The sequence below is a fragment of the Neopsephotus bourkii genome, unplaced genomic scaffold (genome assembly GCF_033783945.1).
Source record: "Neopsephotus bourkii isolate Nb327-2 ecotype Australia unplaced genomic scaffold, CSIRO-AGI_Nbou_v1 NB_741, whole genome shotgun sequence".
In the NCBI taxonomy this organism is placed as follows: Eukaryota; Metazoa; Chordata; class Aves; order Psittaciformes; family Psittacidae; genus Neopsephotus; species Neopsephotus bourkii.
The window spans coordinates 740363-812451 of record NW_026901239.1 but is presented as its reverse complement, the minus strand read 5'-3'; the positions used below and the strand labels follow the sequence as shown (position 1 = coordinate 812451).

The 72089-nt window shown below is 40.0% G+C and overlaps 1 protein-coding gene across 6 annotated transcripts; it reads left to right on the top strand.

The window, feature by feature from the left end:
• The first annotated feature begins 24938 nt into the window (after positions 1–24938).
• Positions 24939–58732, top strand: PCDH10 (protocadherin 10). 6 transcript variants are annotated; one of them, XM_061354639.1, is made up of 7 exons: positions 24939–28796; positions 30291–30349; positions 30920–31026; positions 39476–39805; positions 52723–52812; positions 54739–54813; positions 57139–58732. In XM_061354639.1, exons 1-6 carry the CDS (start codon positions 26193–26195, stop codon positions 54771–54773), a joined length of 3225 nt encoding a protein of 1074 aa, XP_061210623.1. In that variant the 5' UTR covers positions 24939–26192; the 3' UTR covers positions 54774–54813; positions 57139–58732. The 6 variants fall into 6 exon arrangements, with proteins under 6 accessions (XP_061210623.1, XP_061210624.1, XP_061210625.1 ...); XM_061354640.1 differs by having other exon boundaries at positions 24940–28796; positions 39500–39805; XM_061354641.1 differs by lacking the exon at positions 52723–52812 and having other exon boundaries at positions 24940–28796.
• The last annotated feature ends 13357 nt before the right edge of the window (positions 58733–72089 follow it).

Here is a 72089-nt window from a genome sequence, read left to right as displayed (position 1 = left end):
ATTACGTGAGTACAACGGTTATACCTGTTTTCTCCATTAGAATTTTAAGTTTCAGTCCTAAAACAGAGTGCAAGTGGGGCACCTTATCTTTCCCAATTCAAGAAGTCCTTCCCAGTCAAAAACAGGCTTAGTGAACTCTGTACAACTTGATAGGAGTATTTACACTTATACTGGCTCTTTCTTCAGCCTCACTACATCTGAAAAAAAAATCAAACCAACTTGTGTCTGTCTGAAGGATCACTTAAACATAATGTTTAGCCATCGTATGTTTAAAAAAATAAGCATTTAAAAAGTGAGCATCTAAACATTTTGATTCTTTGTGGAAGTAACAGAGTGTTCATTTCTTCCCTTCACATTTTCCTCTCCTTTCTTTCATAACAATACCCTATTTAGTTCCACAGTCTGAAAATGACCATTTATTTCAACAGCTCTGTAGGCTCCAGTACTTGCAGAAGCAAACATTTTCTTCCTGGCAGAATAATGACTATTTTAATATTCTCTTCAGACACTTTTCATTGCAATCCTAATAAACACATTCAGGTTTATGATGAAGAGATATCCTACCAGACAAATGACAGCAGGGTTACACGCTCAAGCTGGTGACCTTCCGAAAGCTTGTTTTCCAGAGCTGCCTGATGGGGTGAACATTCAAGTGATGTTATTCATTGAAACAGGAAGTCCAAATATTCCCCTTTTCTAAACAGTGTCATTTTACCTTGACAACATATCATCACTGGCTTTCTTCTGTTCATCTCTCAGGTCAGGAAAGAAAGGTGAACAATTTATCACTCATGAATCCTTGATCACAATGCAGATATTAGCTGAAATTCAATTTCCATTGAATACATATTTTGAATATTATATACACATACATATGCAGCAGCATTAAGGCACAAAGGCTAAACATATCTGTCAGATCTGATCTGAACTGGGATGGAGAGATAACACTTTTCAACTACAGTATCAAATACTAGCAACTTGTACTTAGCAAATTCCTGACTTTTCTAATGCCTTTAAGCCATTTAACCACTAGAAAGCAAAAAGCTTAATGGGATTGCCTGTTTTTAAATACATTTGACTTCAGCTTTCAAGAGTTAAAAAAAAAAGTTGGATCATACAGTTTCATTTGTTCTAAATACCAAATCTGTAATGATTTGTCTGCCTTCTTTTGAGAAGGAGGATTTACAGGTTGGATTATACCACACAGTGCTACACACAAAGGTGTCCTTCCATGTGCTAATCTCTCTCTTTTGGTGCAGATATTTCACCTCTAAGACAGTCCCTGGATGACAGAGAGGGGTCCACTCTTGTTTCATCCCATGCTGAGAAAGCTGATGTCATCACTTCAGATGTGTATGGGTTTCTTGTTTGGGTACTACTGCAATCCAAACCTAAAAGCTATCTCATAAAACTTCAAGTATTCCTCTTTTCTGCCTGAAAGTGAGACAGATTCAGTCCTTACCTTATGTCCTAAAAGGGCATTTTTATTTTGCCAGGAAAGATTCAGAAATTCAGCTTGCTTCAGCACAGAGAATTACAGGGTACAACCCCAAGCAAATTAATAACACACCAAGACTAGGAAAATAAGGTCACAATGTCTTTGACATAGTTTTGAATCTAGATTCCTCTGTTAACACCTTCTTTGAAGGCACACTTTTAATTAACTGTGGGATAAAAAGTGGATATGCAAGGTACGGAGAGTGAGCCTCACATTCCTCTACCCACCCTAGGTTAGAGAAGTGAACAGAGTTTGATTTTACAGTAGCCTTTTCATATAGTTTATTCCAGACCACTGAAGGAAGCTGAACATGGGATACAGAGTTGATTATAAAGCAGTATCTGCATCTATGTAGATGTCTGAGTTTATAGCTCTCCACTAAATCCACCATTACAAAGGAGTGTTGCCAGCTTATGCTGCAACACACGATACTATAACAGAAGAATAACGGAAGACTTATCTACTTTGTCTTTCTCCAGATTATCCCACAGATTTTACAGTAGAGTTCCATGTAATTTAGGTCTGTATTTGCATATCTCCTAGTAGGCAGGCATATATTTTCTGTTAAGTTCTAGCAAGTAGGTAGGTATTCCATTTATTCATATGATTAGTATATTTCCAAAAAGAGGATTTTTTTTCCCCAGGAATTAAATTAAAATAATCTTTTATTGTAATCTTTCAAAATAACCAGCCGCTTCCTGACAGGATCTACATCTCAACTGGTACCACTATAAAGGTATTTCTTCAAAATACTAAAATTCAGCATGGCTTTATTTGCTGGTGCTATAATCTTAAAACTACCTTTGTCAGTCTACAGAGCCCCTACACATATGTTGTCGTTACTGCACCAGTTCAAGACAATGCTGTAACTTTTGCTTGCAGTTACATTTTGTACGAAGGAGTCTGTAACTGGAAGTAAATAGGAATAAACTATATCCAGGACATTCCAACAACATAGAGATACTCTACAAATCAAGCCATAATCAGCTCCAGGAAGTTCACTGTCAGTGCCTCGGAGGGTAAAACAGAACACAAAGTTAGTAAAAAAGTAAACTGCACACATGCAGATATGTTCCCCAATCAAATTGGGTTAGGCAAGCTGCCTTAAGATCTGAGTTCTTCCCATTCAGATGTTGTGCTCTTCAAGTCTTTGTCACCTAAGGACAACTGGAATTGTAAACCTATTAATACTTTCAAAAGGTAATTTGTTTTCTCTTTATTAAAGTCAAGAGGATTTAGTTGTCTACAACCACTCAGTGCAGTGCCTTATCAGTATATGGCCAAGAACAACCTTTTTTATAAACAATACTTTAACTTTAAAAGGAAACTAACATATTTAGTATAGTCCCAACCAAGCAAGTCTTGCCAAGTGGCTGTCAGATCAAAATGCTGTGCAGAATGCTTGAAAGAAAAGCTAATATAGTAACAGGAAACCAACCCAGGATTTAGTACTGGAATAATTCAAACACTGCCAGAAGAACCACACAGGAAGTGTATCCTCTAACCGAGCTTTTGGGATTCTTACTCATGAGTATCTAGACTCTTGCAATTACGGTTGGGTATGCTCTTGTTTCAGGGGCTCCTCAAATTTAGCTTTAAGAGTTATACTTAGGCTGCCCTTCACAAAAAGTAAATATGTATTTTAGATTAGTGGGAAAAGAACTGAAAATATGGAAAAAATCCATCACCCCCAAATGCTTGAAACAATAGGACTGTAGAAGTATGACAGTCATACTACACAACTACTCTAATCCGTATGATTAGAACATCTTTCACAGATCCAAGTAGATTTTCCCATTTTTAATTCAAGGGCTATTTACACTGCACTTAATGCACTTCCCTTTCCCACCTGGCCATCTCCCTGCCTCTGATGAAGTTGTGGACTAAGATACAGGCACACCATATTAGTATAAAACCAGTCACATTACCTGGATTAGTCACTCTGATGCATATTCTGTTTTGCAGTGCATTTGTATTAGGCAAATGCGTTTACATTAATGCAAACACCTTACTTAAAACATAGACTAAAAGGAAAATACAAACATCTCAGTGATTAGAACAAGAAAACATCTCAAGGTGAGGCATTAAATATAAGAGGACAGGAACTATAAGTAAAGTTAGCTTCAGGGCTTAACTTCACCCCTGGAATGAAGTGGTATTCACTGTTGGAAATACAAAGCAGACTCTGACAAGTCCAATTAACGAATAGAATTCTTGTGCTTTTTACAATAGACCTTTAAAGCCTTCCTACTCAGCAGGCTCAAAATGATTTCACTGGGGGGTAGAGGGGATATTGAGCTGAAATAGCAGCTGTTTTGCTCAGCTCCCCTTAAGTCATGCCGGAATCCCAGGGAGTTTTGTATTGCATGCTAGCATCCATCTCGCCCCTCCCTGCCAAAAAATAAACTTAATCATAATATCCAAGTGAAAACCTCAGGAAACTATTCACATCTGTGTGCTGTTTAATGAACTTCAAAGATACTAAAGCAGGCTTCAGGGTCTACTTTCCCCTCCCCGGTCTCGCCCAGGCATGCACCAGTGAAGTACAACCTTCACATGTTCACAAATTCCCATATTCATAACTTCCAAGATGGAAGGCTGTAAGAAAGACTGTTTCATATTTAGGTTTTCATACAGGGATTAAACATTTTCTGAACCCTGTAAAGAGCACTAAACTAAGACAGATCATCTAAAGTTTATTACAGCATCTGTGTGTTCCAGCATGGAGTTCAAAAATCTTGAATGCAACATTATTCAGCCAATTTAACAAGATCAGCAAGCCTGCTTTTTCCACTTTGTCATTTTTTTTCTCCCATAACAAGCTCACTTGTAGCTAAGGGAAGCCAAGCCCTTTTAAAGCTTTATTCTTTCACAGCTAGTAAAGTACAGCATTTACAATTGAGAGCTATCATGTCAGAAGCACAGTAGTTTCTCACGGGTCATTCAAAGTGTTCTACACAAGCCTAAAACAGGAAAATAGAAAGGAGACCAGGAAGAAAGGAGACTAATTAACAGTTCTAAATTTTAGTTAAACTCTGTTCAACCTTCTGCTTCTGAGATCCAGCTATACAGCTAATAAGCCTTGTGGAATTCCGGCTCTTAATTAACACACAATTATTTTTCCCAAAAGGATTAGAAGTTTCACCAAATGCTCAAGAAGTCAGTTTCTACAGCTGAAATTAGATTACTGCCTACATTTAGGAGCAAGGGTTACTGCTCCATATTCTGTTTGTAAAAGACTTTTTTCTTTTTTTTTTTTTTAATGCAATCACATCTTTAAAGGATGCCTGCATTTTCATTGCACAAAGTTTCCTTCTTCCTACATGAGCCAATAATCCAATCCCAGCCAATAATTCAGTCACTTGACATGAAAAGGTAACAGCCATTAATGTAAGCATCCTAGTTATACATTAACTGCTTAAAAACAGAACAACCTGTGAGCAACCACCTTTCTGAAGGCTAATCAAGCACTTCTTAGGACAAGGTCTGAGACTCTCTGCTCCCCAGCAAGGCACAGATCATCACAGGCAAAATGATAAGCAAAGCAAAACCAGTTGCACCAGCAGCTTACACAACTAACTTCCACCAATGCAAATGATGCATTATAAACGGCACCCCTCCCAGGGCAGTCTTTCTTTGCTGTCAATTAGGCCAGGTTGGAGGAGGCCTTGGGTGATATGGTTTAGAGCGAGGTGTCCCTGCTCATGGCAGAGGGGTTGGAACTTGATGATCTTAAGGTCCTTTGCAACCCTAACTATTCTATGATTCTATGATTCTTCCATTTGTGGCTAAGCACACACAGTCCATTTTAAAGCCCTGCCTCAGTTCTGTGAGATCAGAAGGTATGAATTTTAAATCACAATAGAGAACCACTTGCCCTTAATGAGATAGTCAGCCCTCAAACTTTATCTTACTCCCCTCCACCCCATCTACAGCTAGCTGTCTTCAAGCCAAAGCCAACTATCATAGTCTTCTGGTGATACAGATTTTTTCCTCAGAGTAGAAGAGCACAACCATCTCCTCTAAACATGCTATCTTTCTTTTGCTCCTTCTGGCTGCAACTTCGTCAAAAAAAGCAGCTCTATGCTGCAAACTAATACATATTATCTCAGAATATCACTTAGGAAATTAGAGCACACTATGCTGCAAAGGCTTAGAAGACTGACAAATCAGGCCACCTTTAAACTTTAAAACACAACTGCACTAAGCTCACCCAATGCCAGCAACTTGGAAACAGGCCTTACATCTTGTTAATCATTGTAGCTGCATGCAGAACCGTCAACCTTTCACACCTCTATTCTAAACCAGCTGCAAGTAGCACACAGCATCACAGAGCTGGTGGCGGTTCTTCATTGCAAAGGTGAACTTGAACAGGCTTTACTGACAGGTAAGAAAGTTGTGACAGAGCCAGACTTGCCTTCACTGCTCTGTCTTTCCCCTTCCTTGAGGTTTCTGTGCAACTTGCTCCCTCAAAAGGGGAGAAAATGTGCCTCCAATAATGCTTGATTTTGACACTCACCCCTGCACATTTGGTAGGACACTTTGCACTTTTTTCTTTCAACTTTTTGTTATTTGTATGTTTCCTGTGTGCAAACACACTCATTTTATTGCCCCTTTGGTACCCACATTAGTTATATGGTGTATCTAGCCATGCCATCAGTTAAATCTTAGCATGCTCTATTTGGGTTCAAGGCAAAATAACATTAATTATATCCTGAATAATTCACTTACAATTTGTAGGTGGCATAAGCTGTTGCTTTAGCTACTTCTAGATATACAACTCCCAGGGTAAACAGGTGCGCTTCTACGTCTGGTAGTGAAGAATTTCTCCTACAACCTGTGCTATACATAGCTTATCTTCATACTGGCAGAGAAAATTTAATGTGATACAGGTAAAACTGGTAATAGGACAAAAGTACAAAAAAGAGAAAAGCTATTTATTTTTCCTCTGAGAAGTTTAAAAAAAATAAAAAAAAATCCAACCTGAAGATCCTTTTGAAAGCAATGTGCTATTTCTGATAATGCAATCTAGATAGAAGCACAGATTGACACTGTATTTACACTACTAATACTCAAGAGTTCCTCCTACCCAACACTGATATTGTCTGCTATTTTGGAGTATTACCATTCTTATGTCATCCATAGACTCATTCTTTAAATCCATGAAATACAGTAACACAGTAATAACGATTTGTCTATTGTTGTCTATGTTGTTTATTTTGTCTATGACTTACCTACTGTGATAAGTGACACCAACAAAAAAATAGTCTTTTCTACTATTCCTACTTTGGCATCAGTTGTTTTACCTCTTTCTTATTTCCCCAAATCCATAAGCATATTATAAACACAGCTCCTACTGCAGTAAAAGAACAAGTCTTTCGCCCACATTTTGAAGGCTCTTTCTTTATTGCCACCCGCCACATACACAGCCCCAAAATACAGGCGTGGAGTTTGGATAACTTTAAATGTTTAAAATAGAATAAGGAAAATTGATTCTTCGCAAGGAAATTAAACAAGATACTGATTATCTTCAGTCTTTCTAATGCCATCTAATTAATTTAACACTACATACATTTTATTTCCGTTACACCAGTTTCAATATGGCCTGCCAACACTTTCAAGCTTAAGGTCCTGGACCTTGTTGAGTTTGTCTTCAAAAGCAAAGTTTGATGAAGACACAGAAACAGGACCACAGACTTTGAACAGAGAATCTCTGGGACCAGTATTGCAGTTGCTGAGGCTCCAGCAAAATCCCAGAGAAAGAAAACTAAAAACTAAAAAATAACTGCTTGGATGACAGCTTTCCAAATAGGCTGATACATAGAGTGCCCTTGTAAAGTGAGGACTTTGCTCCAAGCAAAACTCAATACCTACTCTACTCAATCCTCTAAACAGAAAGAGTTGCTCATATAACTAACAAAGAAAAGCCAATGCACACAAACATCTAAGTTTGCCATAAAAAAAAAAAAAAACAACAGGGTAATTTGTATCCTCTAAGCCTGTCCCCAGAACCCTTTTTCACCCCTGCCCCTGCTAAGCCAGCCACTAATGCCACCAGAGGCTGCTGGCTATAGACCAACCACTATGGGTATACTTGAGCCAGCTGAAGAGATACAAAACTCTATTTTAGAAATCCTGGGCACCTGAAGAGGCAGCTATAAAAGGTTTTTTTGGCTGCTCAGTGCTTGGAGAAGTCCAGATCCTTAAGATCTATCCCCAGAACTGTCAGCATGGCTCAGGATCCTAAGACTGACCTCTCCAGGAAGCACACTCACCCTGGCATTCCTGGTGGTCAAGCCCTAAATCCTCATCACCCACCACAAGTATCTGCATGCCAGTTTCGATACAGTTTCTGATGCTTGGTCATCTGCTAAAACCAGAAAACACATGTACCAAGCCAAGTCATCAACTAGAGGAAAAACATGGATCCAATCACACATTTCCAAGCTCTCTGAACCCTGTGGAATACAAGAGCTCCCCAACCACCACTGTGGCAACAGGGCACGACTTCGTGCAGCCACGGCCTCACACTGGCTGTGACCAGGGCTTGTCACAATGGCCATGCAACCACTGGAGCCTTGCCTGTGGCCACCAGCACCCAGCTGCAGCATGGCCACAAGAGACCCTCATTGAAAGGCTACCTCATCCTGTGTGACATACTGCACATTCAAAGATTTGACATTACAGAATTCACTGTCCTGCATGACAGCTCTGTAGGCTTAGCAAGCATCTGAAGTCAGCCCTGGGTTAAGCTCAGAAAGGCCCATTTTCTCCTCCTCTACCTTCTGCTCAACTCACATGGCCAGCAACAAGGACCATTTTGGCTGAGAGCAGCACCCTCTGAAACAGTTACTGGCCTTGGGTTCAAAGAGGCTGCACATACAGCAGAGGCTTGTCATCCTCCAGCTGAGACAGGATCCAGCCACCCTTGGCACAACATGATGCTTGCAAGGAGTATGCTGGTGAGAATATGTGCTGCCACTGCACTGGTTCTCACTACAACTCTGTCTAGGGTGCTGTTAGCCCCTGTCTAACAGCACCAGGGTGCCCTTGGCTCTCAACCCAGTAACAAAAACACCAATGTAGAAAGATATACAGCCCTAAAACAAAGTCCCTAACAAATAAACATACTAGGAAATCTAGCCTGGCCAGCCAGCCATACCAAATGAGGTGATCAGCAATAAAGCACCTGCTTCAGGAAGGCACCAAAACCTTTCCCCCTCAGTTAATGCCTACACAGAGAACAAACCATCCCAAGATGCCTTATCAAGCATGGTCCTCAGCAGCTCATTAGAGCCCAGCTATATTTCATGTGTGTTGCTCAACAAACAATTGCTTTGTTGTGTATATCCCACTTGCAGAGCACCTCTGCACCTGGCTACAAGCAGTCAAATAAATTAGCTCAGAAGGGCAGTGATAACTTGTAGTCAGGTGCTTAAAAAAAATCACCTTCTCTGAGGCAAACATGTTTGGCCATGAGTCTGCTATTGTCTTCATTAGGTATCGCTAAATCATTCATGTACACAAGGCACAGCTGAAACCCAACACAGCATTTTTACTTATCTAAAAGACAGGCACCACCGGAGTGTGTCCTGGCATCACTTCCCATCTGAAAGCAGGGTGCCAAGCACCTCTGTGTCCTGGGTGTCTGCCCAACCACTGATGCTACTGCGACACTGACCAGCCACAGAAGTAAATGAAAAACCTATGTTCAGGCATGGGTCACTCAGCCACTGAGTCTGGTTCATCAGGTGTGAAGGAACATGGACACTGTGGCTGTAGTTGTCACACAAGATAGAAATAAATACTGTGAGCTGATGGCTGCTCTAGATTATTATTATTTTTAATGCATGTAGGCATATACTAAAAGATCAACTTTTGGTTCTTCTTTATTTTTAAGCAGTGACCAGTACCTTTAATTATAAGTGCCTTCAAAATACTGTTCATGAAAATTTACTAAGTTTACATAGTACCTTGTGGATACCTTTCCATTAGCATTTCTTAAGACTTTCCATAAAGGTGTGATTTATGGCCTTATTCTACAACCGCCCAATGGAGGGATTTTGAATTCACTGAGACAATCTGCATGAGTAAATGTTACTCATGTACATTAGTGGTTTCCAAGTCAGTCAATTAACTCACAAATGTTTGCAGGTTCTTTCTTAATTTTTTTCATACCATAGTCAGGCGCAGTATTAATATCCAGTACAGACTCTAATAAGATTTCCATTACCTTCTGGGGTTAATAATGAACACAGCAGGGACAAAATCAGTATCACTGTATTAACTATCATTAAACAGGGTATCTAAACATCAGCATCATAGAGAGTGAAAATCTTAGTGTACACTAAAAATTTGTAATTGTCTACTTATCTCATTCAAATGCTAACTTCTACATTAAGCCTTGGATTTTAAAATTAGTAATGTGCAAACACATTGCGCATGGTCAATTAAATTGTACTATTTAACTTAATTGCAGAAACTGTGAAAGCCAGAAGTAAACTTCATTTCAGTCAGTTTCAAACAAGTATGTTAGTTTGTTTTTTTTTCATGAATGAAAAAAGAAAAATCATCTGAATCAACTAATTTTAAATATGGAATTCTCTGAAGAATCTGACCCTATGTAAGACCATTTCATCCTAAAAAATGAATCTATACTACATACTATAATAATAAAATTAAATTTTATTCCATTCCTTCATTGGCAACATGCATCTGTGTAATTAAAATACATTTATTAAATCTGAGTCATGTATTATATCTGGTCCAGCATATGGAAGTCTCTGGTAGAGGGTTCAAGGCATATTCCCCACTGGCTAACCTTGGGCACTTAATTTAAGTGTTTGGGTGGACAAGCAGGCTGCATACAACCTGCCAAGCCAGCAAAGAAAGACAAACCTAAACTATGTAAGTCTGAAAATCACCTCCACACATGATAAAATGATGGCAGAATTACATCTGGGAGGAAGAAAGGAAGGAAAAAGAGAAAATGCCCCTTGGTTTAGGAGGAGGTCAATAAAACAGGCGAGGACACACAAGGGATCCCAGTTCCCCATGTGAAAGCACGTAGAGCAGGCCTAACATCTGCAGCCTTCTGCCACTACAGTCTCAGGATTCAGATAAAAGCATGAGCCCACAGATTGCACAGGGTAAACACAACCCAAGCTTCAATGATGCCTATGCATAGCTCTTATCTGTTAAAAGCTTGATGATGGAAGGAGAGGCACCAGGAGTGCTAATTAACCTCAAAATGTAAAAATCTGCACATTTCTGGTCTGAGAATGTCTATTTGTGGTTGACCCTTACTTGGGAAGACCCACTTCCAGCTCATACTGTTGCTACAGATTGCAGCCACTCCAGTTTTAACGCTGTTCTTAATGTGAACCACACACCAACACAGTAATTAATACTAGTTGGCATTTATTAGCAGTTTGAGATATAAGACAGTCTATGGGTTTAGAGTTTGTCCTTTTATGTGTGGCCTCTTAAGCAGGCCTCTTCAGAAAAAAATTGAGGTAACACAGCAGAGAAACGCAATGAGACCTTGCTTACAGCTTCATAATCTGTTTTATTCAAAATTGGATCCACAATTGAAATGACACAGAGCAATAAGATAAACTTTCCAGGATTAAATCTAGACCATTCTTGAATACTAAACATCTTGTAAAACACACAATTAATATGAAATAGTTTCTTAAGTATCGCAATTTATCTTCCCACATAAATAAGAAAATTAGTTTTAAATATCTCAAAAGCAGATTTTTCTCCTCCTTCAGAACCAAACGGGGCTGAGGACTTTCTGAACAAAGGGATTGACAGCAAATACCTGCAAGCATCTGTAGCCACCTGCATTTCTCATTTACAACTTCATTTTTCTTCTTCCTCAAAGTAATTAAAATCCTTTTGCTGGAAGGTCTTCAGGAAGGGAGTCATTGCAGGGAAGTTGCTCTGAGAGCCGAGAAGGTCCTGAAGGTGAACAAACATCCTCCAGGTTCCCAGTCAGCATCATCTCCACTGTACTGCTGTCAGTGCAGAGCTCCTGGTAAACCTTTCTCGGTGGTGCCTCAGCAGACACTGGAAATAACGTTTCCATTGCTTAGTGGACTGAATCCAGGTTTGTGCCTCTGCCCAAGGGCTGACTCACTCAAATGACTTCCATCCTGACTGACCCAGACCCATTTTGTCTGCAAGAGTCAAGCTGTACTTTAGGTAAGTGCAGCTAAATTTGGGAGATGATAACTTTATTTCTGCATGTCCATTCAAACAATCTGTCAGCGATAATAATTCTCCAAGAATTACCAATTAAGTCATACACTTAAAATTGTTTTCTAAAACCTCCTGTTGTCATCTGGAACTCTGACAGTGAATCTTGCCATTACACCTCGTACCCTACCCTTCAGCATCATCACATCCAAAACATGCATTTTGGTTTTCCTTGTTCATTCGCAGGACTGTAAATGTAGTGAAGGTGTTCTTACTTCATATTCTATTTCTTATCTGCTAGAACTTTCTTCACCTAATTTTCCCTCTTGGACCTTTGCAAACATATATTATTCTTTTAAGGTATTTTCTAATTCCTCCTTGCCTCCATTATTACTACTGAAATTATTCACTGTCTTTCCCTTTCCATTTTGTAAAAACCTTAATTTCCCTCCCCAGCCCAGACTTTGTAAGGGCTTTTACTTCTCGTTTATATCGAATAGGCTAAAGCTCTAGTTTTCTGTGTTGCTTAATCCTAATTAAACTTCTGGCCCACATACAAATCATAGAATCATAGAATAGTTAGGGTTGCAAAGGACCTTAAGATCATCATGTTCCAACCCCCCTGCCATGGGCAGGGACACCTCGCTCTAAACCATATCACCCAAGGCCTCGTCCAACCTGGCCTTGAACACTGCCAGGGAGGGAGCATTCACAACCTCCCTGGGCAACCCATTCCAGTGCCTCACCACCCTAACAAGAAAGAATTTCCTCCTTATATCCTATTACCTCAGTGGTAGCTTTTGCTTTTGACTAATCTAGAAATACTCAATTTCCTATATATTTTGCACCAAAGGAAGCTGTCTTTAAAGATGAGCAACTTTGCTCTTCAAATACTTAATCAGTGAATACCATGCAGAGATGTAATGTGCCTTCATCCAGCCCTCCCTGCATCAATCCAAGATGAGGTGTTACTACCTATGAGCCAGAAGACTATTTAAGACCATTCAACCACAATAGGACATAAATACTCAGATTACAAAAAATAAGTGAATTGAGAAGATTAAAAAAAAAAAAGAAAAAAACAACCAAGAGAGAAAATTAATCCTGATATAAAGCCAGCTAGTTAAACTGTATACTTGCTATATAGCCACCATTAGCCAACCCCCGCAGTTTCCAGATGTTTATTACAGGATATGTCTGGACAAATCTTCTTTCACAAAAGCTCTTTGACACAAAGGCATTAAACTTTAAGTACCTTAACACAAAAGCAGACCTTTTAAAGTGAATTTACTTGATTTTTTTATATACAAAAACAGCTGGAAAAGGAATAGAAAGAATAGAATGACAATGAAGTAAAACAATACTTACAGACAACCAGTTAGTAAATCTCCACCTTCTTTACCTTTAGGCACAAAAGTGAACTCAATACACCATCAGCACCACGTATGCAGTAGTCCTGTTAAGCCCACCACTTTCTAGAAGATTAAGGGCCTCATCAAAAGAACACTGAAATTGCTGGAAATCTCGCTATTTGCTAGAACAACTCTGGATCTAGTCCATATCAGCTCCATAAGAGTAACTGCTCATAACAACTCAGCTTAAACCTGTACAAAAGCAACTCTGGTTACAACCTCCATAAAACTACAATAAAAAAGGAACACATGCTTCTGATCTATTTACTTTACTTTCCATAATTTTTAAAATGGAAACTTACAGCATTTTGCTCCACAATACAAACCGATTCATTCGGTCTGAGGAAAAAGAAGGAAAATACAACAAGGCACAGAAGTTTGCTTCCCTATTCTGAGATATACCATTATTCACAGTGAAAATAACTACTACTTTATCACTCAGTTTGATGCTGAAGCAAAATTACTTGACAAAAATTATTTGTCAAAAGCTGGAGGGATGGTGGGACATACTTTTTGTTTCTAGAAAATGCTCTCTGTATTGCTGGTTCTGGGGTCCCAGTTCTGCATTTCTTCCATGGCCCAACTACTTATAGACTTTTCATCACAATTTCACATGTTCACTAAATGCAAGGTCAGACTTCCGTCACTGGCAGTTTTAATTCCACTTCAGTGTATGCATGTGTGTGCTCGCATATGTATTGCAGAGTAAGGCCAAAACCGATTTATATATCACGAAATGATAAAAACAGGGAACTTGATTCCAAAACTAAAACTTAAGCTGTTAGATATTGACCCTTCCTAATTTCAGACAAGGCTTCTACTGTCTGCAGTGAGTGCCAGGGAGAATGTGTTTCTATTGTTCCTGTAAGAGAAAAAAGAAAATCAAAACCCAAAGAACACAAAGAACGGTTGTCCACTGGCTGACAAACACACACAGATTTTCAGGACAAATGAAGCCATGTCTGCAAGCAGCATCTCATCTTACCCCAAGTAAAAAAAATCTGTGTTAAAAACTCCACTGATTTAAGTTGGAGTAGAACAGATGCCAAAGTTATGATGCTCTTATGGACAGAAAAGGTAAATCCTTTTATACATTTTTTCCTACCACTCTCACAGACTGAAAGCTATCACTGCCTAATGCCACATTTGGCAACCAGATGGTGCTGAGGAAACCTCTATTCTAATTTTACAGGTATTTTAATAAATTTATGCTAATCTTTTTAGATCAGTAAGCTATGATTAGCATATTCTATACAGGAGAAGATAGATCATATACATATATACTATCTGATCACCCAGCAATAACAAGCTGGATCACGTTCAAGTTAATCAGACAACCACAACCCTAGTAGATTAAACAAATCAAGCAACATGGAACCTCTACCAACTTCTTCGAAGTTAAGACAGATGTTATCCATGTTCCAGCATACAGGAGACAATCAGCAAACCTTGCCACTACAAAATTAACTTCTCTATATATTCTGAAGATATTTGAATAAGACAAACATGTTTATAACAGGCTGTATTTTGGCCATGGCCACAGCATTTCTGATGCATAACTGGAGGCTCTAACACTGCATTTTTCATACTGCCAAACTACACCAAGCTCCTACAAAAAGTTCCCAAACTTCTGCTGGTCAGATGCCCAAAGCAGATATTTCTGTCTCATTTCAGTAGGCAGGCTTACAGAAAACCCTTCTCAGATTGGACTTATACACAGTAATGAAGTCCAATTCCTGTATAGGAACTTTTTTCTCATGGATCCAATTCATTTTTTTCATAGGGCAGAAACAATATTACACTTATATATAAAGACTGAGGCATGGAAAAGTAAAATTAGTTCTTCCAAATCACCACCACTAGCAAGGCAACAGCACAATCCTGTCTTCTAAATTTGGTACTACATCAAATGGCGATTTTTTGGCCTTAAAAGCACATAAGCTCGGGAAACTGTGCTATTACAACAATCACCTCTAGAAATTTTCAAAATCAAATTATCATCCAGAAAGCTCTTTTTTTTTTTTTCCTCAGAATACTGACAGATTTTTTTCCCCTAGTCCCATTTTTTATGATTTCACATGTTAATCAGGTATTATCCTCCCTCTTCTTCTTAACACAAAGTGGTTATTTATTGCCTATTGACAATTCTTATAGGGGCATTAAGATTTACAGTTTTATATACACAGTTCTATGGATAAAAGACTCCTGATGATGCTGTAATTTTTTGAATTCTGGTCAAGGATTTTCAGTTAATATCCTTCAATACTGCCTGTAAACCTTTAGTTACACTGAGAAATCAATGTATGCAATTATTATTTGGCTTTTCTGTCTTTGCTTGTAACAAGAACCACACTTCTGAAGCTATTTATTTGCACTTTGGTAATGCCATAAAGGCTATTTCTTCCTTCCTAATTGTGCTCTTGGTCCTTTCTGTGCTGAGCAAAATAAGGCAAAGGGTCAAAAGTATGTCTCATTTCTTTCCAGCAAATTGAACTTTATGGACTAGTTTCCTGGTCACCTCCAGATTGTTAGAAGCTACTGAGTCATGGAAACTGGGGGACACAAGTGCTCTCCAGATCCCTACTGCCCAACATTGCAGCAGTATGGGAGAGCTGCAGAAAAATTCCTAACATTCTTCCAGAAGAGGCTTTCCCAGTTAAAGCCAATAGTAGGCCACAACCAGTAATAGGGAGAAGTTCCAAAATATTCCCACTCTGCTCTTGACGCTGCCTTTTAAGGGAGCAACAATCCCCTTTCACCAAATTTCCCCCAATTACAGGGAAATCTGTAAGAATCACTGAAAGCCAGCAAGCTCTCAAATGCTTTTCAAAGCTAAGAAAATCCAAGCCTTCCTACAAGATTTCTATCATCTTCCCACTCTGCCCTAAATCACATTTACATGGCTCATTCTTACATTTTACACCTCCCACAACTTGAGTCCTTCCTGCCTTCTCTTCCTTCTCCCTCCTTTTCCTGCAAATCTCTTTACTTGCAAGCTTAGTTCACATAGAGTTATCAGAGCCAGTGTTATATTTTTCCTCACTGAGCTGATCACTTCTCTAAATCAGCTCTCTGCCTTCAGGACAGAGACACTCCACTTGTGACCACACAGCAGGGCAGATTACTATGCAACAGCACGCTGCATTGCTACTTCCACCTGTGAAAAGCATGGCTCCTCTTTTTGCACTACATCGCTTTTCCTGCAGTCCAGCTGCTGCCTCCCCCAGATGCAGGATCTGCCGGACCATCCCTTGGAAGCAGCAGCTGCTGCAGCTGACAGCCTTCTGGGAGCACCAAGCGCAGCAGGGGTGCAGAAAGGCTGCTGCTGCAGAAAGGATGTTCTGTCTCCCTGCACAGAGGGGCCCTGCACTGGTACTTGGCAGCTGGGAAGAGCAGCCACCAAGGCCATCCAGCTGCTGTGCTGAGCTCCACCACGGCAGCATGACCCTGCCTGCCATGGGGGTAACGTTTCACTGTCTCAAGCTGCAGAGTTGATCAGCTCTCCCGAGAGCTTGCAAATGTGTTGAATTAAAAGACGTTGTCCCTTCATAGAGGCAGGATCAGGTTTGTATTGGCTGTTGCTCCTGCTGAACTCGATTGCAGCTGCATTCCCCTCTCCTCCTGCCCACGCACATCTTGCAGTACTGTCATTTCTTTCCAAGCTCTACATCAAGGTTCATGTAATTACATATAAGCGTATGTATATGATTGTAGATGCATGCATTACTTCAAAAAGATTTGCATAGTAAAGCCTGAAAAATGAGAAAACGCTGGTATTAAAAGAAGCAGGTGTGATTCAGCAGCTTGTTGTGAGCATGTTAGAAGACAGACACATGTGGCTGCAGACTTCTTTATTGCGTATTGTGCCAGCCCTCCAATTCCTATACAACTGTAATCACCTCCGGATTTCTCCTCATCATGCTCAATTGATTTGCAAGTATTCACCCATTCATGTCAAAATACATTCAGCAGTACTGTCATAGCCCTTCTTAAAGCAAAAATGCTGGGGCATATGTTACATATGTTAACACACAATAGCATATAGTATTCAATACATTTGTCTACAAGATCTTTCCTTCCTCATGCATTGCATGCTCTAGCAGAAGTCCTGCAGGTACTAACCAGCTGTTTCCACATGAGCAGAGCTGCTCAATGCGTACCCTGATCAAACAACAAGAGCTTTCATGGAAAAGATCTTGCCCCAGAATAAAAATCTGGTACCATTCAAGTCCCTCATTCCAAGGAATAAACTGTGGGACTGATGGGGAGCACAGAGTGACCTTTTAGTAACAGACCACCACAACACACAGGCTTATTAGAAGCATGATCATAAGTAAGTTTGAAATCAAATGTGTTTCTTAAGTCTGATTATGCAACCTGCATACTTTGTTAATAACTTTTCCCAAGTTCTGCTGAGTGAGGCATACCATCCCTGTCCCCCATAGCTGCAAGATCATGCTGAGCAGAGCAACCTTGCAGCTGCGTGAGGCAGTGGCTTCGGGGCCCTCACAGCCCCCTGGGCCCCGAGTTTAGCACAGACTTTTGTTGTGAGACAGTCCTGTGGTTTGATTTCTTAATTGAAAAACTGTAATTGTAGCAACAGCAGGCCCAACCTGCATATGAATAGAATGTGGACCATTGAGATCTGTAGAACAGACTACCTCCTACTTCACTTAATTAACTAGTAGTTGTGAGCTTGTCCATGTGCATATGTAAATCCTGCTGATAAAAGGGAAAGGGGGACTCCAGCTTGATTGTTGTTAGGCTGCAGGACCTTAAGAAGCTGCTGAAAGATCTGTAGGATATTTAGCTTTGTGCTCATAACCTGATTGTTTCCGCTTTTAAGTCTAAACACTCTTTCAATGTTTTTCTCTTCTTGTTTTGCTGCACTTATACTTTTATAGTCATTTCTCCATGCTCTAGTACTTCTGACCTCCTTTTTCTGCTGTTCCATGTTTTTTCTATATGTATGCTTTTTTTTTACTTTCTCCTACTTCCCTGCCACTGGTGGGAGTAGTAAGTGTATGGATGATAAGTGTACACATGCTTCAGATCTATATCCAGGTCTACAGAGGAGCTTGCAGTGCTCTGGAAATAATTATTCTGAGAAAAATGGTGTTCATCCTCCACAGCAATTGTGTGGAACATATGAACTTGCAGTTTCTGTCATGCAGTCCAGCCACTAAGCAGGAGTTGTGAGAGGAGGCATCTAGTACAGATTTTTCAAGGACCAACCAACTTATAAATTTCTAGGACTGCGGAAGCTGAAGCTTTTCAAGGACTTATCACTTGGGTATATCTTCCTGAGACTGGCAAAAAGCACTTTTGAGACCTCCACCTGCTAAAGTCACTCTTCCAAAATGTGGAGGTGGTAAAATTTCTGAATTGAATGTTGTAATATTTTTAGTATAGACACACACACACACAAAAAAAAAAAAAAAAAAAGTGTTTTCCTCAATTATTGCCTTATAAATTACTAAACTGCTTTCCAGCTGGAACTTTCTCAGTTCTCAAATTGAGGTGGGTAACACTATGAGAAAGCTGATGCTATCCGGATGTTATCTGAGGAGAAAAAGCAATACCTGAGTGTAGGGTCTTACCATGTGAAGACTCAAATAGGTAAAAAAGCAGTCTTAGCTATTGGTAGTCTAAGTAGGTCCACCTAAACAGGTATAAAAATACAGATGTGTGCTCTCTTCCCAAGTGACTACATAATTATAACATCATTTCTCCCATATTTCTCCCTTCCCTCACTAGTTGGTGCTATTGTTATCAGCTGCGTAGTTGGTATGATGACTCAGATCATAGAGTTATGCTGGAGATTATATATACATGAAACACTGAGGCCCAAGAATGAAAACTCTTCTGGTCAAACAGTCCAGGGGGGTTGTGGTATTTATTCTACCAAGCATTACACATACAGTATTGTAAGGCTCAGAATGAAAGTTTTATATTCTTAACTATTGCTTTCAAGCTGAACCTCAAAAACAGCTATGCTTTAGTTTAAGGCTTGAACTTGCTGTTGAAAAGAAAACCAGCAGAGCAATTTTCTTTATAGTGAGCAACTACATCTACCTATGGCTTTGAGTGTATAATAAGAAGATTAACAGAGTCTCAAGGAACTGGAGTTTTCCACTGCAGTTTTGTCCTCATTTGCTCTAGTAATCATTCAAGCTTAGCAGCATCTGTTGGATTCAGATACAGGTCAACCGTATTTTGATCAAGTTCAAAGAAATAGGTGCAGCTGATTGAGCCATATCATAAAAAAATGTATACAGAAAATAGTGGTTGGGTTATGCCTGTATTGATAAATGTTACACTATTTTGCCTCTCAGCTGATGAAATACTAGGTTTCTAACTATGGAATAAACTATCTTTCTGAATATTCTAGTTAGATGGTAAGAAATTGGTCTTATTGAAAAGTATTTTGTCAAGAAACATCTCCTGTAAGGTAAGTTAGATACAGTTGTCATCCCTCGTCTGCAAGTAAACTGATAAATTAAAAGGAATATGTATTTTTTAACTGATCACCTTGTGTAAGGTCATTTTGGTTCGTCTACAATGCATCTGCAGCACTACAATAAGTGTGAAGTTCAGGGTTGCCTAATTAATAGACTGAAAATAATGAGACATGAGGCAAACTTATAGGAATTGGGCCCAGTGTATGTTAGTTAGTGTAAAGCCATGCATACAGAAATAAGTGTTTTGAACTGACCCGGACCTTGTCTGGTCTGATCTGGACACTGTAAAAAGGCCTGACTGCTAGAAAATGATGACAGCTTAACTGTGGAAACAATAGATTTTTCCTATAATTATTTCAATACAGACTTAAATCAGCTAAAACCACAAGTCATTAAAACAGGCTAGGATTACTTTTTTTTTTTTTTAATAGACATTATGATAGCCGCTGAGAGCTGAAGAAGGTGGGATAATAGCAATGGACTGCACTAATCTGGTGTTTTGACTGAACAGCCTCTTGCTGCGTGAATGGTCTCCCTGAAATCTGCATGAATTTGGGGGAGCAAGGGAAAGGAGGCAGAGAGGTCCCACAGAAACCACTATAGGATGCATCCACTATAATTCTGCTTTGGTCTGTGGTGCATCCACAGCAATTCTTATTCAGAAAGACTCCTGGCATCTTCTGGAGAGGCTCCATCACATCTGATCACTAGCATAGCACAGAGCATGTAATGAAGTAATACTTCATCTTCATTTATTAAAACAGCTGTCTAAGGTCATAAATACAACGAGTTGTTTTTATCACCAGGAGTACTCCCAGAAGCATGAGGATGATGATTAACATCATCTCTCCAGCTCTGCTTACATTTGCAACCTCGAGGCAGATGCTTGGCTCCAGTGTTGTTTAAAAGCCATCAGAAGATGTCTTAATCACCTGTGATCTCCGCAAGAACTTTGGTGGCTGCTACATTGATTTGACCCAAAGAGTGCTCCTCAGGCTAAGATGAAGGCAGGCTTCTTTCTTATTGATTAGCCAAATTGTCTAGCCTTCCTGTTTTGTCTCCTCATTGGCAATTAAGGGAGAAATCCATTGAGGCAGTGGTGGCAGTGAACCTTTCTCTCTGATACAAATAACTTTAATCAGGCCTCTTAGTTAATTTCTGGAATTGTTCTGTGTTGACCTCTGTTTGAAGCGGGATTTTCATCCTACAGGAGTCAGTAAAACATACACATTTTACTGTTGGCAAAGCAGTGGTGACATCTTTCCCTTCTTATTTACAATCCTAAACACAGCACTGATTCCAGTAATCTTTCCAGCACTAAGAGCTGTTACTAATTCCCTTGAAGGAGAACCTGGGTGGGTTTTGTTGGGGCAGTTTTAAACCTACATAATTAAAATTAAAACAAGTAATGATAATCCAGGAGATTTGGTGGCGGGGGGTGGGGAGGAGGGTGGGGTGGTGGTGTCCAATTTTCAATTTGTTTTTAACATCCAGACAGTACAGAGGCCGTGATGTTCCTCAGCCTAAAACCAATACTGATACCTAAAATAGAACCAAAAGATCGTTTTGGTGGCTCAACTAAACAATGGGGATTAGCTTTCTACACCCAAATCAGAGTTAGAAAAGAGATTGCTTAATCCAGGCCTCAGCATTTAGTCATTTTCTTACTTGTGTGACTCCTTTTCTGTCTGAACAATGAAAATGCTACACTTCGGTAATGAGAAATTAAGCATTTCCTCACCTCTTCCCCAGCAATCGCTGGTTTAAACTCCCCCTCCCCACAAATGAATGCATAAATCCTTTATCTCCACCTTCCCCATTTCTGTTTTATACTGTTTCAAGAAAGGCCTGGACCTGTTTGTCGTTCTTAAGGACAAGTGATATTTCAGACTAGGAACTACTGAAGTAATTGGGGATGTTCACAATTTATGTCACTGTGACTTCATCGCTATTATGTGATGAAAGGCAAAAGAACATGGTTGTGGGAGCAGGAGACTGGCGTTGGGACACTAATGCAGGCTGAACTGGGGGTGAAGCCCCCTCCCTAGCCAAGAGCTTTTCCTCCCCTTATGCACATGTACTCAGTTTGTCATGCTGATTCCTGCTCCCAGCATGTGCCAGTGACACACAGAGTTTTTTATCTTTAATCCGTGAAATTTGGTAAATGGAGATGCTCGGGTAGTTCTGTTTGAGCAAGAGTATTATTTACCATACGTTTTCCTTACTAGAAAATGCTCCTTTGCACTTGGGGTGCCAAAGAGGCGCGTGAGGATTTTGGCAGGGAGGAAAGGTTTGACTTACCCAGGTGCTATCCCCAGCAGCGCAGTGGCTTTACAAAGCTGATGTCATCTATTTACATTTGTAAATCACAGTATGGAGCAAAATGCAGCAATATGAAAGATTAGTCTTCATTTGGCAAAGTAACTGCCAAATTAAATGATGACAGATGGAAAAACTAAGTGCTGTGGTGTCAGGGGTCTGGTGACAGCCCTCTGCTTTAGTAAGAGGTAAATATATAAACCTCAGCTGGTGCCTGCAGAAGATACACATCCAACCTAAAGACAGCCCTCGGATTTTGTTTTATTTAATCAATACCCCCTATTGAAGAGAGCAGCGTATGGCATTAGAACTAAAACAGTGTTATTAGAAAATGATATACTGCACATTAGGATGTATAATTCATGTCGCCTTCATTTGCTCAGGCCGTCGTGAAAATCCATAAATCATTTTCTCGTTCATGCACCGCCGAAGTGCCATTTGTCATTCCGCTTTAGAGGGCTGCCTCAGAGCTCCGCCGCTCTGCGGAGCCCACCGCTCCAGTCGCAAAATGGAGGGGAGCGGAGCCGGGGGGGGGTGTCTCACCGCTGTGGCTGCCCTCGCGAGGAGGGAGGGAAGGAGGAGGGAGGCGGCTCCCCTGCACCTACATATATTTCTATATATGTATGGCCCCGCGTGGTTATTGCCCTCGGAACTGAGAAGCGCTGCGTGGAGATCGCCCCGACGCCGCCTCCGCGGGGTGGAATGGGGGTTGGTGGATGTGCCGCGCCAGCAGCCCGGACCCCCGCCTCCCGCTTACCTCCGGTTCCCCCCCCCTCCCCCCCGGTGGGGAAAAGGGGTTCGGCCCCAAGCGGGCGGGCAGGGGCCCCTCTTCTGCCAAGGTCCCCCGGGCTCGGCTGGTCGCGCCCGAGCTGACCGCTTTCCTCGAAGTGGACAGACGTCGCCGCTGTCGGAGCTCCGGCAGCGGGGAGGGTTTAGAGATGGGCTGCTTCGGGCCAAGGCAAATCGCTGGAGGCGGCCGTGTCTCGAACGCACCAGCCCCTTGTACCGACGAGCAAGAAAGGCACGAACTCGGGGGGCCGTGTCTGAGTCTGGTGCGGGGGAAGCACACCCGGCTTCCTTACGCATCCACTGGATAGCGACGGCCAGGCTTTTCGTGACGGAATCCGTTTTATTGGGAAGCCCTCACCGGAGTCGCCCCGCGGCGCTGCCTTGCCCCTCTATAAGCGCTGGGCAAGACGGTGTACCAATGGGGTATTTCCCTGCCTGCCGCGGCGGCGGGCAACACCGGCGGCACCCCCGGGCACAGGCACGGTTGCCGCTGTCCTGCCGCTGTCACACTCCCGCGGCGCGGCAGCACCCGGTACGGCTAGGCCAAGCTTCGTAAACCGCGTAGCCGCTGGCGGGCGTGAGCGCGGTAACAGGAGAGCTGCGGGCGGTGGGAAGCGCCCGCGGATGCCGGCGGCAGGAGACGGGGGCCCGGGGCCGGCGGAGGGGAGCCGGTACTGCTGCCCGGGCGCAGTGTGCCGCTGCCGCCGCTGGGGGGTGCCCGCCGCTCGCGATTGCGGCCGCTGGCGGGGGGCGGGGCTGGCAGTAGAGAGCTCGTAGCAGCCGCAGGGCCGGACGCCTGGTCCGCTGAGCCCGCGCCTGGAGCTCTCGCGTCTCCGTGCAGGCCGGTAGCTGAGCAGCGCTGCTGTGCCCCAGGGGCTGTGCGCCCGGTGCGCCGTGACCCGCTTCGCGGGGGCACTTCCACGAACTGCTGGCCCTTGGCGTGACGCCGAGGTCGGTGTGGGCGCAGTGGCGTGAGCTTGCTTGTGCCCTCGCCGCGGGTGGCCCCGAGCTCCCCTTCCCGAGATCGGGAGCGCGTTGACAGGGGTGGGAGCGCGGTGACAGGCGTGCGACACGCACAAGTTCGGGAATGCGAAGAGCTGCGTTTCCGGGAAGGAGAACGCATCCGAGCGTACAGTTCATTGATACGTGTGGAAGGGAGCCGGTGCCTGCCGAGGGATTAGAGATGGGGTCAGAGCAGCAGCTGCTACTACCTGCTTTATGTTTCTCTTCATCAACAATAAAATAACTTTTTTTGTGAAAATATGAGTATTTAATCCTTTTAAATGTTACTTTATTTTGTGAAGTTTAGGACTTCTCAGCTGTGCAGGGCCCATGGGCAGGCCCCCCACCCCGCCACCCCCGAGCACTGGCAGATGTTTGGGCTCCACCCGCGAACTCCTGCCTTGATCCCCCCCCCCCCCACACCCAGGGTGCGACGCTCTCCGCAGTGCCAGTGCGGCTTCGCAGCCAAAGGCATCGATCACAAACGTGTCAGTCGAGCACCTGACGTGCGATAGACACCATTGGTAGATGGACTTTATTTAGCACGGAGCTGCCTCCTCACTGTCTTAAGAGGAAGCAGAGCTGGGCGGGAAGGGAGCCGGCGCGGGTTACTGACATCCGCGGGCGCCGCGAGCCCAAAGCCCTCGGTGTAGGTTCGGAGCGTCTACCGGCGTTAACAGCTTCGGCAGCGGGGAAAGCGGGTGTACAGTGAGCACCAACACTGGAAAACCACCAGGCCAGGGGCCGTGAGCCCCCGCGAAGGCTCCCTGCCCGGCCCCGCCGCACTTGCGGCACCCGGTGACAGAATATATGACATGCCAGGCCTCCCTCTTCCGTGACGTTCGTGGAAGTTCCGAAGGGTAAATCACGGGGAAAAAAACTCGGCGCAGGTTTATGATACTTAATTTGGCTGGAGCTGGAAACACTGCACTGACAGAAAGTTGCACTTTCTCCACTGACTAATGAGCTAAGGCGGCCCGCTGCGGGTGTATGTAAATAATCTCATGTTTCCCCTTGTTGTTTATGCTCTAAAAACGTTACAGCGCCCGACCTGGGGTAGGAAAGTTAGAAGCTGGTGGAAATTCCCTCTCCAAGGAGAGGGCTGTTAACAATTACCCGTGTCTGCGCTGACGACGTGCGGTGATCTCCCTGCCCAGCGGCTGTGGTGGGAGAACGAACGTTCGTGGAGGAGGGAAGAGAGGCGGAAAGAGCCTCGGGAGCTGCAGGGTTAGTGTCGCTCTGCCTGCCTCCCTGCCTCCCTGCCTGCCTGCCTGCCTTGCTCGCCTTGCCCGTCTTGCCTGCCTGCGCGCTCCCCGCTCTCCTATCTCTGACGCAATATACTCGACGTGCTCCGCGGCCAATAGGGTTCCGCCCCCGGGGGCGTTGCTGCCGGCTGATTGGTTGGCAGGAGCCGATCGCTGCGCAAAAACAGAAAAGCCGAGCGCTACCGGCTCAGAAACTGTCGGCAGAGATCAGAGGAGCTGGAGCCTGAGCAGGGGCTGGGACCGGAGCCGGGACGGGAGGCGAGCGGCGGCGGCGGCGGCGGCAGCAGCAGCAGCAGCAAGCAGAAAGACAGACACAGAGAGAGGGGCTAGACGCAAAAGCAGCAAGAGAGGAAAAAAAACTCATCAGCACGTCCATAAAAAGCAGTGATGCTGAACATAACAATAAAAGAAGAAAATGAAAGACTATTAATAGAAGAGAGAAACAGTTAAAATCTTTAAATAAAAAAAGAGGAAAGCCCTGAGAAATCGGGGAATGAAAGTTTTGGGTAGCAAAGCTGCGCTCTGCCTTTTTTTGATATGAAATCTTTTTGGGGGTTATAATTTTTTTTTTTTTTTTTTTTTAATTTCGCGGGTTTCTGCCTTTTCCTTGCATCTGAAGAGGGCATGTCCGCCGGCTCCTCCAGCAGCACCTACCCCTCCGGCTCCCACCAGGAAGACAAACCGAGGACAATCTTGAAATATAACAATTTGCTCCTTGGGATTTGCTGCTGCTGCCTCCGCCGCTGCTGCTGCCGCGGTGCAGTGCCAAGACTCTCGGAATAAATAAAAGCGGGCTACTGTGTATCTCTAGATCCATCCAGCTAATAGCTATTACTAGTTGTCCGTTTATTTCGAAGATCACAGATGAAGTGGGGACGCCTGTTTTCTTCATTGGGTCAGCGTGTGAAACAATAATACTCGTAACAAAAAAGAAGGGAGATGGGGGAGAAAAAAAATCCTAACATGAATCAGAAGAAATAATATCGAGCACCCCCCCCCCTCTAAATCAACCACTTCCCCCCTCCCTTTCCTTCCTCCTCCCCTGATCCCTCTCTCTCCACACGCTCGCAGGCGCGGACACACACACATACACACACACACACACACACACACACACACACAGCTAGACACGCAGAGGTACACACGCTGTAGTGTGTATTTTCGGAGGAGGAGGTGGTGGTGGCTTTTGGAAAAAGAGGAAGAGGTGGTGTTGGGGAGGGGGTATCTCTTTCCCCGTTTGGAGATGATTGTGCTATTCCTCTTTGCCTTGCTCTGGATGGTGGAGGGGGCCCTTTGCCAGCTCCATTACACGGTGCAGGAAGAACAGGAGCATGGCACGTTCGTGGGGAATATCGCCGAGGATCTGGGCTTGGACATTACAAAACTTTCGGCTCGCCGCTTTCAGACGGCGCCCAACTCCCGCAGCCCTTACCTGGAGCTCAACCTGGAGACTGGGGTGCTCTACGTGAATGAGAAGATAGACCGGGAGCAGATCTGCAAACAGAGCCCCTCCTGCCTGCTGCATCTGGAGGTCTTCCTGGAGAACCCCCTCGAGCTGTTCCGGGTGGAGATCGAGGTGCTGGACATCAACGATAATCCTCCCTCCTTCCCGGAGCCCGACCTCACCGTGGAGATCTCGGAAAGCGCCACGCCGGGCACCCGCTTCCCGCTGGAGAGCGCCTTCGACCCCGACGTGGGCACCAACTCGCTGCGCACCTACGAGATCACCCCCAACAGCTACTTCTCCCTAGACGTGCAGACGCAGGGAGACGGCAACCGCTTCGCCGAGCTGGTGCTGGACAAGCCCCTGGACCGGGAGCAGCAAGCAGTGCACCGCTACGTGCTGACAGCGGTGGACGGCGGGCAGCCCCAGCAGCGCACCGGCACCGCCCTGCTCACCATCAGGGTGCTAGACTCCAACGACAACGTCCCCGCCTTTGAGCAGCCCGTTTACACCGTGTCGCTGCCGGAGAACTCGCCGCCGGGCACCCTGGTGCTTCAGCTCAACGCCACTGACCCCGACGAGGGTCAGAATGGCGAGGTGATCTACTCCTTCAGCAGCCACATCTCGGCCCGCGCCCGGGAGCTCTTCGGCATCGCGCCGCGCACAGGGCGGCTGGAGGTGAGCGGCGAGCTGGACTACGAGGAGAGCAGCGTGTACCAGGTGTACGTGCAAGCCAAAGACCTGGGGCCCAACGCCGTCCCGGCGCACTGCAAGGTGCTGGTGAGGGTTCTGGACGCCAACGACAACGCGCCCGAAATCAGCTTCTCCACCGTCAAAGAGGCGGTGAGCGAGGCGGCGGCGCCGGGCACCGTGGTGGCTCTCTTCAGCGTCTCGGACCGCGACTCGGAGGAGAATGGGCAAGTGCAGTGCGAGCTACTGCAGGGCGATGCTCCCTTCCGCCTCAAGAGCTCCTTCAAGAACTACTACACCATCGTCACCGAGGGGCCGCTGGACCGCGAGCAGCCGGGCGGCGACGCCTACACCCTCACCGTGGTGGCCAGGGACCGTGGCGAGCCGCCGCTGAGCACCAGCAAATCCATTCAGGTGCGGGTGAGCGACGTGAACGACAACGCGCCGCGCTTCAGCCAGCCCGTCTATCAGGTCTACGTGAGCGAGAACAACGTGCCCGGCGCCTACATTTACGCCGTCAGCGCCACCGACCGGGACCAGGGCGCCAACGCCCAACTCGCCTACTCCATCCTGGAGAGTCAGATCCAGGGCATGTCCGTCTTCACCTACGTTTCCATCAACTCCGAGAACGGCTTTCTCTACGCCCTCCGCTCCTTCGACTACGAGCAGCTCAAGGAGTTCAGCTTTCAGGTGGAGGCCCGCGACGCCGGTGAGGAGCCTCAGCCTCTGGCCGGCAACGCCACCGTCAACATCATTGTGGTGGACCAGAATGACAACGCTCCCGCCATTGTCAGCCCCCTGCCCGGCCGGAACGGCACCCCGGCGCGGGAGGCGCTGCCCCGCGGAGCTGAGCCGGGCTACCTGGTAAGCCGGGTGACAGCGGTGGACGCCGACGACGGGGAGAACGCCCGCCTCACCTACAGCATAGTGCGGGGCAATGAGGCCAGCCTCTTCCGCATGGACTGGCGCACCGGGGAGCTGCGGACGGCGCGCAGGGTGCCGGCCAAGCGTGACCCCCAGCGCCCCTACGAGCTGGTCATCGAGGTGCGCGACCACGGGCAGCCGCCGCTCTCCTCCACTGCCGCCATACAGGTGGTGCTGGTGGACGGCGCGGCCGAGCGGCCCAGCGGCGGTGGCGGCCTGGGCCCGGGAGCGGGAGCGGGCGCGGTGGGCGGCGGCGGCGGGTCCGGCGAGCATCGCCCCAGCCGCTCTGGGGGGGACAGCTCACTCGACCTCACCCTTATCCTCATCATAGCCCTGGGCTCCGTCTCCTTCATCTTCCTGCTGGCCATGATCGTGTTGGCAGTGCGCTGCCAGAAGGAGAAGAAGCTCAACATCTACACCTGTCTGGCCAGCGACTGCTGCCTGGGCTGCTGCTGCTGCTGCCCTTGCTGCAGCCGGCAGGCGCGGGCCCGCAAGAAGAAGCTCAGCAAGTCGGACATCATGCTGGTGCAGAGCTCCAACGTGCCCAGCAACCCGGCGCAGGTGCCGGTGGAGGAGTCGGGGAGCTTCGGATCCCATCACCACAACCAGAACTACTGCTACCAGGTTTGCCTCACCCCCGAGTCCGCCAAGACCGACCTGATGTTCCTCAAGCCTTGCAGCCCCTCCCGCAGCACCGACACCGAGCACAACCCCTGCGGGGCAATCGTCACCGGCTATGCCGACCAGCAGCCCGACATCATCTCCAACGGCAGCATCTTGTCCAGCGAGGTAAGGCCGGGCCGTGCCCCCGCTTCCACTCAGCCACCCACCTCCGCGCGGGCCGTGCCCCGCCGCTGCACCGCTGGCTTTCCCCCAGGCCCGTGTCGGTTTCTCGGAGCTCCCGTTCCCCCTCTCCCTGCGCTTTGATTCCCGCCTCGTCCTTCTTTTTCCCCCTTTAGTCCATTCTGCCGCCACTCTTCTGCATCTGACACTTGGGAGGCTGCAGCGGCAGGAGAGGGGAGTGCGGCCCCCCCGCCCATGGTTCCTTCTCCCTCTGGCTCTGGTACCGCTGCAGCCAAGCACGTCCCCCCGCCCCGGTGGGTGTGAAGGGAGCTGGCCCCGGCCGGGCAGCGTAGGGTGGGGGGACAGGGGTCCTCCGGGACCGTTAGCTGCAAAGGGGTAGCCTCTGGGTTGGGTCGGGGGGGGTGGGGGTGTGTGCTCAGAGGCATAATCACAGGGGTTTCTGAAGCAACACTTTAAACCTGTGTCTTTCTTTTTTTTTCTTCTTGAAATCTTTGGATGTGCGATTAAGGCTTTGGGGGAACCCCCCTCTGGGACTGTGACAATCTCTACAGTTAGCAGCAACTTTAATTAATTTGTGGATTAGGGCTTACTAATTGACTTTTCTTTCCTCTATCTGAACAGCTCTTTATAACCCAAAGCTGAGTTCACAAAGGAAAGCATCAAGAGTTTCCGTGAAATTATATGCAGAGACTTAACGTCCCCTCCCGTTAAACATGTTGCCTGCATTGTGTTACTTTGTGTGTAGAAAATTTCTATCAAAGCATATGCCATGCCATAATATTACCCTGCTAATAATTTTCTACTGGATTAGCTCATACAAGCTCTCAGTACCTCTCTGCCTGTGCACTACTGAAAACAACACATTCCCTCTCAACATGAATACCGAAACATGAATAGTGGCCCAGCCTGGCAAAGTGGTTTGAGTGACATTTTTAAAGCATTAAGTTTTGCAGTAAAATTCCTAATATTGGCTTGTAAGATTGACCTTTCCTCAAAATACTTATGAAATTCTTGTCTTCTGTTGCCTTTTTAAGGGCTTGGGGGTATGTCAAAGTTTTTTCTTCCTCAGGGCACAGTAACTGTACTGTCTCCCTCTATTTTTATACACTGGGAATTAAAACCAGGCTGAAAACTAGATTACAGTAAGTTTTCTCTCAGACTAAGTAGTACACAACTCTAGAAATAGTTCTGCTGGGTTTTGTGGGAGTCCTTGTGTTGCTTGACAACATGCGCCGTGAGAAAACGTGTCAGAATCTCACCCCAGAAAAGCTCAGGAAAAAATCCTTCATGCCTTCCCATCTGTGCGAGTAAGAGCTGTTTTTCACCCCCTTAACATCCTAGAAACAGCTTGTGTAGGCCTACTCACAGCTAAACATTACCATTTATAGTGAATATGGTGAGGCTCTCTGGTATATTTTCTGAGGTTGGTTATAGAAATATCAAAGAATTAAAATACTTCCCAATATTTTCTTTTTCTAGACAAAACATCAGCGTGCTGAGCTCAGTTATCTAGTTGACAGACCCCGACGAGTAAACAGGTATGATCCCCTTAGCCTTGTTTTCCTTGTGCATGCTTTAGCAAGTCTGAATAGGGTGCAGAATTGTGTTTACTGCAGATGTAAAATACCAGTAAAGCCATGGGAAATCGGTCGTGTAGTTGTACTAAATAAAACACTATCAAATAAAGGAGTTTGAATTACAGCTTTTCTGAACTGGTTTCAAAACCAGCTGAAAAGAGAACAAAATCTCATATTTTATCAGTCTAAAATGTGCTTTAAATACTTCAGAATGGTTCTGTATGGTCTTCCAGAAAACATTGGGCTTCCTTGAGGTAAAGTGGAGCTATCCAGCTTAAGTAAAAGCTGCCAAATTCTTTATACCGATTACATGAAAATCGGGCAGAGTGATAACATTTAGTGTCCATTTCAGCTAACCTGCTGAGGTCTGAAAATGCCAGTTTTGTTAATGGTGGGCAGAGCACCTCTGCAACAGGAGTGCATCACGCACGAGTGGGTGAATGCAGCACCGTGTTTGGCCATGTGATGGCAGAAGAATGTTTTATGAGTTCCTCTTTCATGATTGTAATGTGAGGATGTTTCTGTGTCTAGTTCTGCATTCCAGGAAGCAGACATAGTAAGCTCTAAGGACAGTGGTCATGGAGACAGTGAGCAAGGAGACAGTGATCATGATGCTACTAATCGAGGTCAATCCTCTGGTAAGTCTGAAAAGAGAATGGAAATAGTAGCTCTCTAGGTAGAGACCCTAGAAAAAGGAACAGTTATTTATAGGAATATAATACAAGAGTGGCATAAATAATGTGATCATATTGTATGGGAGGCTGGGTTTAAGTCAGCTTGCTACTACGCCTACCTGGGCAAGGAGATGATTTTCAACCCCTTTTATTCATGGGGCAGAGTTTATTTTCCTCATCTGGGGGGAGGAGGGGAAAGGTGGGGTTAGTGTATTATTCTGCATCATTTGCTGTAGCAAATCTTCCTGCACATTGAAACAAAGTTGTTGCTACCTTTTGTAATGCAGTTTTTCCATCGGCAGCCTTGCAGAATTTCAAAGCACTAGGCAATTTTGTTTAGTAGGCACTTCAGCTGGCATGGTAGTGTGAAGGGCAGGGGGAGTTCCCAAGGGAAAGAATGAACCCAGGGACTGAATGACAGCCAGACTGAGAGGATTTTTGCTGGGGATCAGTGGAGACACATTGGGTGCTCTGAATGTGTAATACTGTAGCATTTTTTGAGGATTGTTTTTTAATTCAAATTGAGGCGCCATATAGTGTAAGTGATTTCTATGTTAATAAGGCCAAGGTATTCCTAAGTACATCTCTCTCAGTCCTGAGAAAGGAAATAAGTGATTAAGTGATTTAAAAGACTGTGATTCAATTCACCTAGAAAATATATACATTGCTGTGTTATCTCCATGTGTACAGCTTTCTGTCTTTGCTCTCATACTGTCAGCTTTTGTCTGAAAGGAATGTTTGTTTAGAGCCTATGCATTAGAATTCATTCTCACCCTCACACTGCATTTTAGCCACCAATACTTGTGCTTTCTTCCCTATCACAATCTCCAACGGTCTGGTGTGTCTTAATTCAATACAGTGATTTATTTTCCCTTCTGTGCTGTATCATGTCTAAGGATCTGCTACAAGTGTGTCATATGAAGTACTGCCAGAGTCTTTCCAGTCGTAAGTTTTTTCCCCTGCCCCCCATCTTAGAAGACACCAGGGCAAGGGACCCGCGTGCTCTGTTAACCTCCCCTATTTATTTTTTTTGAAAAGAGTTTTGGTGACATGGTTTAGTGTGAGGTGCTCCTGCCCATGTCAGGGGGGTTGGAACTTGATGATCTTAAGGTCCTTTCCAACCCTAACTATTCTATGATTCTGTGTTCCTTGCTGCTGTAGTCACTGTGCCCTTAACGATGGGAAACACAAGCACCAGGGGAAGAGGGCCCCTTTATATTGCTTCAAGTCATTAATATGCAGACCTAATGAGACTTGAGAAGAGCCAAGAGTCTCCGGAGCTCCCTGCTTCTTGCAGAGCTTCATGCTAAGTGAACAGAGTGTCTATTTTGTGTCTGGGAACCTGACAACAAACCAGGTCTTGCCAGAAGTTTACATCCGAACACAGAGCTTCTTTCATTTTTGGCCTATATATGGCGTATGATTTATTGTTGTTTTAAAAAGCTGTGTATTTAAGACTCCCCCCACACTTTCTTTTGCACTGTTTCTGATGCAGCAATCAGTGCTACTGAGTTATAAAAAGCTCCCTCTTCTGCTGCCCTCCCTGCATTCCTTTTTTTTTTTTTTTTTCCTTTACACATTTTACTGCAGCAGTCATCTCAATGAACATTTCAATCAGCTTAGTCCCTCAACGTAATGAACCATAATAACCAAACAGGAGAGAAAAGAATAAACATCTGCAGAAGGGGCTGGATTTGACTGATGGTGGGAATATAATCATATAGTTGCACATCAACTGAAAGCTATTCTCTTTTAGATACATTCAGTACTCATTGCTGTGCCTCTGCTCTTTATTCTCTCTCTCCATTTTAAAAGTAATCTATATCTCAGATATGAACACTGGAACTACAGTCAAACTTGGCATTAGTCTTTAGCTGGGTAAATACTTCACTTTCATCATCTCTGTTTTATCAAAATAGGAGAAAAAAAATCTATACTTTCAAAATAATCTCAAATCTTTAAGAATCTGATGCTGTTTATGAACTTCTGTGTTTTCCATGGTGATTACATATGAAGTAATGAAAGGTGACAACTAAGTTTGCTCTACTCACAAGTCACTGTTTGAACTGAAACATCAAATACACAGAACTTCCAATTTAACATATCGGTGCTGTGATTTGACAATAATTTGCATGCAGTTTTTAAATGCTAGTTCTAGATAAGTATTTAAATACAGATATCTATAAAAACTGCTTTAGTCTTCTACATACATATAATATAGTTTTCCTGTGAGTTTTGGGCTGAATCCTGCTGTCGTGACACGAAGACTGTGCCCCTTGACCTCAGCAATGACAAGATATTTTGATATAAAAACTTCACTCTTGCTATTAGTTTTTGGTGGTGAAATTTATGGGGAAAAATAGGAGCATAAATTTTACTTAATCTTGAATGGCTAAAGGGTATATCTGAGGGAATGCCTTCCCAGTTTTTCAGTTGTTCTGGTGCTCTATGATCAATTTGTTCTAAATTACTGAAGGAAAACACAGTGGTTGATAACATGGCAGAAGTTTGGGCTGTTCTGGATTTTGGTTTGTTTTGGGTTTTTTTTCTGTTTTCGGATAACATGCAGTATCCTATTTGTTTTCCAAAGCATTGTATTTTCATCCAAAAATATTCAGTAGGTAATTCACATTGACAAGTAGAACTCACTCCATACCAGTTTTAATCAGCAGCATGTTCTGCTTACAAAACATGATTTTACTGTTCTGTACATGACTTTTGTTACTGTCAGTAGTGAACAGTCCTGTGGCACATAAGTAGCTATTCTGTAGTAGTCCATTGCTAGCCAAGCTGACTAGTCATGGTCACAGTCAGTTATTAATTGTGAAGGAAAACATGCAGGATGAAAATCTGTAAGCATTTTGTAGATTTATCCTGCACAATTATTTAGTGACAATTCTGAACTAAGCTGCTCTTTGGATCATTAAATGTTTTACTGTGTTTTGAAATAAGATTTTAGTTCACCTCTTCACAAAATATATTTTCTTAATAGTGATTTAATCATGGTTTAAAACATGCTGGAGTGTATGTAAGAGATTCATATTGTTCCCTTTAAGGTACCACCTGAATGCCTCCTAATTATCCAGATTCTTACCTACCTTAACGTCCATGAATTATAAAAGTACTGTCATCTGCATTTAGCGGGGAATGGCAAGTAGTGGGGTACTCAAGAGCCTAATATTCATGGACTGAGTAATCATTTCATTAACTGGAATAGGAATCTAAGCTTTTTGCAAAACAACTTTCTGAAAGTGAAGAAGCGCAAGACGTTTTTGGCAAGCAGAGGAGGTGTTTCTTAAACCCAGAGTCTAATTACTTGTGCTCTTCTTTGAAAATTGTTGAAACAAAAGCTGCTATTTGTTGTAGAACAAATACAACTAATACAACACTACTACCTATTATTAACACACTATATTTCAATCATGTTCTGTAGGAGTGATTTCTAAGCATGAGGTTAGTTTATTTCCCATGGTTGATTAAATTCTTGGCCTCCCTTGTGAAATTGCCAGCTTGGGTGCCAGTTAATAGTCTGTGTGCATGTATGTTTAAATTGTATGATTAGACACCTGTCCTGCAAGATGTGGACTCATGCCATCAACATTTTTCATACGGCTGCTCATTAGCTACTCAGCTTTCTCAAGCCACACATGCAGACTTCTTCAAAATACTACCTTTGCTTCACCTTTTTCACTGAATTGGCATGATATGCACTTTGGGAGGGAATATTCAAGATGTGGAAGCTAAGTATGTACTGTCATGTATATAATATAAAATGCATCAGCTTTTTTTTTTTTTAATGTATATATAATCCCCTGGACAGTATATATTGGCTGAGATCTAAAATCAGGCTTCCACTAGTTGACTTTATGAAGGGAATTGATAAGGGTCTAATACGAAGACACAGGGTGAAATATTGCCCCACACCTGTCTAGTACAGATTAGGTAAACCCTAAGCAGGTTAGTATGCATTATTGGAGAAAAGCTATGATATTTCAGTGTTCATACAGAGAAGAATTTGAGAAGTCAGAAGAAGAATTCTAGTTATAAAGGGACAGACAAAACCAGTATTCATTCTGAGCCTGTACAGAGTGACAGCCAAATCCAGTTTTGAAGATCACTTTGGATAAGAGTCTGTCTTGGGTAAAGTGAGAGCAAACATGAAAATGGCTTAGAAGAGAGCTTTGGCTCAAGTTAAGGGCAGTTTCTTTTTCTCTTCATTTTCTTTCCTTGGGCTACATGCTTAATAATGGTCCAGATAGGGTTTTGAAGTTGGAAGAGCTGAATACTGAAGACATTTGGGTCCTTATTCATGTTCTCATGCAGATGAAGTCAGTTTTGTCCAAGGCAGCACACCAATTACATAGCAAGAAAGAATGATAATTCTCTTTCATAAAGTCTAGTTCTTCAGTAGATAGAGTCTTCTACAAAGGATGTTAACATCATTATCCTTATTTACTGACACAAAACATGAATCATAGGGAAATGAGTAACTTGCTCAAAGTTATACTAACCAAATAGTTGTTCTGGTAATGGAGCTCTGAAAAGGAGGCCTGATTCCCTGCAACATGCATATCTCGCATCTAGCTAGCTTTTTCTAATAAAAGGTACCATGGAAGAAACAGCAAATGCCATTTAATTTCAGGTAAAAGTTATGGAAAAAATTACACACGTGGGAGAAAAAAACACTTCTCAGTAACAATACTATGAAAATATATTGTATATGTAATTTGTATCTTTTGTTTGTATTGCATTGTTTACTCAGTAATACATATGAACATGTTCATTTATTACTCTAAAGGCTTGGTATATGGCTCTTCTCCCTTAATTAAATTAAGAAAGAATGCATTATTTTAAAATGGTTTGAGGCCTAAACTGTCTTTCAAACCAATTAGAATTCAATAAAAATAGAAATTTTTATTTTCCCCTTTTATAATAGAAAAAAAGAAGTGAACTGGGACTATGCTTCAGAAATGCAACACTTCCAAGTATCTGATTCAAAGCACCTATGTTCAGGAAATTCAGATGCAGATATCAGATACTTAACTCCTTTCCTAGTTTTGGATTTCAGTGGAGGGAGGGGCAGGGGCTCATTTTCCTTCAAAATCTGCAAAGTTAAGAGTTGTGTGAGAGCTCATATTGCCACTGGCCTCTCTAGTAATAAAGACTTAAGCAAACAGGAATTAACTAGTGTCCTTTGCCATGAGCTTTTATATGTCTACTGTATTTGAAACAGTGCAGTGCTTATCATTTTTCAGCACTTCAAGTGCACTCTTCTATTTGTATCCACAGAGGACATTTGAAATTCATAATTCGAAATCACCTTTAAAATCTCAGTTTAACTGCATGCAAGGTCTAATATGATAACTAAATGAAAAATATAAAGCATTTTTCTGTAATGTGGATTTGCAATTATGATAGGGATCATATATATAATGAGATTTATGAGGGAGATGAGATGGAAGTGTTATACTGCTGAACATTTCTTTTTGTTATAAATCGAGAACATGATTCTTGGCGTATGAAGGAGTTCTGTGCTGAATGTCTTACTTCGTTAACCGTGGTATATCCTTCCTTCTTGGAAAATAACAAATAGCCTTGCCTGGTGTTTTTAACGTTTTTCAATTAGAAACAGAGAATTCTATACCATGACCTGCAGGAAACAGGTGGAGGAAACATAGCCAGCATTCATATCAACGTAAATGTAAATATACGTGGGTGCCCAGGGATTTCAAATTCAGACTGCCAATCTTAATTTCTCTCCTGTCAAAATACTAAAACGAGGGGCTTGGATCTACATCCTTTAAACTCTTAGGAAATACTGCAAGTGATTCAAGTACGAGCAATACCCAGCGCAGGCTTCTTTGAACATTGTGTTCCCATCCTAAACAAGCATTTATATTCTGGCTGTGTGTTCCAGCAGTGTATATTAAAATTCAGATTTATATGTATATAATTTTTCTTATTTTACAAGTTCTTCCCTTCAACGGGGGGGGGGGGAAGTTTGTAATGTAAGCTTGCATTTTATATCTTATACATTCATTACTTTTTTATTCAAAATCCTGATTTATAGTGGCTGTAACATCTCTTTTATAATAAACTGTTATATAATGCTATTCAGTGCACTGCAGCAGACAAGCAGTATTCAAAAGGGAACTAGAAAAATAATATTTGGATAGAGACATTTTGCAGTTTGGCATCTGATGTGAAAACAAAATAGTAAAATGGAGGGTAATTTTCCAGGGGAAATAAAAGTTGATGATGGGGAAAGAAAGGGTCTATCTTTGATTATATTTCTTAAACCCAGTAGTATTATAATATCTACCTCCTCGCTGACTAAAGAATATAATTTAATATTTAGCAATAAGTTTTCCTTTCTCCTGCTGTCTTTCGTGAAATGTTGAATGAATATGGTCACTGATACGCTGTTAGCAAATGTGTGATAATTTTCCTATTAAAAGTAGGAAAACATATATATGTGTTTACATATAACTTTGCTAGGAAGTCTGAACATTGAAATAACCGTTTTGTGTTAAATTTCACTGAAATCTTCTGAATGAAAAAAGGTCAGATTCATGAAGTGTCTTGTCTTGCATAAGATATATTTTTGTGCAGACATTTCATCACAAAAGATACACACACATACGGTTTTACAGATATTTTTATATATTAATTTCCTTCTAGGAACCCCACATCTAAATCTTTCTTTTCAGTCTTTGATAGTTACTACCACTATGGAATTTAGAACAATATAATTTGTACGCCTTGCCTGATGATCTTCATCTGATTCCTTAATCATATCTGCAGTTCACATTTGCATTCTTCAACAGTTCACTGATCAGTAATTTATTTTCAGACTTCTGCATGCCAATTATCAATGCAAGGTTCTAATCAAAACTGGACCTAGCATTGTGTATTACTTAATTTAAAATTAAAAACTCATTATAAAGTTAGATTAATCTGAGATGAAAAGCTTTTTTTTTCTTCCTTCATATTTTTTCTAAGTAACTGCCTTTAGTATTGAATTACTTGTTGATAGCTCAGAAGGATTCTTGCTTGCTGAAGAAATTGATATTTGTAGTGTGAGATAACCTCATAAATATTACTAATATAAGTCAAATTATGGTTCAAAACAGTGGTAGAATTCTTAATACTAATCCTCTCATTGGAGATCAAGCTAATCCAGTTCTTCACAGTGTTGGCTGGTGGGTGAGCTATTGCATGAATCTTATTACAGCTGTTCAAAATTTTTGCCTTTTTCTCCTGCATGTTAGTGTCATTTTTTGTAATTCTAATGCAATGCTTGTAAATGCAATGTTTGTAACAGATTTAGTTCAGATTTGACATACAGCTATTCTAAGACACTCAGTCCTCTTTATACCAGAAAAAAAGATACTTCTTTACTGTTCTGCTTTTTCGGTGCAATGTTGAACATCAGCTTGGAGACACTGGTGTTTATTTTACTCTTTGCTTATGATTTCATACACCATTCCTCTCAAAACAATTATAATCCGGCAACTTAGTGACTCACAATCAGGAAAGACTCTTTTGGAAAGCTGATCTGAAGGTAGTCAATAGAAGCATAACTTGTCATTTGAAATCTTAATAGCCTTAAAAGATTTGTAAGCAAACAGTTCTCTGTTGGCAGGGACAAACAGTTGCTTATATAGGGAAAGCATTAACTATTTTGTCAATAGTATCCACAGCCATGTAACATCGGACTACAGCTACTTTTGTACCATTAATTACAGTAATTTATTATAGGATTCTGTCCCCTTACTTGGATGACTTTACAATAGTAAGGGCTGCTGCAGTAGCAGTGAAAACTATCTCTGAATGATGTAACGATTAAGTAAGCCATCCTGATCACTTGAAAGCTGTATTCCTACTTTGTAAGATCTGCTTTTAGTATCAGTAGGCTCTGTCTGGAAACTAACATATGCACAGATAGTTCCTTTATAGGACTTATTAACATTTCATTCTCATAAATGAAATATGTGGTTCCTTAATCAGGACATATAATTTCTTTGGTCAGAGATACATTTATGTAGAAACAATTCCTTCGTGTTCTTAAACAAGTATTTTCAACTGCTGAATCACAGACATCAACTTACAAGTGGAACTGAACCTTATTTGAGTGGATTCTGAACAGTGAGATCTGCAAGTTGAGAGACTTTCCAACACCTTTCTTCTTGTGATATTTTCGTGTGTGTGTGTGACATTCTGGAATTCAGTTACACTTATTAAATGTTATCTTTGAATCCTGAAGACTGGACAATCAGATGTTTTTTTGTTGAGGAGATGAAAGTAGTGGAAGAAGTTCTTACTTCCTTCCTCTTTCCACTTCTCTCTTGTCTTGGCATAATCTTTCTTGTCTGTCAGCAGCTGTTCACGATGCTGAAGCTTATATGTGTAGTTTCTTTTTCTCTCATGCTTGCAGGCATGGATCTCTTCTCCAATTGCACGGAGGAATGTAAAGCACTGGGCCACTCAGATCGGTGCTGGATGCCTTCCTTTGTTCCATCCGATGGACGCCAAGCTGCAGATTACCGCAGCAATCTGCATGTACCTGGCATGGACTCCGTTCCAGACACTGAAGTGTTTGAAACACCAGAAGCCCAGCCGGGTGCAGAAAGGTCCTTCTCCACCTTCGGCAAAGAGAAGGCCCTTCACAACACTCTGGAAAGGAAAGAGTTGGATGGACTGCTGTCTAATACACGAGCGCCTTACAAACCACCATATTTGAGTAAGTACTATTCAAAAAGCCGCATGAAAGCGTTCCCTTTGCGGGAATAAAAATTAGCTCTTTCTGCTATTCGTAGTAGGGATCATACAGACATCATTTTAGGAGCAGTGGGGAAAAATGGGTTCTCTTGGATTCAGGCACCACTGAAGAAGGCATTGTTCAGTGCTTTTGAAAAAAGACAAAACCTTGGTTGTTTTTAGTATGACATGATAGTCAACCACATAAGTGTCAGCTGATATCAGTGGGGGAGTTGCTCAGTTTTGTTTTCTGATGCTGGATTATTTCCAAAGTTTTCTTGGATAGATTGTTTAAACATTGGCATTGCCCGGCTAACATTTTTGAGACTAAAATTGAGAGCGCTGTCCTAGGAGCTTCTTTTTATGATTAAGCAGTATCTTGTGAATAAACAGTGTGTGTATTATTTTGAAGTAACTATAAACATAGTTAACATTCAGGGTTGCAAGGAAGAAGTCAAAACTTTTTGTCTTCAGTCTGATCATCTTTCAGCCTACATAGTACTGACTTTTGTCAGTGCTCTTCTGTGCCTTATGCTTGTTCCAAAATCTTGCCTCTTTCTTTAGTAACCCTTTGACTATGGTTGGGTGGTATGAGTGTGATAGATCTTAAAAAGATCTTCATAATTCCTTTTGGAGTCTCAGCCAGTTGTAGAACCCTTGAGTAATACTTTGATCTAATATGTCTTTTCATTCTACTTAGCAGCCTTCTGTATTTTATTAGAGACTTTAATCTCCTTGACTTCAAGAGTTTACGATGTTTATCTCATCCAAATAAGCCAAAGACATTAACACTGCAATACTTATCCTTTTTAAAGCAACAGAAGTCCTTTAGGACAGCAGATCAGGGTAAAAAAAAAAAAAAGGAATCTGACTGAATCGTATTAATTTCTTTATTTTTATAAAGTGTTTAGTTGTTTTGAAGGGTGCTGCACTGGCAGTCCTGGCATGTGAAAATCTTTGCTACAGATCATACTCAGAACAGACAGGTCAGTTCTCCCATCTTAATTAGTTCTCCAGGTATTTCAGTCTTGAGAAAGGTCTTTTTGCCACTTCAGTCTATTTTTTAGTTTTCCTGTACTGAAAACTTCTAAATTTGTAAACTAATTCTTATATGTGAATGCCATTCCTAAAAAAACATTTCCTGATACAATCATCTTATTTTGTGTAGGCTGTCAGGTGTCAATCATCTGGTTGTACTCTAAAGACCAGTGTGAAATTTCACTTAACTATGATCTAACAACTCATAACTGTTTTTCCCAAGCTGGTCTTCCATCATATACATCTAAGAATCTTAGTAGTAAGATGTAATCTAGCAGTACTAGTTTAATCTCCATCACTTCATTTAAAAATTTGTGTTTTGTAGCACCGATGGTCTAATCAAAACAGAGTTCTGATGTAGTCTGTGCATTACAATGGTGATTTTATCTGGTGGCACGACAAGGGTAGTTCTGGTCTGGTTTATTCTAGGCCTGGGAGTTTTATTTCAAACAGCAGTGAAATACCTATTTTATTGACAGTTTAGGGATTTTATATTTTGTTCAGCTAACATAAGCAGTATTATTGAACAACATGCTTACATATAGGCACTGGTCTACATTTTGCACTTTTCTGGACAAGGGTATAAAAATTGGAGGTAAAATGTGGGAAGCAGACAATATGAAGGAGAGATATTACATAATCCACACTTAATAATCCAGATTTAATTTAGCTTTTTTATTTGAACCTCAAAGCTAAAACTGCTACAAAACAAGAGTAATATTTCTCCATTTTATTTTCTCTTGTTTAATATTTTCTGTAGTAAAATTTTATATTATAGTTGTATAGCAAATAACAAGAGCAAAGAGAAGAAAGTGAGCACAATATTTGTAACAATGAGTAAATAATTATCAGTAATTAATAAACCAAGAGGAATTCTTAAGAGGAGTTTGATTCAGAAGGAACTTTAGTTGAGCCACTGGGTAATCGCAGCTGTAATAAATTCAACTTCTTACTAAAGAAGGCCATATCAAAATCAGTTTGTCAGTAAAAGATTTTTTTAAAAGAAGCAATTAAAGTGTATTAAACAGAACCTTCATATTCAGCAAGAATACTGTATAAAAAGTTGCAGCATGTATAAAAATGGCCATATAAAAAATCAGTAGCAAAGAAGAAAAAGTATATTGAAGAATGCAAACCCTATATGAACTAAAGAGGTCTCTTAAAAAAAGAAATACTCTTAAGCAAAACAACCACAAAAGAAGCATAAGTTCTAGCAAGTAAACATCAGGATAGCAATTAGTGGAGGTAAGAGGGATTAGGGGAAATAGCCAAAGGCATGTGAATATAGACAATTTTTAAGATGTCAAGTGTAGTAAGGTAGTAGAGAGTGGGTGGTTCTCTTGAGCTGCAGTTAGTGAGGACAGGGAAATTGCAGAGACTCTAAACTGTTTCTTGCATTTATATTTACCAAGGGAGGGATGGAGGAAGAAAGCCATATTCAGGAAGCCACCCTCCCAGGTAGCCATTTCAAATAAATGTGCATGACTAAGTCATGGAAGAGGATGTTGTTAAAAAACTGACTAAAAGAAATAAGAAGTCAGTGGCTTTTTTATTTAATTTTCAGTTTCTAACAAAAGCTAGTAACCAAAGAATGACAGATAACAAATGACAATGTGCTTATTGTTAAAGTGCTAGAAAATTTTGTACAGTACAGACCAGTGAGAAACCTTAGCATAGGACATAAAATTATCACTTTGGGGGTTCAGGAGTAAAGTAGCTGGCATCTGTCCAGTATAACTGCACAGAAAGATTGTCAAGCTATTAGAATTTTGATACAGTGGGTGGAAATTAATCAATATGGTGTATTTGAACTGTCAAAAGAAGCCTTTAACATAGCTTTTGTTTAGTAGAAGAGGCTACAAAAGTAAGCACGTGTTGACAGAGGGCAGACCATTACCAGACTCTCTGCCCAAGAGAAAATTTCATAAGGATAAATAAAACATTTAAGCAGAAGCAGAGTTCCCCAAGTGTCTATGCAGAGAGCCATGGGGTTAAAAGAATTAATTATCTAGAAACAGAAATGAGAGAAATGATGTGGTATTTGCAGATGACAGAAAATGGTTTAGATCAGTCAAGTTTCCAACAACCTAGTATGTCCACATTGCACAGCAGTGCATGGTCCAGAAAAAACAGTCTGCTTCTGACGTAGCTTGCTCTGAATTGAAAGCTGCGGAGCAGTGTCAATACAATGAAACAACTGGTTGAGCTTACTTTTTAAGTTGTGCCATTAACACAGTCGCTACAAATGTAAACCAGTATCTCTATGTGGAGCTTTCACTGTGCCATATGAGCGTATCTGCTTAGGTTTGTGTCAGGTTGGTGGTTGCTTCACTGTGTTCCAATGGACATGTTCAGTGCAGAACGTTGGAAATGATAGGTGAGGAAAGCAATGTATATTATGAGAAATTTGAACTCTTCTTGAGGAAAAAGGACCATGGAATAATTCCTGGAAAAGTATTCCCCAATGTACAAAGCCAGCAAGAAGCAAATAAAATGCCAGGTTGTAAAAAGGAATTGAATTAAAAATACAAAAAAAAGCTATTACAAAAACCTTACAGAAAATATATCACTATGCTGATCTAGTTATTAATGCCACAGAAATACATAGCATAAAAGCGAAACTACTGAAAATATTCCTATGCGAAGTCATATCAGAAGTTTATTACCAATTAATTCAGACAATCTGTGATAGGGACATGAAATAAAAAAAAGGAGACTGCATGAAAGCTGGGCACTCATTTGTCATTTTCAGTGGTAAGAGCGCAACAGGGCAGCAAAAGTTGAAGGGCAAGTAGGTCACAAACCAGTAAGATCGTCCACGTTTGATAAGATGGTACACATTTGACACAAAAAATACAGTAATTGTAAAATTTGTTATTTTGGGGCATGATTGAAACCAAAGGCTCACTACTGGGGATTTGGGTGTATGTTTCTGTGTTGCTTGAGGTCATTGCATGGATAAATGAAACCAGAAGCAGCAGCTATGTTAAAAATTATAATGTAGAAAAGGATATTAATGCTTATACTGAAAAGGGTTTCTCTGTGTCCCATTGTCAAATTTTCACCTTACTGGTCTAAGCCATTAGATTTATTCACACACCAATTTCTACGTAAACATATGTGTTCTGTTCATTATTTGAGTAGAGCACACCAAAAGTATTTTGTACTCAAAAGTGTTTTGTACTTTTTTTAACTCAAATAATATATTATAAAGAATATATTTTCACTCATGTTAGTTACAAAATTGTGATGGGATCAATAAATTGTGGTGGGATTGAAAACATACAGTGCCTCCAGGATTCTTCCAATGTATATGCACTTCTTAGTGCATAATTTACACTTACTTTTCTTACTCATCCATGTGATTTGAATACTGCCCTTCTTCAAACAGTTAAGAAATTTTCATAATGATTTGAATGTTCATAAAATACGAGATTCTGAACTTGACTGGAGAAAATCAGTGAAATAACACTGATGAGGAAAAAAAACCCGAACATACCTTTTGAACAGTTCCTATATGTTTAAAATAGATTCTGAGCATTTCTATTTATTTTTTTTATGCAGTGATGGTTATAGTAACCATTATTTTTAGAAGTATTCCTATTGTAGTGACCAAAACCTAATGCGAAATTCAAACACTGTTGTGCTAGATTCTGTAAGATATCTAACAGAGACTGTCTTCACAATGAATACCTGAGCAGTCTGATTCTGATTTATTTCTAGTACTTTGGACCAGGTCCTGAGATGGTAACAGTGAGATCAGCATCATTACATCCATGTCAGTAGTGCTTTGGTCTATAATTTATGATATTTTTAATGTAATTGTGGATCATTCTAGATGTGTATTCCTTTTATAGTACTTGAGAATTTTCCTAGTGTTACATACTCACTTTAGTGATAGAATATTTTTTTCTTCCTATTAAGAGATTAGGAATCTTAATATATGAACACAGTTAAAAATTGACACCATACCTTAAGTTTGTCTGTAGAAATATTTACTTTGCTCTGAAAAAATTACTTTAGCATAGGTTAAGCTACTTCAGCAGCCAGTTAAACTACATAAAGGCAAAGTTTACTATGCAGATTAACAGTGTTTCTACAAGCAGATATTCTGAAATATAGCAGGGTTCTAAAGTAGCCCCCTAATTAGCTCTGCAATATTTTTTACATATACACAAGCATTTTCATCTTCATTGATGAAACTGTATCATTATCTTGGTAATTATTGTCAACACCATCAACCATTGAGTGAGGATTTTATCATATTAGGCATGACATAGATATATATAGAGAATAAAAAAGCTGGTCGCTTCTCCAAAAAGCTGGCCATTAAGCAAAGCAAATTGGAAGGGAAAAAAAATCCCTTTTTTTGGGATTTTTTGATTTGTGTGGCATAGTTACTAAATATCAACACTACCTTTGACAGATGCACATAGATTCAGGGTTGCAGAGTCAAATGACTTGCATGAGACTTGTTTGTATTATCAAAAAATTTCAAAGGTGAGCTTATCCTTGCACTGAATTCTCTGTTCTGTAGCCATTGACTCGTCCTGCAGTAGAGGTACTGTGAAGTTCTGTGTGCAGTCGGGGAAGCGTGGGTCTGAGCACAAGTCTCTATATTTATGTGAAACTATAGATGTAATCTGACATTCTTGTTCTACAAAATTTTTCACATGCTCAACTTGATTTATACTAGTCAAGTTGGTGTGCAAATGAAATCAAAAAGCTTTAAAAAGTCTTTGCACAATTCAGTGTTTAGGAATTGGACCATCAATTCATTTCCAGTAATCTACCACAGAGCTAGCACAAAGAACAGTTTAACTTACAGTCATTATCCATCGCCCTGATTAGATTAGAACAAATGACCTAGAGGAGAAAAATGTTCATGTGTTTATACCAGGACAAGAAGTGCCTCACGAGAACCTTTGATCATTTTTCAAAGGAATAAAAAAAAGTGCATGTAAATATTTTTGGGGTATTTTTATCTAGTTAGGATCATAAAGGCCTATTTCTGCATGGCAGGATATGTAACACAACATTTTCTGCTAATGTTTAACATAAATATATGAAAGATATTTTAAGGAAGAAGTCTGCTGTTTTGGAGAAGTTCTCAAAAAACAAAGAGGAAATTACAATTTTGTGTATCTACTAGTGGAAGAATTTCTTTGGGTTTTTTTTTTTTGTTTGTTTGTTTTTTTGCTTAGTTACATCTCCTTTCTGGGGATTATTTATGTAGTTTTGTCACAGCTGTGATAGACACTATTGCATCTCATTTGCATAAGCATAAAGAATAGCTATTTTGAATGAGATACTTGCTAATATTTAAAAAAAATAGGCCTGTCTATAGTTTTGCTTTTAAAATTAACCTATTTGGTTTCTAGTACAAATCAGGTAAACTTGTGAGCTGTGTGATCCCTTAATTAATAATTTTTAACTTGATTTATGATTTTCACACATACTTGAAGTAGAAATGCAGTATACTTTGAAATAAAAGCAAACAAATTGGCACCAATAAGTTGCATGTACACATTACAGTTCTTGAGGTAAGAAGAAAGGAAACATTGTGATGCTGGATTAAAAAAAAAAAACAAAACAAACTGAAGTGGCATTCAAATGCAATTTTTATTGGTATGAATAAACAAATGATACGTGCATAGTAAAAGAGTTGTTCCTTTTTGAATAATACAGTTTTGTACTAAAAAAGAATGTTAAAATTGTATCTTTCAACTTTAATTCTGATCTGCGTAGCTGAATATCCTGCATACCCTGCTACAGACAGTGAAACTTTTCACTTATATTCAGGAATTTATCTCTGGGACAAGATACAGCTCTCATTTCTGCACAAAAGGGAATGGCTTTGTACGTGCAAAATTGCTCAGCAAAAGTGGAGGCTGAGTTGAAAATATGACATCTAACAATGCTAGGAAACCTAATTAAATACTTTCCTAAAAAATCCAATCGAATATTCAGATTTTTTTGCTTTATCTGAAATGCGAAGAGATTTATTCACTTACACCTCAAGTTTGCCACTTCAGATACATGATCTCAATTAGGTAAATAAAGCTTTTACAAAACCTGAAATAAACAGGTAATACCAATTAAAATATAATAAGGGAAGAGCAAGGCTATGATGTAGTTTTACTTGTTATTGTTGGCACTCTGTTTTGAATAAACCACTTAGGATGATTCATTGTTCAATGATTATTGTATAACTTCTGAAAGGTATTTTTATCTCACATTCATAACTGGTTTGCATCCTTCATCAGAACATATTCCTCTTGCAGCTATTGCTCAAAGGGAGGAACACTTACATAGTATTACTGCAATAATAGAAAGGAAATGGATACTTCAGATAGCGAAATTAGAAAGGAGTATATAAATACGCAAAGATAACTTGGCTGTAGCCCCCCAAACCCTATAAATTACATAATTTTAATCAATTTTAATGAAAATAATATTTAAAAAAACATTCTTTTTTTACTTTCAAAGCACAGGTGTTAGCTGTTATATTTAAATACTGTTTGCTTGAATCTCTTTATGTAACTGTCATCATGGACAGAATTAACAGTACCCTCTACTGTACAAAGTACTGGTGAAAACATGTACCCATTTTTAGGTTTACGTAGCATCTTTTACCGTAGACAACTCTAGAGCTCTTTGCAACTACAGTGGAGGAAAATAACTGAGCAAGTTAAAACAACCTGAGTAACTGTTACTTGAAAGAAAATTATATTTTTAGTTTGTCTTTAAAATATGTCATTCCAACTGTTTCTTGTCCTCTGATAGCTGTACATGGCTATATTTGCCAGTTCTGATTGGAACATGTAGAATTCTTGTATATCTGGCTATCTCAGACTGGTGCGATATTTATTCATTTATGTCATTTATGAAAAAGATCAGCCCAAAGATTGTTTGAAATTTGATTACTGTGTTATGCTGGTTTAAGATTCAAAAATGCCTCTTGTCCTACAAATTTAAATCCTGTGACAAAAGTAATTTAGCCACTTACTGACATTAGTCTCTTTGGAAACCAGTGAGATATTTGCAGTTAAAATTTTCAAAGGCACTAAAGTTATTTTTGATAGGCAAATTCTATTCATTACAAATAAATGCTATTCTTAAATGTACAAACCTCCTTACTGTGACAGTCAGGAGCTGGAGAATTGAATGTGTGCCTAATCTTGGGTTTGTTTTCAGAAAAGTCTTTTTCCCTTTGCTTGCATCTACCTGAGGAACTCCTTGGCCTGCACAGCAGAGGAAATTATTCTTGTTTCTGGCCCTTTTGCTGCACACAATCACTCTGGTTTTCCAGTGTCATCCACTGTTCCTTTTTTAATTTCTCAGCCAAAGGAGGAAAAGTAGGGAAAGCCATTTAAAGAATGCAACAAATAGCCAGTAAAAGAAAGAACTGTATCTATTTATTGTGTTGGGACAGGCCTGCTACAGGGATTGGTGTTGCTATTTATCTGGCAAGCATGTAAACAGCTCTATTTGTACGCTAGCCACTGAGAATGCACCGCTAGCAGTAGGATGGCTGCTGCTGGGAAGCACCTGTCAATATATTTAATTTGTTTTAGAAACATAGTATGGTGATGTCAGCAGAGTGAAAAATGATGCGTTTGGTACCTTCTTCTAAGACAGGAAGTAGGAGGTACAGACAATTAGAATATAATTTTAACTTCAGTACCTAATAAACTAAATGTGATGATAGCAGTCAGTGTGGATTCACTGAAAATCCAAACTCTCATAAGGTAATTTAATTTCTTTCTTCGATAGGATAATGGTGTTTATTGGTTGGAGATACTATTACGGACATGGGGAAGCAAATCTTCAGAACTTGCTTCCTAAATTCTGCTGAAAATTCTGTGCAAGAGTTGCAATAAGTTGCAGGAGTAAATCTGTATTTCTTGCATATGCATGAATTTATTTCATATGTGTAAATGATGTTATTTTACATGACGTTTTCACAGGTAATCAGGAATAATGTGGATTAGAAAGGAAAAAAAATGGATGCAGAGTAGATTCACCAAAGAAGTTACGGGGATGACAGACTCCTGTTTTAGCAAGTGACCTGAGTCCTCTGACTTTATCTTTTCACCTCCAGCATCATGGCTGCATTCAGCACTGGAAAAGGATTCATTAAGGAAACTGCTTGAATGCAACCTTTCTTTATTCATAAGGAATTTTGTAGGTGTTGATACTGTGGATTCATCTTATGTCAGAGTAAAATTCTGTCACTTTTTGATTTCTTTAGTTGCCTGTTTGTGCTTTAATTTGACATCCATCTATTCTGAACTGGAATTTAGATGACAATTGAATGTCACTGCACACAGCTGTGGGTACTGGTAGGAACTGAGGTCTAAAGAAGTTCTTACAAATGAGATGCAGTAATCACTGCCTTTTCTGCTCTACCTGAGGTGAAGTGCTGTGTGCTTTGTACTTGCAATATTCTTCATGTCCGATATGGCTCCACTGCTTCTAATTATTAAACATCATCCTTCCCAGCACTGGAATGCTATTGTCTGTTCTCTTGCACTTTGTGGCTGCTAGCTTTCTTCCCTAACAAGTCCTAGACATGGTGCAGGTGTCAGAACACAGGCCAGGAACCATTCCTGAAAGCAGATTGAATATGATCACACTTTATGGCTCCCATATATTGCTTGGTATGGCTGAGAAATTTTAATAATGTGGATATAAATCATTTCATTCTTGTAGTCCTAAGTGACAAAGATCATGGGCAAACCTCATTCATGGATAGAAATGGAGCCAATATCTCTTTTTGAATAAGGGAAGTTTCAAAAGTCAGATGTTTATATGACACAATTAAGTATATTGTCTTGGTAAACTGGAAAGGACTCTGAAATCTGAGTGTATGCTACTCGTGAAAAATAATGTTAAGTACTGCCCTTTATAAATTAAAATTAAAACGTTTACAAAAAGAGAGAGGACATACCTGCCAGATCCTGATGCCACCTAATTCCTGTTAGGAGAGGGAGGTGGTAGAGAAAAGGTCAAGGAAATGACAAATTTTATAGGATTACACAGTGTGATGCTGATGTAATACTGTAATGCATGTTATCCTGTGTAAGAACAAGTAAATTTAATTATTTCAGGCCAAATCCACCATGACTAATTTAGGCATCTCTGAAGGCCACCAAATGGTGACTTGCACATGTCTTCTGCCTTGAATCTTTTGGGAGGTTAGGCACTTAGGAACAATTTAGGAGGAACGGCTTTTCTCCCCAGGGCACTGAGAATTTTAAGTCACATTGTAGCCAACCTTTAATGAATTCTGCATTGGTTGACTCTCGGACTGACATGTTCATTTTTAGGCTTGTCAGCTTAAAGAGATTTATATAGTAGATTTCAGAAGAGTGCAATAAAATGGTGAATTTTGAAGCAAACAGACAAAACCCAACTGAAAACCACATGGAGGAAGAAAAGAATATTGAGGAGAAGAAAGCATTGCTGCATGCAAATACATAAGCAAATTTTGTGAAAAGAAGAAAAAAAGCCAGGGGAATCCAGTACTGGTATTACTAAGGAAAATACCAAAATTATTAACTTAGAGTGAATCAGGAAGATTGGGAATACACTACTAGAACGTGCATGCATTTATAGAGCAAGTAGTTGATGGAGAATTTGAAAGTATTACTGGGGACTATGGTTGCTAATTTTGACATATATCAGAAATAATTTAGGAGTTATTTAATTGGTCTTAATACAATACGTAATTATAAGAACTCATGCAAAATTAAATATTCCATTCTCTGAATATAATGGTAATGTCATGTATTATCTTTAGTGTTTTCAGGTAGATAGTATAGTTATAATAGTACAGAAAGACAAAAATGCTTTCTTCTGCTCACTGTATCTTGTGGGAAAACTGTCTTTGGTATTTTTTTATGGTACATTATATAATATAGCTTAGCACTTTCTGTGCTGAATTGTAGCTAAAGAGCATTGTTTCTGTAGTAAATAATGGCAACCAGAGATAAATCAAATCTGACGTGTACTATGCCACTGGGCTGTTGCTGCAGTGGAAAAGTCAACATTTAGAACAGAAAATCAAATGCACATAAAAGTATCTTATTTGCCCCAGAACACTAATTGCAAAACCCAGGACTTGATTCAAAACAAAATCCTTCTTAATCATATGTTTAATGTAAAGCACCTCTTGATTAAAGTCAGTGCTTAAAGTTAAGCCTATGCCTGAGAATAGGCCTAAACGAAGGGAAATTTTGTTGCATGACCTGGGACTTGGGTACTTAAGAACTGAAATCTTTTGGTTTGATTTTTTTTTCCAGAGGATAAGCTAAGTCCACGTAGAGTATAAATCTTAGAGTAGTCAATAGTACCAGAGAAACATTTCAGTGACTGTCGTGATGTGTCAACGCTGTATCAGGCATTCCTCTTGCAATATGAAAATATTTACCAAGGCATGTTGCAAACATCAAAAATACCTTTTTAAGTGTGTACTTTCTGATCTTGAAGTGAAGCTAATAGAAATGGCAATGTGTGTCAGTCAGAAATTTGGTCAATAAACTGTTTTAAAAAAATCTGTTTAAGTTGTTCAGATTTCAGAAGTGGTGGTTTTGTATGTAAATACAAAGGACAAACCTCTTTCCCCCTTTTTGTAGGTAACACTATAGTAGGTATCGCTAGTCATCGTCTCCACTAAATTACGGTCAGTGCAGTGTTCACCAGTGACAAATTTTGACTTGGCTAGGAATCACTGTTTTTTTAATCGCTTTAAATGCATTTAGACATGTAAATGTATGCATTTAATGCAAGACAAAAGGGCAATATATATGGTTACATTTTTTACTTTATACAAAAGATAGCTTTTTGGCATAATCACCTTTGTTCCAGAAGTAAAGGTGTATTTGCAAAGGAAGGAAATATTTTAATGGTCTGTGGGGTTTATTTATTTAGCTAAAATCAAGTCTATTTCCAGAAAAGATTCAGTGCAGTATTTGCAAACTTTTGCATTTTACCCTACTTCATTTATTCACAGCCTGAAGATGTAATGTTCACTTCTTTTCTTTCTTTGTTTCAGTGAAATCTGGGCAGTTGTACCCATCAGTCCAGATGCTGTTTGTTTGGTTTAGAATCAAAATTTATATATGGGGTTTTGCAGATCCCAGAAAGAACTTTTCAGTCATACTGAATTCCCTATCTTTATTAGGGACAGTGTGCCTTGGTGCAATGCACATGTTCGCCTGCAGGAGCCCTCCTGCCTTTTCTATCTTGTCACATGCCAGAAATGATCAGGCAGAATGAGGTCTCGTTCTTACCTAACTCCGTTGGTGGCTTTCAGGAGTCTTCAGACATATACAAAAGCACATAAACAGTGGCCACCAGAGCCAGCTGACTCACTGACGTTAGGGAAGAGTTGGCCTTTTTTTTTTTTGAAGTACAAAAGTAAGTATGTTCCATCTTCCTTTTTGCAATTATTTGATATAATACCGAGTCAACAGTATCACATTTATTGTGTAAAACATAACATGGGCATCAGGAACACAAGCTATTTTGCCCAGGCTTGCTCTACAGAGTATGTAGATTTGAAGCACAAAATCTCTTAAATAAAGCCATGGAAGAAAAGGGGGGAAAAAATGTTCCCCTTAAACTAATTCACGAGGACGAGGTGTAGGAGTAAAATGCTATTTTCATATTTGTGTACCAAAGTTTATTGGACTTGGTTAGATAATCTGTTTTTGTAACACCATAGTGGAATTTTCATAAAATACTAGCAGTGCTTTAAAAAAACTCTTTAAGTAATAACTCATTAAAAAAAAAAATACTATGGATTGCAAAAGATACTGAATTGACACCTGCAATGACTGAAATTTTCATCCACAGAACATGGGTGGCTGCAGAGTAATCCCCATCCTTCATCCCCCAGCCCAAGCCGTGTGTCTCACCCTTTACCTGGATGCACCACTTCAAAGGGTGAGGGAACTATAATAGTTTACTCTGCATTCCCATTCACTTGCTGAACTCTTTCCAAAAATGTAGTTGCTGATCTGAACTAGAGCTCCACGTTATTTCATATAGATTATCTTTTACCACTACTTAAGTCCCAGTCTCTATTCAATTGGTATAAGATTGCTGAATTTTCAGCCTGTTGGTTGTCACTAGAATAGTCTGTTTCTCTGTCAAAGCTAATGGGACTTAGTGAAGGGCGGTATTTTATCAGCTACATTTAACATATAGACTGTAAACCAAACCATAAAAATAGTGTGAAAACTAATAATGCTAATTAAAGAACAACATTGCCCTAATGTACTTGAGGTAGTGAACTCCTTTTTAAATTATTGTTCACTACAAGAGAAAGGCATTCCTTGTAAAGCTTGAATACCTGGGATATTTCTGAATGCAGTGGAGGAGATGACAGCCTCCCACTAATCTCTGTATCAATTGCAGGGTTGCATGGGGACCACTTGATCTGCAGAAATGTGACATAGGGAGGCACACATTTTTCACAGGAGACTCATACAAAAAACATAATGCATTGAGTGCTTGCATAGAAGGCCATATCTGAAAGCCCACATGAAGACAAATATTCCTTAAATACTGTGCTAACTTACAGCACTTGGATCTGAAATAGCAAGATGGCACTTTACGTACTGGCGTTTCCCCCTGTTCTCCTGTTGGTTGGCTTTCTTTGATTTAGAAGAGAGGGGTTTCAGTTCAAGTGTCTTTCTCCTAAAATGAATGGAGATCAGCAATATTTCTGTAATAGCAGCAGCATTCCTGGCACTTGATATACTTTGGAGATTTTATTACCCAGGTGTTCATTTGGATCTTTAGACTGTTGGCTCCTGGGGGAGCTCAGCAGTCATTCTGTTACAGCACATATAATGCTGTGGGAGTTTATGGATCTCTTAAATATAGTATAGAGCAAAAGTGACAATTGTTATAGAAGGTATAGGATGTGTTTCCTACTGCTGCTTCGGTTGTCAGCTGTGGAAGAAAGCAGTAGGCCTTCTCTCTGCCCCAGTTAGATCAAGTAGCAGTACTAAGCAGGAGAAGGTTTTGATTCAGAGATTTTGAAAATCTTCCAAGTACAGGCAATCCCTTCTAGAGTTTGCCAAAAGAGGAAATGTATATGACTGTATTCATGGCTGTAAAGTAGTAGTCTGACATCAACTTTGGATGCAACAGCATGATTCACAACAGGGGGAAAGGAAGATTTGTAAAGAGAGTAGGCCTATACAGTGTTTTCTGTTCATTTCCGATTCATAAGCTAGGAATAATCATCACATACTTCATTTTCTCTTTTCTGTTTCCTGTGTTAGTGTTTTATTTTTCTGTTCATCTGCCAGTGATATCTTACATGTCTTCTCTCATCAGTCTACACAGAACTAGCTCGCTGAATGGGAACCTTACTAATGTGTACTGAGGAACAAATGAATTTAATATATTTTTGCTGGGTTTTATTTCCAGTTTTTATTGCAATTCCATATAAATTTTATGCAGTAAGTGCTCTTACTGTAACACTCAAAATTTTTGTTAAGGTCTTTGGGGAAGAATCAGCGGTTAGTACAGAACAAATCATGTATCCTAAGAATTTTAACTGGAATACTTATGATTCTTTAATTGTCTCGTTCACCTCAAATACTATTAGAATATATGTACAAACAATATAATGTCATTAACAGAATTATGAACCTGCTTATTATTAAACCCCTCTTTCTAACTAGTACCCATACTCGCACAGACTTGAAGCTTCCCTGTGCAGTAGTTTTGAGAGTTCGGAACAGAAGATAAAATAGGGATGAGAGAGCTGTGATCTCAGAGGAGATATTAGGCACCAAAAATGATGGTGTTCTTGTTCCAGCTCTTACACTGACTCTGATACTTCCATTTCTATAGCACTTGCCATCTCTGGATCTCAAAGTGGATTATAAAGAATAGTGATTTAAACCTTCCTGCACCTCTAGGAGATAGGTAAGCAATATTATTCCCATTTTACAGATGGAGAAATTGTGATACAGAGAGGCTTAGTATTTCTTCTTAAAGCTTATTTATGAACACGTATGCATGCACACACACACACAGAGCCAGAAGCAGATGTCAGAACTTTCATTGCCCTCTGTTTTAAGCTAAGTCCATCCTCCTTTCCATTTAACCTCTCTGGTTTATATTCCCCATCTGTAAAAAGACAGACACAGGTGTAAAGGTAAAGGTGGAAAGATTTGCTTGCACATGAATTTCTGTGCAAATACCAAAAAAAACACCAAAGAGAAAAGTTGCCTTTGAAATCCAGTGCATCTTATGTGTTAGGCAGAGGGTATTTTGGGATTTGGGACAATGATTTTTGTTGGTGGGAAAAGTTGCAGGTGTTCTGCACCGTCTTGTCTAATATTTAGTGTTATAAAATGGCCCAATATGTCATATAAGCATATTAACTGAAGTTTAGAAATGAAAAAATTTGCATGGCAAAAGACTAGACACAGCCAGTAACTCAGTCTCTGTATTATCTGAAAGAATACTGTAATCAGGTTTTGCTGCACACCTCAAGTTCCACATCAACACCATCAATGCTCAGCTTCAGACAGGAGCAGAAGGACAGTAGTGCTGCACAAAAACAGCAATTGCCCTGGCTGCCTATCTGGATAGTTTTCTACCGTGGAAGCCCTACTGTGCCTGTACTGCAGTGTGAGTTCCTCAATATCAGGCATCAATCTAGACTACTGCACTTGCATATTTACAGAAGTGATTAGTGAACTTTTGTAAAAAAGTTGTAAGGATCAAATACAAGCCTTGTTATTGCTATTACTATTACTGGAATGATTGTGTCATGTAATATTTAAAAAGATATTTTAAAAGATGTCTAGAAACTTGATTGGTCTGATCATATACTCTGTCCAAACATCATAAAGATTCTTATCTCAGCCTTAAGTGCAATGTTAAAAAATATCTTGCAAAAGCTTTAAAAATCCTTTTTAATTATGCTGCTAATGTGCTACAGAATCGAAACACCCCAAACATAATATATTAGATGTTTTAATGTTAATAACACGTCTGGCAATTGTCTGTGTATTGAACAGATAGATTATACAGAAATGTTTTCCCCATTTTTCTAGTACCTCCTGTGGCATAGGCAGGCTAGATTAGACAAACATAAAACACCCAGGTTAACATGTTCTCATAAGTAGTCTTAACTTCCCTGTGATACTGTAGATACATTTCATACGTTTACTGGTGAATATATATCATGAATGAGTATGGCTAATGTATATATTTATGTTAAATGGATCGGAGAATGGATGTGTTTGTGTGTCAGCATGCAAGCATCAGTATGTATGCATGGCTGGTTTGATTCAGGGATTTGTTCTAAAGATTCCTTTATGTTTCAGTTGTAACACTTCATGCACAGAAATATACTGAATTTCAGGTAGGGATTTAGCTGAGGAGCTAAGGTAAAACCTGATTTTATTATTACAAGCTTTATTAAACAATAACGAAGGTGATGATGATAGTAATGCTTCAGTGTGAGCTAGTTCCTTGTCCCAACTTCATGTGTGACTGAGAGCAGAATTTAACCCAGCGTCTTCCTGAATGCTAGTACAAATCATTTGTTACCTTTGCTCCCAATTACAGTTAAAATAGCCAGTGTCTTGAGGTAATAAAGCTACTGCAGCTGGTGGATTAGGATATGGGTTTGCTAATGCATTGACCTTCTTCATCTGTGTAACATGAGTTAATTTCCAGCCTGACTGCTGAAATTTGAATTGTAGCACTAATGCACCATTTTTTTTTTGTCTGTCAAACCAGACTAAAGGGTCATTTGGTGATGAGGATAATGGTTCAGTTTGAAAGAGAAGGAACACTGACTTCAGAATCTTTGGGGGTTTCTAGACCTGGCTTAAAATAACAAGCTGAACTAGAAAAAATAGGCTTGGAAATTCCAGTAATATAGAACCTGCAAGTTTGGCTACTTGCCCTGTTCTTATACTGAGTCTGTATAGGCACATTGGAATACTTGCATGACCTGCCTGACAGAATAATAAAGCAGCATGTGAAGTTTGGTTTTCAGACTATCAAGCCTCCAAAAGACTTTTGTCTGAAAAGTGAATCAGCATTAAACTGTTTGCTACCATGAGGATTTTAAGCAACAATTTGTGACAAGTTTTGAATTTTTCTCTACTCTCTTAGGAAATACTAAACCTAAGAACTGTTGGAGACTAATTTATACATATATATATATATGTATATATATATTTTTTTATTTTTTTTCCTCTCAGAAGTGTCTTTCTTTCTTTCCCGCAGCACGGAAAAGGATATGTTAGTCACTTCTACAGGACTTACCTGAAGCAGCATGATTTGCACAAAAGTCGACCAACAAAAAGCATCAACTTTCAACTTCATTATCTTGGCCATCCAGTTCTGTGTAACTGAAGGATTTGTGTGCTGTTGGAGACATCATGGCCAACAATAGGACCTAATTGCTCTCAGCAGGCCTGAGAAATGAGTTGAAATGTGTAGAACTGTAGGAACTTCAGAGGCAACTGATCTTGCCTCTCTGATCAGTGTGTGCCTGTTTACAGCACTATATATCTTTCTCTCTCCAAAATGTCACTGAGCCCTTTAGATGTTTATATTCACCACAAGAAGCCAATCGTACAGATAAAAAAAATGTGCATTATAAATGCAATATCACTGTTTTAAACTTGACTGTTTTATATTATTTTTGTGTGATCGAGTGTTCCCCAAACTATTCCAACTTTACAAGAGAGATTGTGATCATGTTCTTTTCACCCGTGGGTCATAAAAATGTTGTTAATCTGAAGACCCACAAAATTATCAAAGACATTCTGTAGTTTATACACCGTGTTGCAAAGTGTTTACTGTACTATTTCAAAGCTTCTAAATAAATATAAAATATATATATTATATTATATATAATTTTCTGAAAAATATGGTACAACTTAGTTGATTTTTAAATGGATTCATACAGTCTACACCATACACTAAAGTGAGAAGGTAATTCAGGGTTCCTAAACTATCCTTGCTAAAATGAAAATAAATTAGAACTTTAATAGTACTTCCCCAATATTCATATTTTGGGCAATCCTGTTTTTTCTTGTTTTAAAAAAAAAAAAAAGCTGTAAGCAACAACATTTTGTCTAAAAGTTGTAATGAATTTTCAATGCCAAAGATACAGCTGTCAATATTACCAGAATGAGCGCTATGTACTATCAGAGGTATAAATCACTCTCCATTATTTTGATTATATTTCTATGGTTTTTAATTTGGAATCACAAAATCTTTTATAAGGCTCTATAAATTCACCTGTATATGTTGTTAAAAAAAGAACACTGGGTGTCTGTACATTTTGCAATGTAAGATATAATGTAAGTGAAGTTAAGTATTTTAAGAAAATCATCCCAAACTCATAAGTATGCATATGTCCATACACACACACAAATACCCACACATCTCTCTTTGACATAGTTTTGTGAAACTATACAAATATATTGCTAAAAATATTTCTCTTGTGGCTAGGAATAGTTGTTGATAGAATTCAAATTGCAAAGGTAAAGTATACGCCAAGCTGTTGACTCTTTTATCACAAAGGAGATTTGAAATTAGGAACATGGCACATTCTCAGCTGACCCCTCTCCCATTGGAGTTAAATGGGGTTGGCTCTCATCTTTGTTGGGAAAAGATGAAGCCCTTGCATATATTCTTTATGTTCTGTAATAATTCTGTGGTCTGGAACGGTATCTTAGAGCGTTTCTTTTCTATGAAATATTGAAAAAGATAAAATTTCAAAGGTAAAGTTTAAAATTACTTTCATGTCCATGGAGTTTAAGTACCATTTACTAAATGTAAAAATCTAGTAAAATGTTTTTTCTTTTTTTTTCTTTTTGTATTGTGTTTTTTTTCCCCCCAGTGTATCTTAATATGTCTGATATCAAAAACAAACGAGAGAACACTGTGTTGTCAGTAAATGCCTAGTCAAACTTGAACAAATTCCTAGCAATGATTCAGTATTCAAGAAGACAAGAGGAAACCTCTCACCAACTGCAGTTGAATTCAGACCATGCCATGATATAGAAATCCTTATATCCCCAACAATGTTACAATAGGATTAACATGGGGGAAATTATTTAGCCACTGCTATGCCATTAAAAGGTTTGGGTTTCTTTCTTTTGTTACCATTTTTTGTTTGATTGCTTATAATGACAGTTTCTTTTAGATAGAAGTATATAAATCACCTTTATGGAACCATCCTCCTACAGACCTAAACAAGACTTCTGATCAGTTTGTGAGAGCTCTTTGCGCAAACAGAAACTGAATCAAGGCCTGAAGTTGTTAATTTAATACTCCAAACAAAAAGAATATGCTTGTTAAACACTTTTAATGTGTATATCTAGCACATTTGTATAACTACAAATTATTTTGTGGGATCCTTTTTAAAATGTGTATATTATACAAAACATGATGATTTAAAAGCACCAACAATAGCTATTGATTTGAGCAAACACATGCTGTAGGCAGCAGAACCTTGAGTTTCCTACAGGTTTTGTTAATTTTGTAAAGAAAAATGAAATTTGTGACAAATATTTCATGTAAAGGGGTTTGTTAAATTCTTGTTTCTGCTTTTACAGCAAGAAAGTCCTTGCCCTTCTTAAAATTGTTTTTATTTCCAAATATCTTTTTAATAATAGACATATACTGTAAATTAAAGTTGGTTTAAGTCTTTGAGAGGGAAAGGAAAGATTTTTCCTTTCTATTTCATGGACAGTTGAAGTGTTTTTATTTAATGAAACTGCCAACACATTTGCATACCTTTTTTTTTTTTTTCTGCCAAACTTAACTATGTCATACCTTGTTCATTTCCATAACTAAGCTCTTCCCGTGAACAGTGTATGTGATACACATACTCATTTCTTTTCTTTCTTAAAAATGTTAAATGTAAATGTTGGTTCACTTATACACAGAAATTCTTCTGAGTTCATTGGAGAGTCCCAGAGTGAATCATGATAGATGCAGAACTCTTGAGGAAAAGGAAGTTTTGAAGTACTACTGCCTAGGATCCCAGGGTATTTAAAGATAGAGCTTTTGCTGATTTCCCTAGCTCACTGTGAATTTCAGCATGATAGCGTTTGACAGCATGAACTTTAGGACACATTACAAAACAGTACATAGCTGCTGTGTCCCTGGAGAAGTGCTGAGAAGAATATTGGACAGCACAGGCTCAATTTCTCCCATTTCTTTGTTTTAGTTGGAAGATACTTCTTGTACCCAGCCAACTCCCACTGAATTTGACTTGTTCATCATCTCCCATAGATTTCATCATGCTACTAGGTGCCTATCTGCAGTGATAAATGCCTTTAAACATTAGCTTTTGTATTTGCCTCTTCTTTCAGGCATATGGGGTGCAAATGCCTAAGGACTCTGATTTGCATATTGGACAGAAAAGTAAACTGAAGTAGTCAGAAAATATTTAGATTGGATATGAAAGGAAAATACTTATACCCATAAGCTGGGATAAGGAGGGTTCTGAAATCTTCATTAAAGGTTTTCAAAAACAGTTCAGAAAACACCTTTCAGGGCTGATATAAGTGTACTTAAACCTGCCTCAGAGAAAAAACATGGAATATCCTCTCAGCCCTGTTGTTCTATAATGTCCCTACTGGGGCACACTAAGCTTTGGAGGATGTGATCTGTACACAGCTGTAGGGATAAGAATGCTGTATCCTTCAATTAGCTATCGGAAGCAATATTCAGTTTTTAAATTTACAGTTTATGAGCATAACAGAACAAGCTGTCTGGGCGAAGAGCTGTCTTTGAAGTGAATTCCACTTCCAATTGAAGTAAGTTCCAGCACAGAAGACAGGATGATATAAAGGATTTAAAAAAAAATGGAATCAGACCTGTAAACACTCTTTTTTATTATTATTTTCAATTCCTGATTGAGATACATAACAATGGATTTCTAAGCAGCTTGCCTATTCAATTTCTTCAAAACCAGACTTTAGCTTCTTCCAAAGGGCTTCTTCCAAAACTTAAATAAAACCATTTCACTACTTGAAATAAAATTCCAATTACTTAATGCAAGTTTTTACTAAGCTGCCTATTGAAAGAAAGAGAAAAAGAGGTATTTCCATTACTATATTCTCAGCTGATTTGAACAAAATGTAGTAATGTTTCATAAGTATTGCAAAATAAAGTGGAACAACAATACTCAGATAAATACAATTTGTAAAGATTATGCTTCCTGAATTATAGTCACTATATATGTGTGTGGGGAGAGGTGTGTGCATGTGTAAAGAATTATAGCTCAAAATCCTGTAAGCTAGTTCCTACTGGACTTTTTCTTCCAGGAGTATGGTCCTATCGGTAAATGCAAACAGAGGGGTAGAAAAATGTTTATGATATTACAAAGTTAGACTTGTTCCTTAATGTAGAATGGAGTTTTGCATTCAAGATTCTAATTCAGCCCATTCTCCATGCGTTATATCCATAATCAAGCACACGTTTCACTATTTGACGTCCAAAATTTTACCTGCTCATAGTAGGCTTTTTTTTTTTTTTTTCATTATTTTCTTTTAAAGTACTATCATTCCTCAGGTAAAGGGTGGATAAATAGTCTTCCTAGGCTGAGAAGTTGTCATTGCAATTTTGCAAGGCTGTTAAATATTTGTATGTCTTATATGGTGAAAGGTGATCATATCCTGCCACTGTTCCACGTTCAAGTCTTGAGTTTTCTGGCATTGGGACTTATGAATTAAAATCTACACAAAGGCATAGGGGCTAAAATAAGCATCTTTGATATACATTTAGTTATTGCAATTTGATTGCAAAACATTGGCATCGGTCATCTATGGAGAATAGAAAGTGGTTTATGCTATTTGCAGTAACATAAAAGGCAGCCAGCAAGACTTTATTATTATATTAAGCTATGGGAAGTTCTGAAAGTGTAAGTTAAATCCGTTGCACTGATCCCTACAGTCAGAGCTCAGATTCTTGTTAGAGTTCCTTCATTTTATTTTGTCTCTAATCTGCTAATCTGTCTTGGTATGAAATGGATACATATATATAGACAAATACACACATCCATTAAAATGCTGTTGAGCATCTGTGTTTTTGTAGATATCCTTCTATGTAAGAAATGAGCAAGAACTAGCTTGGACAGCTTTCTTGAAATTTTGAATTTGAATTTGTTAATAAAGATCATGATATTGATAGGCATCAGGAAAAATTAAAGCTATGTGGGTGTAGTTCTTCAAAAGGCAAATGCTTCTTTAGGAAGTATCCTGTGAAAAATGTATAAATAAGAATGCTGGAAATCTTGCTGAGTCAAGATGAGACACACTGTGTTGAAGCTTTCTTGCTCACTGAGTCAGCACTGATTAAAGTGTCCTCTGGATGTTAACCAATTGAAAGGTATAAAAAATGGCAAACAGGATTCAGACATTTAACATTCTGACTAAGATCCAAAGGCAATAGGTAAATATATATTAACATATTAATGCATATTATACAACATGAGATATTCAGTTAAACCAAACAGTGAAACAGTATTCTTTGAAATACATGCACTTCAAAAATTAAAGTTCATCTGATGTTCAACTTAAAAGTGTATTTTGGATAGTTCAACTTTGACTTGCACTAACAGCCAAATGTGTTGTTTAACAAAGTCTTACGACAATATCATGAAGGGAATGTAACCAAGCCAACCTTAAGTTTTAGAAGTCTTGGATCCAAACAATCAGGTTGCAAAACTGAACTGTATTTTATATGCATCAGAGCCTAATTCCATTAAAGGCAGTGGCCCAAGCCACAGTGATTGGAAGGAGAGCAAAAAGCAGTCTTCATTTTTTTCTTTATGCACATGCATTTTTAAGCAAGAGCAGCCTACAATAAAATTATTTGACACCAGAAAACATAAACTTCACCAGCACTGCTTTCAACAAGCTGCACAATCAAGTTTGGGAATCTGGGCATGGCTATGTGTAAGCTTAAAACAGACGTGTTTCTAATAGCTTTGTCTCAAGGCAAAAAAAAGACAAGTAAAATGATGCCATTGTTCAGATTTTCTAAAAAGACAAAGACAGAAATGTAGTCCTGAAAAGACAGACACATTTTTACTATGCAGAAAGGCAGAGAATTAAAAATTCATTGGAGCAGAGCAGTCTTACATTGCCATAGCTGTTGGTTAAAAATGTCAGTAAAGCAAGCAAAGAAAATACCAGCCTCAACAATGAATGTTTCGTAAAGTTTTGCTTTGGAAGATAACAAAGATCCTAAGCACAGCATCTCCTTTTGCAGCTAGACTGAAAAATGCTTCCTATTATATTTTCTGGTCTAACTTTGACTTGGAGTATAAAAGCAGTCTGAAGGGTTTTCATGTTCATCTCAGTGGGGGGGGGGGGTATTCCCTTTTGATGAGAATAACATGGAAAAAAAAAGACTTAGATGAAGTCTGATGTCAAAATTACCTAGTAAATCCATTCCCATCACTACATCTTTGGACAGGTATCAGAATAATTTAGGGCTGAAACTCTATGGGATGCTGACATAAGAGCAGTGGAGTGGCACTGTTCCTCTGTGAAGAAAAAGAGAGGAAAGAGAACATTCTCTGTTTTTCCTCATCTCACAGAATACACTAATTGGTACTTAAATAGTGCTTGGTTCAGGAACATAAATATCATGAAAGAGAAAGATTTCACCATGAGAGCAATATATTTGTTGTGGCTTATGCTATCTGCAAAATAATTTATGAATGCAAGCAAACGTTCTCCTGCTCAACCCCCTGAAGATGAGGCTAAATGATGCCCTTGGAGCTCATGGCCATTCAGGTTTTGTAAGAGGCTTGGTTTGGTTTATATTCTGACTGTCAACAAAGATAAAGAAGAGAGACAGAGTGCTGGAAGTAAACGTAAGTTGATTAGTATAATCTAGGGAGAAAATGCAATATACCTTGTAATGATACCATTAAACCTCACTGAGTTTCTGGAAATGGTCTGTTGAAAATTAAACAAACAAATAAACCACCCAAATAAAAATTACAACTCCTCCTTGACATTCTAAGTACACATTACTATTAGATCAATCACAGCTGAGCTGAAAAATAGTGGCATGGGAAGTGTCATATTCTTCCTTACACCTATTTCCAGGGGACTTCCAGCAGCTCCCTGGGGACCTGGGTGGCCACGGCCACCCCTGGCCTGTTGGGGAGCCTCTCCCCAGTAGGATGGGCAATCCTTGGCTGTTCTGGTGTTGGGCACTGAGTCCCAAGCTCGAGAAACGCCCCAGGACCATATCTCACCCTATTATGAAAACTAGACAATTTACAAACTCCCTTCCCAGATATATGATTATATCTGCATCAAGTACTACTTGTAATGGATGTTACTTCATCACACGAATGGTGAGCTGTATTTTGGGGCTTCCTGGCACTATGTAGAGTTAAGTAATAGACATACTAGTCTAATTTTTAAATTACACCATTATAGTTATAGGTGGAGTTCCATTAGCCCTTATCATATAGGAGCTGATTCGGAGAAAACTCCAGGAACAAACTTGCCAACAAAGTTTTCAAGCTGACAAGCAGGTATTCTTTATTACGGCGCCGGGAGACATGGGGGATAACTCCACCTAGCGTGTATCTCCCTAATTGCCCCACAAGCTGTCCTTTTATAGCCCCTGGGCATACATACATATTCATGAGGCTACATATGGATTACATCATTTTCCAGAGAGTTCCCCGCATGCGTACAGATTTGTGGTGGTGGTCTCTGAGGGTCGTTTACTTCTTCCAACGATCTTCATCACTTCTGGCAGCCTTTGAAGCACGCGCAGTAGATGCTCATACCAGTTTAATTGGTTCGTTAGCACCAGAGACATAATAATCCTCCCATCCTCCTACTTATCTGTTAGTTCAACTGTAGCCCATCCTGGACACCTGCAGTTCCCAGATACCCCTTATCCCTGTGTCCTGTTTTTCTAGGCTGTTTTTTTCTTAAAGCTATGTCAACTATAACGATTTATCTTGTGAGAATTCTCAGTATGTTCTCTAGCTGCACTCTCTTCACATATTTTTCTCTATGTACCCTGCACCTCAGTAATTTTCCATTGCTACTGTTACAAAGCCATCAAACTTAACACTATTTAAAGCTACTTCTAAAGATTTCTATATACCATTTTGTAATTTCGTGCCCCCCCTTGTCTCAGAGCCAATATTAAAGTTTCTGGGTTTAATTTAGCTACTTTAATTGCTGTATTGTTACTTTCTGTGTGACAACACAGCAATTAATTTCATGTCATTATTAATGAAATAAAATGAAATAAAATTTTGTTTTGTTTAGTAAATAATTACCATTTATCCAGAAAAAACTCCAGACAAAAGCAGGTAGTTTACAGATTTTTTTCTCATTTATATAAATGATTTCTGGACTTGCCAATGTTCAGGTGTAAGGACATAAAATGCAGACACAGAAAATATTTGAAGCCTGCACAGTGTGTTTCTGGACTGTGGAAATGCCTTTCCTGTTTGCATTCTATCATCTGGAATAAACTGGAAACCACCATTTGCATGCAGGCTTGTTAGATGCTTAATTCTTCATATGCAGAGCGAAATATACAGCTTCACTGCACATGTTGCTAATATTCACAGGTCTAAAGCTTCAGGAAAAAAAAAAACCCAAAATCTTACTGTTCTCATTCAAAAATAACCTTGAGCACTGGAAAATCTACGCAGAGCTGGAAATCGAAAAAACATTTATTTTAAAGTCAGATTTCTATTGACTGCTCTTCTGTGTGCTTTATATCTTTTATTAGTAAGCAAAACATACTCCAGTGTTATGACAGGTGCCTGTTTCACTATCCTTATTTTACTGAACCATAATTGAGGAATTTCATAATGCAGTGTATTGCAGAGGTGGGAATAGAACCTAGTTACTAAATCAAAACAGTAAGAAAAAACCCACCACAACAGCAATGATTATGATATAAAATGCTGTAAAACCACATGAGTGCTACAATGCTGAGCAGGTTAATGAGGTAACTAGTAGTCTAGAAAGCAATGTGTAATTTGGTGCCCTTGATATCTCTGTCTGAAGAATACATAATTATTCTTTGCAAAATGGGACAGCTTCAAAAAGAAAAATGAAGAGCTCTTCAGCTTTCCACTCAGAGCCTAAACCCTTTTGGATCTGATGACTAGGGAGGACTGGGGAAAAAAAAGATCCACAATCATATAAAAGAAGCATTTGTCCTCAGCAGCTCACATTACAGGTAAATACGATGACCATTATGCTACAAAAAGGGCCTCTATCAGCATTTTTTTCTGTGGAAGTTTTCTGTTCAACGCATGTCTGCCCAGGGCACTTAAAGGGCACTTGAAAATAGGATCCTATTTTGTTAGGATGTTTGTTAAGTACATAAGATTTGCAGAGCAGATGGTATGACTTTCGGGATATTTTTTCGGCATGTGAGCAATCTGTACTCACTTCTCTCCATCACAGATAACTTCTTCCTCCATATCCAGCTTAAAAGAATTTCTAAGCAGCAAGTTGGAGGATTATCTCCTGTTTCACTTTCCAGCCTAGAAAAGCATTTAAACAACTCTTGGTGCAGAAACTCAGCATGTGTGCCACCTTCTACAGCAAATCACTGATTAAATATAGACTCGCTTGCTCTTCAGTGAGTATTTAGTACTGTATAACAAATTTTGCTCAGCAGGTATTGTACATGACACACAGAGTGACACTAGGCATAAAACAAAATCATTGAGAGAGCTTGCCTTCCTGCCAAAGTGAGAGATCAAGACAGCAAACCACACCTGACATCTTAGTCATACAGATGAATGTATTATTCCATCAATACAGGTTGGACAAGGCTTGGAGCAACCTGATCTAGTGGAAGGTGTCCCTGCCCGAGGTGGGGGTTTGGAACCAGATGAGCTTTAGAGACCATACCAACCCAAAGAATTCTATGATTCTGTGATATGATTCTACAATTATCAGAAAATACTTGGACATAATGGTGGTAAAAGCAGTCTGAAAATCCTACACTAAAAAAACACATTATTGGGAAGGACTGCGTCTCACCCTGGTTCTCCTCACCAGGTCTGATGCTGACCTCCACCCATAGGCCAGCATTACAGCCCTTCCCTAGGGAGATGCTCAGTGCCCAGGGCCTTGGCTTTCCCTGTCTGCTCTCTGCCCTTCTCCTGGCTGGAGTGGTGAGCTAGGCTCTGTCCTGATGCCCCTGGAAGGCCCCAGTCCCAAGGGAGCCCCCAGCCCCTCAGAACCCTCGCACTGGAAATTCATCATTCCCAATTCTCCTGCCTTGCTGCAGGATCATCATGTTGAATGACATTGCCAATTTGTGTTTACCTAACCTGTTCTTACAGGCTGTATTACTCTGGGCACAACATGCCTACGTTGTAGAAGACAGATTCCAAACAGGATGGAAAAAGGAGTATTTCATTTTGAAATGGAGTTTTGTTTTGATAATTTTATTTCATTGATGTTATGTGACTGTGAAACATTATTTAGATTGCAGTATAATAGCTGTTTCAAGTAAAACAGACAAAAATATTTCCTGAGCATATGTTGCTATTAATGTTACTCAAGGCCCTTGGTTTAGCTTCTTGGTCTTGGTTTGCTTTTAAAGAAAATCCTTGCACTTATAACAGTTCTGTCTCTCCCTCTTTCCCCAGTGTCCTCACCCTCCAAGACACTTAAATTGGCCTGGCAGTACCACAAGCAAGTAAGACAATGAGAGAAAGTAGGAGACAATAGGGGAAAAAAAAATAAATGAAGAATTTTGTACATTTTTTGGTGTACGTGTAAAATCCTACTTCAATTCCAGTTTAGTCAATATAAAACAAGCAGAATAAAGGCAGATTGTTAGCCTATGTGTACTTGTGTAACTCCAGTCCCATTGCAGGTGAACATCTTGCCCTACCAGGTCTATTGTAAAGAAGGTAAACTGACCCATTAACCAAAATACAAACATTTATGTAAGACTATCATGTTCTTGTTGAGTGAATATACATAAATAACCAATGAATGCAAACTGAATTAAAAAGTGAGAAAAAGTGTTGTGACTCTCAAAGCCGTAGCACAGAACTCGCAACTTAGAAAAGAATGAATGAGATGATCTAAAAGGTTATCTGAATTAATCACCCTGCACTCTTAAGATGATTGTACCAGGGGCTTGTCTATTTTTTAGTAGACATCCAGACTATACTGCTTTCAGACTATATTGCTAGAAGTTAAGATCTCTCCCTTCTCCCATCCTACTCCCAGGATTTGTGTTGCCTTTGGGTCTTTGAAGAAGAAAGAAGAGAGAATCAGAGACTGCTTTGTCTTGCTGCTGGTGAGAATACCTCTCTGGATTGATCTTGTATTTTAATTCCCTGTTGTATTCCCCATCCACTTACTCAATATACAGAAGCTAAATTGAGAGAAAATGGCCTTCTTAAAAAGATCAAAATCTCAGAAGGCTTTGAACCCGTAAAGAGTATGGAAGGTCACAAGAAGCCCATTCAAGTTACAAGAATCTGCTCATCACCTTGAATTATATCAGTACCATCCTTCTCTTTATTGCCCTTAGAGTCAAAGACAAAATGGCATAACAAATGACACTCTGTGGCCTGCTGATTTCTGCCTGCCATTTGTACATTAAATCACCAGCAGCTGTCACGATCAGGAAGAGTGGTAGTCAGTGTTGGAGGGGATAAACATACAGATGAAAATGAGATTGATTCTTTAGGGGAAGAAAGCAAAATGAAATAGAAGTGGAGTAGTACAGACAACACAGGTGTGAAATGAGTAACTCGCAATGTTGTAAAAGGAGGATGGGGCAAGTACCTTATAAGAATCATTTACGTATCTCAGTACTTCTGTCTGAATTTGCATCGTGTATTGCATCTCAAAGTGAATGGAAAATGCTTTTAAATGTCAAGCATTTTTATTAGGATTATTTATCCGTACTTATGTTGTACAACAGTTGCTACAATAAGCAAAACTTTAGAGTTTCAGAAAGTCACATATAACTCCATCTGCTTCTTAGTACCATGAGCTCGCTTCAACGGGTCTCCCCTGCGGAGCCATACATTGGTTACCTTTCTTTGACTGCAGTGGGGAGCAGGCCATTCCTGTGGAACTGTCGCTCAGTCCGTATGCAAGCTGAAGAGCAGCTCCTTCACAACTCACAACCAAACAGAAATTAGCTGTTGAGTGTATTTTTCATCTAAAAATTCTCCACGTCTCCAAATAATGATTAAAAAGATTTTTGAGCAACCAGAGGTCAAAGGGTGCCAGGTATACTCACTGTTTTCAGAAGTAAGGTAGTACAGTAAAAAGGAGTCCAACTTCCTTTCTCCCACAATTACAGATGTAGTACTTTCATCATTTTTATTTCAACATTAAGCTTTCTTGGTTCAAGAAACACAAGATACATTTACAAATGTGTGCTGGGAAGGTATTGTGCATTTTTCTTTCTCCCTTAGCTGCATATTTATGTGATCCATGCTGAGAGATGTTTTGCAGGTAGGATCTTCTGCATGAAACAATGCTGAATTCCTCTTGTTTGTAGATTGGGTACCTTTCAACTGATTGAGCACCTGCTACATCTGTTAGCACTTCACTGGGAAGTATCTTTCCTTGATGGCCTGTCACTCTTCAAGAAGGATCCTTCCCTTTTGTTCCTAAACTCTGCACAGCATTGCTTTCTCGTTGTTAGATGGATCACTTCTCCAGAATTCACAATCTTTAATAAACACATCATTGACAAAATGCTTTCATCTATTCTGTAGATTTTGTAACATCTCTAGAAATTATTTTGCTCCTTCTACGTGTTTTGCATAAACTTGACAGCAAATCTGTTTACCTCACTCTCAGAGAACGAAAGTTTTCACTTTTTAATAAGTCTTTGTTCTTCTCCAAGCTCAGTAACTATTTGTCAGATGCTTGCATGCTTTGGTGGTGGATTTTTAACCACTCACCTTGACAAATGAATTGATCATACACAAGACCACGGCTCAGATATCCCCCTGGTATCAGCGTAAAAGAAAAATCTAATATCTGGATTTTTATTACCTATAAAATGCCTGCATCAGAGTCTTAACTTTTCAAGTTTTAGGTTTAGTGTGTGCTACAAATCAACATTATCCAGTGTCCCCACACAAATATACTTGACATTCCATATTACATATAAAAAAGTTACTTGCATGTATCATAAAAATCAGCTTCATAGTTTATGTGATTTGCTGATGAGTTAAATGGATGCAGTGCATCAGTACAAAGACAAAATACCTGGTTTTACTCATACTTGAGTGTGGACATCAGATTTTTATTCTTTGGTAAAAAACATTCACAGGCAGAGACGCTTGTACTAGTAATGCACAAACAGACTAATAAGATATGCCCTCACTGATCTTAACAGTTTCATTATTAAAGTCAACAGCAGGCTTTAGACAAACAAATGGGACACCACCAGGGAAAATACCCAGCGATGAGAAGTGGGAAATTAATCTATACAGTACTGAAATTTGGTGGTACTGCATAAAAGATGTGTAGGAAAGATGGCCTGCTGGTAGAGAATGAGCAGGGATTAAAAAAGTTGAAGATCAGAGCTTTTCTCCACACAAATATTAAGCCCAGAATTTCAGGACTTGTGTAAGACCATAGTTTTGCCCAGGGACTCGCAGCCTTCAGAAGTAATGAAGACAAAATGCTGAAGTTAAGGTGTGGCTGAGTTAAGGCTGTGACCTTTTGGCAATTCACAAGTTTGAACTGTGGTTGCATGTCATAGCCCAGATCGATCCCATCCAAGTTTAGCCACTGACATTAGGTGACCTCACTAGGATAAAGCAGTAAGGTGCTAAATAATACACGGAAAGAGAGAAGAGTGAGAAATTGAAGCAGCACTGAAATGACTGCTGGTGCTGCTTGCTTGGTCAAAAGGCAGCTAAAGATAACTATGCTCCAAATTTTGATGCTTCTTTTAAGTTCCAAAGCTTCAATAAAATAAACTCAATTTTAGGAGCCCATCTTTTTAGGTACCAAGGCAGAGAGTCCTCTTCAGAAGCTGTACACTGACCAGAGGAAGCTGCATTTTTTTAATCTTAGCTAAACCAAGTATTTGCATTCGTACACATCATTCAGGTGTTGATGCCAAAGTTAGAGCCTGCACCTGAGGAGTGGCATGCCCATTGTCACCCACTATCCATAGCCCTGGCTGGCTTCCTTCATCTCACGGTCACATGCACAGGGCACATGAGGTGAGGGTGGCTGCATGCTGGCCCGTTTGGGGTATCAGCGAAGTACATTTAATCACTCTTTCCTCTTGGGGCACACCATCTAATACAGGTCTCAGATACTAACTAGGCAGCCAGTAGTACTTAAAGATATAATCTGTTGGGGGGCTATTAAAAATTAAGATGGAGGTTTTTCACTTGCATTAAATTTATAAGTCGTGGTTTAGCCCCCGACGGCAACATAGCCACTTGCTCATTCCCACCCTGTGAAATAGGGGAGAGAATCAGAAGGGTAAAAGTAAGGAAACTCGCAGGTCGAGATAAAGACAGTTTCTCAGGTAAAGCAAAAGCTGCACATGAAAGCAAAGCAAAACAAGGAATTCATTCAGTACTTCCCATGGCCAGGCAGGTGTCCAGCCATCCCCAGGAATGTAGGGCTCCACACCAGCAATGATGACTTGGGAAGACAAACTCCATCACTCAGAACATTCTCACTTTCCATTTTCTCCTCCCTAGTTTTGTGAGCTGACCATGACGTTCTATGGTGTGGGATATCCCTTGGGTCAGTTGGGGTCAGCTTTCCCAGCTGTGTTCCCTCCAACTTCCTGTGCACCCTCAGCCTACTCACTGGTGGAGTGGAGTGAGGAGCAGAAAAGGCCTTGACTCTTGTGTGAGCACTGCTCAGCTGTAACGAAAACATCCTTGTGTTACCAGCACTGTTTTCAGCACAAATCCAAAACACAGCCCCATTCCAGCTACTGTGAAGAAAATTAACTACACCCCAGCCAAAACCAGCATTGAATTTTATTCTTTTTTACATTTTAATTGCTTCTAACCATTATTTTAAAATAGAAGATAGCAGCTAAAGTTTTAAATCAACAACAGAACTCAACAGTTACTGCAGTTCATTATTAGCTTGGAAGAAAACAGAGCAGTGATTATTTCCCTAATTGTCCTTAAAGTCATTATTACATATGCAAGTACAATTTGGCACTCT

What these genes read in the sequence shown, in the direction of transcription:
- PCDH10 (XM_061354639.1), top strand. Translation starts at nt 26,193, where the DNA reads ATGATTGTGCTATTCCTCTTTGCCTTGCTCTGGATGGTGGAGGGGGCC. An exon ending in TAATCGAGGTCAATCCTCTG is followed by an intron (nt 31,027 to 39,475) that starts GTAAGTCTGAAA and finishes TTATATGTGTAG; the next exon opens with TTTCTTTTTCTCTCATGCTT. An exon ending in TTACAAACCACCATATTTGA is followed by an intron (nt 39,806 to 52,722) that starts GTAAGTACTATT and finishes TTTCATCCACAG; the next exon opens with AACATGGGTGGCTGCAGAGT.